Source organism: Amyelois transitella, chromosome 17 (genome assembly GCF_032362555.1).
Source record: "Amyelois transitella isolate CPQ chromosome 17, ilAmyTran1.1, whole genome shotgun sequence".
In the NCBI taxonomy this organism is placed as follows: domain Eukaryota; kingdom Metazoa; phylum Arthropoda; class Insecta; order Lepidoptera; family Pyralidae; genus Amyelois; species Amyelois transitella.
This window is the reverse complement of record NC_083520.1, coordinates 4179669-4231706: the sequence shown is the minus strand read 5'-3', so window position 1 is coordinate 4231706 and position 52038 is coordinate 4179669. Positions and strand designations below refer to the sequence as shown.

The following is a 52038-nucleotide window of genomic DNA, read 5'->3' as shown; positions in this document are numbered from 1 at the left end:
GTAATCAGAAATTAATTATGGCGAACAAAGAGCTAGCTATACAATACATCTACTAACACAAACTACTAGAGTACGCTCGTGACTCTGCCCGCTTAAGAAGAAAAATTCCGCCACTTTCCATTCCGGCGGTGGCAGAAAATCTTGTTTATTTTCCATTATTGTAGGAATTTCATTGATGGCATTTCAGCATATTCACTTTAAATAATTCTTAAGCCCGGTAGTTTTAGTACTGGCTGAACTTTTTCTATCAGTCAGTCACTTATTAAATAAGATTTTAATGTTATACTTTAGTGCCTATAATAACTTTTTGTAGCTTTCGTAACCACAGCTACGCGAGTATCGTAGCAGCTCTTACAATTGGCGTAGTATTCGTAGTCTGTAGCTACGACCGTCGTAGCAGCAAGGATATGTAGTGTACCTTTCTCTCTGGCTCAATTTTGCGTGTACCGCTTGTACCCGATTGTACCCTTCATTTTTCAGAGTTGACCTATGGATATAAATATTATTAACAGCTTCTTCTCCTTATATGCAGTTGCCTGAATATATAGATTTCCGCACCGACTAGTTACTCGTAAAATATGAAAACTAGCTATTTCCCGCAGCTTCGTTCGCCTTAAATCTTCATAAATTTTTACTTATTCAATTATTCCAATGTCAAAGCTATATTACTTTTCTTGCTTGCAATATATCTCTACAAACTTTCACATATTTATAAACATTAATGATAAAGTATTGTACTCGTAGGCATATAGCAATATATTGTGACTTTTTTTTCCTAAAATTCAACCCCTAATGGATCCCATATCGAATGGCAAACTCAGATTTACATACAAGCCTGCGTCGCCAAAGTTCAATAAAACCGTGAAAACGACGACTTCATTCGTCTTCGAGTGAATTTGTTCGGTGTTTATTTTGGCTATAGGTACTCTTGCGAAGAAAGTACGAACATTCTCGATAAATTTAAACCTATACTGTTCTTAATGATTATGTTCTAGAAAATTAATAAGTTAATGGAAACTATTATAATTATGACAATCTAGCACGACGATGTATGTAGATGTCGCGGTGACATTTTTTATCAAACGTTGATAGTACACAAAACAAATTGATTTGGTCGGAAATAACTAATTCATAAAATCTAAATGTTATATCTACTGATCGTATTGGCTTGAGATCAGCATTGACATCGTCGGTGATGATTTTGTATTGTTAGTACAATACACCATTGAATTTCCCCCTATATGAAATCCTAATCCATAAATACTAATGATATAAATGCGAAAGTAAGTTTATTTTTTTTTAACCAATCTCCTTGAAATTTAGCATTTTAATAGTATAATTTGGAGTCTGGAGAAGCAGATCATAGGGTACTTTTTGAAGGTGGCGCTTATTCGCGCGGGCAAAGCTGCGGGTAAAAAAAAGTTAGTTTGTACCTTTTCGTAGTACGTACGCTTTTGATCTTCATTCTATCGAATCGGGAAATTGCGCAAATAACTTCATCTTCTTGCTAGTATCAAAGACTACATTATTAAAGAAATTTATATTTATCACGCCATTGAAAGTCCAATAAAAGCCAATATTTGCAATCGAAGGTTGCATAACGAAGCGTCCGTGCTGTTTCCTGACCCAATTTTGCGGGACATTACTTGAAGCCCAACTCAATGATTGAACTAGAAAGGAGTATCTTATTTTGTCGAGAGGCAAATCTTTTTATCGATTTTGCTTTCATTTGAAGCTGAAAGAAACCATTTATTATTATTAAGACTTGCAACATCTGTAATGTACGTTTATATAATATAGTATCGTTTGTTTAACTGCCTTTTATTTGAAAGAATTGGTTTCTCAAAAGAAGTCCTCTCTCATCTTTTTCATTTGCATGTAACTTTTCCGCTTTGCTTCGGGATCCTTTATTCGTTCTCCGAAGACCATTCATGCATATATTTCCATCACAGATACAATACGGCAGGAAACAAACAACATTTCACGAAATCAATGTAGCGCCATTTCGCAGTCAGAGTTCAGGATCGGAGCTGATCGGCGGTGACAGCCCGCGAAAAAGTCAGCGGAAATCCATGTTTTTAAATAAGTTCCTTTTTTGTCTGAATTACGAATAATATACTCGTATAATACGACTTCGTGTTTCAGTACGAATAATTGGATAATTTTATCGAGTAATTTTCATTTTGCCGTGTGGTTACAAAAAACATCGACAGGAAAAAGGAGTTAAGACATTTCTTAAAAAGATACTAATGGAATGTTCATTTTCTTCATGTACACCTTGAGAATTGTAATTTTAGAAATTAAACAAAAATTAAAGAAGCGATAAAGTTGTTGTTAAGGTAATAATCAAATTGTTTTTGTACAAATAAGTTTTAGTTTTATTATGAAGAACAAAATTAATGACTAAAGTTTAATCGTGGTAGCTGCAATGTTTTGAAATTTAAGTATTTACTACCACAAGCGCCAGTGGCTGAAAGGTTTCCCGATTAAACATTGTGATGCATCAAGAGGCACAGGTTCAAATTCAACCCCATTCCCGTGCCAATGGCTCTTTTAGAGTTATGTACATCTTACTTACGGTGTGGTAAGAAAACCTGCACATTCAGCCAGTGTGTAACTACAGTCAGTATAGAGGTTACCAACGAGTAGGTTGCCCTGCAAAAGTTCGTGTAATAACCTGACTCGCTCAATCCAGGATCGTGAGCATGACTTATCCTGGGCCCGTCTCCAAAGAGGTTAGAATGATGTTGTACCGTGTAGTTCCCGGCATTAATAGAATAAAGAATTGGACCACTCCATCTCTTTCCTTTGGATGTCGTGAAAGGCACTAAGGGAAAGGTTTATAAACTTGGGATTCTTCTTTTAGGCGATGGGCTAGCAACCTGTCACTATTTCAATCTCAATTCTATCTTAAAGCCAAAAAGCTGAACGTGGCCTATCAGTCTTTTCCAGACTGTTGGCTCTATCTACCCCGCAAGGGACATATACGTGATTATATGTATGTACATATGTATGATGTTGATAACCACCTTATTTTACTGTAATGAATATAATGAAATATTACTTATCACTAGAAATGATGAGATAATATTTCTTTATTCATTCTACATTGTTTTGTATGTGGCATGACTGCTCGGTTTTTATAAATGTAATGTCATCATTTCTACGCGTAGTCAGAAGATAAAATACTGATTTATGATTAAATTAAATAACATGAGGTATACAATTATCGTTTGAAACATATAAATTCTTTGAACTCATCTATGCTGGTCTGGTAACAAAAAAAAAACATAGTGCGCACAAGCCGATTCTCTTTCTGCACAGTTTTTAAAAGTCAATCAAGGTAAAGTCTTTATCTCTGTGTCAAATTTAATTTAAAAAATGTGTAAAAAATACGAAAAAAATATCTATTTGAGTATCATATTTTTTTCTTCCAGATCCGTACGATGTACAAATTTATAAACACATGTAAATTTTTGCTATCATTAAATATGCTTATTTAATGACTATTTGAAATTTTTATTATAAATAATTTAAAATTTTACAAAATTACAGAAACTTATCTCGAATATGCTTGATATACATACGGGTAATAATACAATGTAAAGAATACAAAACTCATGATTACAAGCAAGAGTTACCTAACTATAGTATTTTATGCAGCGACATTATTTTACAAATCTCGGTGGTCGTTACATTTTATGTAGGATGAAGGAAACCCAATTGATTACTTGAATTCAAAAAACCATATCCCCCATATGCTTTTTTATTCGTTAATAGCATGAATTTTTATGCGTTAAGGAAATTTTCACAGCATGTTTGGACGATGAAACTGTCAGGATCCATGATCCTAGACCTTGATCTTTATGTTTAGGTTCCCCTGCAAAGGTGGTGGAGGTCTGACGGGAATCGCTTCGTGATAAAATCTGACTTTATCCATCCGGAATTATTTTGGTCACAAAAGACCCGGGCTCCTCTTTATAATATGACCGGGACTAAAGCCAGTCGAGGAATAAGGCATAATATGACATATAATCATATCTGTATCCCATGCGGGGTAGACAGAGCCAGCAGTCTTGAAAATACTGATAGGCCACGGTTAGCTGTTGGGCTCAATAATAGAATTGAGACTCAAATAGTGACAGGTTGCTAGCCCATTGCCTTAAAGAAGAATCTCAAGTTTATAAGCCCATCCCTTAATCGCTTGTTACGACGAACGAACGTTGTTGGGAACGAGATGGAGTGGTCCTATTCTTTTTTTATTGGTGCCGGAAACCACACGGCAACAAGAGTGAAATTAAATTGCTAGGGGGCAACAAAAAACAGTTGGACGAGGGATTTCTTTCAAATCCGTCTAGGTCTTGTCGCACAAACACTCGGCACTGTTTATTCAGTTTTTCTCAGGGCTTTAGCTGGTTTAATCTCGTTTTCTTCACAGTTACAAAAAGTACCTCCAATTACCTTGTTAACAGTGCGTAAAATGTTGAAATGGGAATCGGGATGATTAAATTACTGAACACTCGCATTTATAAATTTGTAAATCTTGAAAAAACTTTTGTGATCAAGGGACATAAGAATCCAAGACGTTAAGACATTAATACGTCTTGGATAGACCTGAATTTCGAAACATTAAATACCAAAAACATAGGTATTTTTATAATGTGAATAATGTGAGCTTGCGTGTAATAAGCAAAATGAGGTAACATATCTTTTTTATTTTCAATTAAATAACAAGAATTTGTAAAGTTCTAGTGCTTATTTTATTGTTTTGAGTTGATTAACTAGTTCATTAATTCTTAATTTAATTAAGTCTAAATTTAAGATTTCAAGACGTAAAAGTTGCACAAATACCTATCATTAAAGTTAATATACTTATGCAATATTCGTCAAAAAAGTCCAGAGCATGAACATAAATTTTAAAATACAAATTTATATACAAATCACACTTATTTGTAGGGAGAGGCTACATCATTTTTAGTACCACGATCCCTGTATAATTATTTCGCTTCATTCGCATTTCACAATAAATTAGTTAAATGATAATGGTCTTCTCCTTCTTCTTCTCCTTTTTGTCTCACTCATGATCCAGTTAGTATGGATAAAATAATATAAAATCCTTTCATGAATTCTGCGATTGTAAAATTGTTTTAGTTGATCATTTAAAGGGCTTTTGTCTGTAAAGTTTGTTCAAAGTTTACTAAACAAGAATCTGCTCGAAGTTGAAAGTTTTGTATTTCATTTTTACCTTTGTTTTACAGCCACGGTGAAGAAATAAAAATTGTTGAAGCTTCTTTAATAAAATATCCCTGATGGAGTAAAAGCCAATTTCTAGTTAATCATCTATTTAGAACATTATTTCTAGGCCGATGGCTAATAAAATAATAGAAATACATTATCAATAACATTTCGGGATATATAACACTAATTCAGCTAGCCTCAAATCAAGTGACATTTCCTTGTTTTTCCAGATTTTTACTTATTCTTTAATATATTTAGCTAAACTTACCTCACTTTTTCAAATCATGCTCAATCTGAAACAAAGTTAAAGCAAACCTTTAGTATACAAAGATAACCAATATTAAAAATACAAGGTAAGTACAAAAGTAAATAAAAACATTTTCTATTTATACTTACTATTACTTCTTCCTGGCTATATTTCCGGTTGCATCCTTACCACTCTGGAGAGGAGCCTTAGTCGCCTTAGACCCTGGATTGGGTGAGTCAGGTTTTTACACAAAGCGACTCCCGTCCGACCTTTGCAGGGGAACCTAACCCGTATTGGATCATATAGTTACACATCCTGTTGCCTGAATGTGCAGGTTTTCTCACAATGTATTCCCTCACCGTAAGATCATCGGTTAGTTATCAAACTAATGTACACAACTTCGAAAATAGTCATTGGTACATGGCCGCGGTGGATTCGAACTGGTGCCTATATGCGCAACCGCGTTTTAACAAGACACCTTATCGATTCGACCACCGACATCCTATTTATACTTACTACTCTTTAGGTTTAATACCAGCCAAGTTATCAATATTTTCGAGCCACTAGATCTAGACATTGGAGTAGGAAGGTCTGTGTCACACCGTCCTTCTTGCCTTTTATTTGGTTTGTGTCCTCGAGGTACACCACTCAGACACGGGAAAGTCAGATGATTACAGGGAGTGACTGTCATCTGATAGTGATCAAGACTGAATACTGAAGATCAAGATCAAGAATTATATCAAATCTAAATAAATTGTGTTACGTAGCCGTAATGTCATTTTATAAAATATTTAAGAAATAAAATGGAAATAAATTACGAGTACTTAACATTTATTAATATAAACTCTTTTCTTGTTTCGCTTAGTCACGTAACTTAAAAAAGAACAATTCACAGATTAATATAAAAGATAAATTAAGATTTTGTATCTATTTTAAGATAGCGAATTTCTGCTACAAATAATGGGCATTGTAATTCAGTTACATAATGCAACGAGGTGTAATTTGTTATTTTTTCTCGCTATAATCTTGACAATATGGATTTTTTGTAAATATAATAAAAATTGCTTTTTTTTAAACGTCTTACATATTTATGTTACATTGAATACATTATTTTTCTTGCACAATACATTTCTAATTGAATGGTTTCCGACAATGTATGATGAATAAGAAACTATATTTCTTATGGAAGTACATCCTTTAACTTTAAATTTAGGTTTCATTAGGTAAAAATTAGGTTACCCGCTCACGGGGAAAAATATTTTATATATAAGTTTAATTCAGGTCCATATATTTATATAAGTTTAATTCAGGTGTGCGGTGCTCTGTACATGTTAACCACACAGCAGTTGGTTAGCTGGGTATCCATATCAAAAGGCATGTGTAAAAGAAGCGGCGATGAACGTGGCTTATCAATCTTTCAAGACTTTTGTTGGCTTTGTCTACCCCGCAAGGGATATAGACGTGATTATATAAATGAATAGGGATAGGCTTATAAACTTAGGATTCCTCTTTTAGGCGATGGGCTAGCAACCTGTCACTATTTGAATCTCGGTTCTATCATTAAGCCAAATAGCTGAACGTGGCCATTCAGTCTTTTCAAGACTGTTGGCTCTGTCTACCCCGCAAGGGATATAGACGTGATCATATGTATGTATGTATTATATAAATGAATGAATGAATGTTGTTAACCAAACTACTCTTCAACTTACCAACGATTAGGATTTATTATTTCTTGAATTAATTAGATAATAGTTGTGACATAAGAAAATAGTGACAAAATCTACTCGAACTATTGGAGAAGCTTACTTATCTAATTGCCAGCGTTTTGTTTTATATTGCTTTTTATATTGGTGCCGGGAACCACACGGTAGTTAACAACGTTTAACGAAATAAAACGCAATGACCTGCTGACAATGTGACGTCACGCCACAATTTGAAATAGTCGATAAATTAATTTCTGTTTGACATAAATATGTCAACAGTCTAAACTAAACTAATTAGGTTAACATGTTTATTCAATTTCTATGTTTATAACTTAGTATCGGGAGAAACAATTGAAATAATTCGAAACATGCTTTCTGTAGGTTCCGCATTTCTTTTCTTTTTTGTTTAAAAATAATACGGAAGGTGAGAGAACTAATAAAAATACTTAATTTCGAGTAGCATGTATTTTATTGAAATAAAAAAAGGCTACTTAAACTCAAACGATGTCGACATGGACACTCCTTGTAATAACGATCCATTGTCAGTAACAAACGAGGATCCAGTTATACCTCTAGCCTTGTTACTTGCTAAAAACACAATTAATTCGGCCACTTCGCTAGCGTCACTCACCCTTCCAAGAGCTGTAACCTTTTCAATTTCTTTCCAAATAGCATCTTCTTCTTCTTTACTAACACCAGTATGTGCAATAACTTCGGTCCGAACTGGCCTTGGGTTGACGGTATTACACCGCACTCCTTCCGGAGCTAGTTCAAATGCAACACATTTCGAAAAGTGATCCAAAGCTGCTTTAGAAGTGCTGTACGAAAAGGTTCTAGCTGCCAGTGCTCCAAAATCAGGAATGCTTGATACGTTCACTATATTGCCCTTACTAGCGATAAGATGTGGAGTGGCAAGATGGGTGAGGGAAACGATTGATCGAAGATTAACACTCATTACTTCGTCAAATACTTTTAATGCATTATCGTCCACTATACCTGCAATTTTGCTAATGCCAGCGCTATTTACTAAAATGTCTATACGTCCGTACTGACTCACAGTTGTATTTATGACTCTTTTTGCTTCTGAATCCTTCGAAACATCAGCTACAATCACTAGAGGCTGATGTCCAAATTTTTCACAATTCGATCTTACATTTTTTAATCTGTCTTCATTTCTTGCGACCATAACAACCTTAGCACCTTTTTTTGTAAATAGTAAAGCTATAGCAGCTCCGATACCTGAACTTGCTCCAGTTATAATAACTACTTTATTCTTAAAATCCATTTTCACAACGATCTCATGGAATCTGGATACTGACTAACGACTCCAATATTAAGATGTTCTGTTTTTATATACTTACATACATAAATAAACACATTATCTTTTTAAATAGATAAACGGTCTTATTTCTACCAAAATGATGAGTACTTGGTTGTGAGAGTTCCGTTGTATATAAGGAAAAAACCTCTTAAAAATTATTTCTGCTATAGGCTGATAATATTGAAACATAGAGCTATGAATATCACGCCAGGGTACGTAATTATAATGCGGTATGATAATGAAATATTTCTCATTTTCATATATATTCATTAATGTCGAATCGATTTCTGAAAATTATCTGAGGTGATGGAAAAAATATTTCATTATTTTATCTTCTTATATTTATGTTAAAATAAAAATTAGAAGAACTTTTAATCTAGACTTAATTGCGTATTACTAGCAAGAAAAACAAATCATACGGAACTTATATCTGCATTTACATTAATGTAGATATGACCGATGATGACTTTTTTATGTTGAACTGCCTGCCTATCACTACTAATTACCCTTATTTATTCATCTTTGCACATGCATTGTATAATTGATAAATAGTTAAGCGTTGAGCTGTAGGTACATGAGTACCTACTTATATTTTCCGAAAGAGGATAATGACAACAAATAAGTGGAATTCAAATTCATACCTATAAGTACTCATACAAATGACATAAGGCCATTTACTCTTTGATCAGATTATTTTACATTCAATAACATATTAAAAAGTATGTAGTAAAAATAAAAGACTACGTGTTACTGCTGCAATGATATGTTAGCAGTTAGCTTTTTAAATCTTTAATTAGAGAAATGTTAATAAAAAAACTTATTAGTGCTCTTATTTTCCTAACGTAAAAGTGCTTACATGGTCTAGAAATGTAAAATTAAGGTTTTAAAATTTTCCATATTTTTTGCTGCGTTACTATCAGGCCAAACTGAAACCAATTATTGCCGAGTCATTTTGTGTCTTTGTATTTGATTTATGACTTTGCTCATACTAATCAGGGTTTTATCAATATGCATCATTTATATTGATGTTATTATAGAATATTTTTCAGATTGGCAAGTACCTACAAAATAAGAAAAAACCTTTTCTCCTCTTATAATAAATTCTTAATAATTATTTTTTAGGAACCTATGTTTGTAGCAATCTAAATATATCGAAGATGACACTGACTCACTCATTGCCTACCATATCAAAGCACAGCTCAAACACCTGGGTCCAAAAATTATAAATTTAACAGGGGCAGGTCGCTAGTATAAAAAAGCATATTATCGAGCTATTCACGAACTTTGTTCGATAAGGCGTTTTCAATCCCTTCGGTTCCAATATGAGGGGTATTGTGAATCTGTGTCAATAAATGTGTGAACGTGATTTTAGTGAAGTGGGTGTATCCTAGTAATACGCCCACGGCTTCACTAAAATCCCGGTAATTGCCATGGGCAACGTCATTGCCATTTAGAAAGTCATCAGTTCTACGAACAAACCTACGTATCAAATTTGAGCTTACGACGCCATTAAGTTTTACCTCTAAGGTTAACCAACAGCATATCAACTTACTCAAATTCACTGCAAATTCCTCTTTATTACCACAGCGTAGAGTTATGTGCCGGGTCTCATGACGTATGGTTGACTTAACTGTATGTTGTCATCAGTCAATTGGTACTTAATGCTTTTTTTATTAGGTAATTGAAATCCTTAGTATTATATAATGAAGTGTTATACAATTCCGTTCAAAAAGTATGTAAAACGTTGGAAGCAGAATGGTAAAACTTTCCAACTGGCAAGCGAAAAGTACTGAGTTTTCATCCCTCTGGCCATGGCGTGGCGCGTGGCCATGATCAATGACTCTTTCTTTTGTCGTCACTAGCTCTCTGTTACCCGCGGCTCCGCCTGAATTTTAGTCGATTTTTACGTAACCTCTCATTTTGGTATTTCAGGGGTTGATTTTTTTTTAAAAAGTATCTTATGTAAGAACGCGGATTTTTAGCTAAATGCATACCAAAATACATTTGAATCGGTCTAGCAGTTTAGCTGTGAAAACAGAACAGACTTTAGACGGGATTTCCATTGAAATTGGAACAATATAGTATCAATGTAAACGATAACGAAATTTATGACGAGAAAAATAACTAAGTAAGAAATTAAATTTTCTTTTTATAGTGAGGAATGAATCGGGATTCGTTGTTAGAAGTCGTAAATATGCCATTTTTATGTAGGCATGGAATAACATGAGATAATGTGATAATTCGTGTTTAGTTATTGCGTCTAGACTTTTTAAAATGCCTATTTATGATGAGATTTATTAAACAGAAGTCTATTTTCTCGCTTTTGCACTAATTGTGTTTTAACAAACTCAATAGAACCTTGCGCTAACCATTTCCTTAAAGAAAGGCCTAAAAAATAAACAACATACTCCGTATTCAAATTAGAAATGTGCATAAAAATAATTAAATTTTGTCAGAAAAAAGTATTTTATTCTACAAAAACGTAAGTTGTTTTTTATTGTTCAAAAATCGGCGACGAAATAACTCCTAGCAATGAGCTTCCATTATCAGTCACAAACGAAGATCCAGTAATACCTTTCGCTTTGTCACTCGCTAAAAAAACAACTAACTCAGCCACTTCGTTTGAATCACTAACCCTTCCAAGGAGAGTTGCCTTTTCCATGGATTTCCAAATCGCCGCTGCTATTTCTGCATTAAAACCGGAATTCTCAATAATGTCAGTCCGAACAGGACCTGGGTTGACAATGTTACATCGCACGCCTTTGGGAGCTAGTTCTAATGCTACGCATCTTGAAAAGTGATCCAGACCCGCTTTAGATGTGCAGTAAGCAAAACTCTTTGGGGCTATTACTCCGGTACTAGCAATACTTGATACATTTATTATATTACCTTTACTTGCAACGAGATAAGGAGTTGCAAGATGGGTAAGGTAAACCACTGATCTAAGATTGACAGCCATGATTTCATCAAAAAGGTTTAAAGCATTTTCATCGCCTATACCAGCGGACCTGCTAATACCAGCATTGTTGACCAACACATCTATTTGTCCATATTGATTCACTGTAGTATCAATAATTCTCTTTGCTTCAGGATCTTTGGACACATCGGCAACAATTACAAGAGGTTTATTTCCCAATTTCTCACATTCTCCTGCTACATTTTTCAGTTTTTTTTCGTTTCTTCCCACAATTACAACTCTTGAACCTTCTTTAGTGAAAAGTAGTGCAGTGGCAGCTCCAATACCCGAACTTCCACCAGTCACAATAACTACTTTATTATTTAAATCCATCTTTACGGCGATATCTTAAAATATGTTTATCTGACCAAGCGCGTACAATTAATATATACTCACTTTTGATGATTAGCTATCGTTGAAAGAGATAAAGACGTTCTGTATTAAACTAATACTTATCAATTGCATTTATTCGGTAAATAAAAAAACTCTGTAAAAGCGAAGCTCACAACAACATTTTTTTTTATTTTATATGGATGGAATAAGATATTGACTGATTGATTAACCTTACTTTTTAAAGCATAGCCCAAAATTCGGGGCCTAGAAATTCTAAATTTGGCATTGAAGTTTCTTGTGTAGTTCAAGATAATTTTCAGAAATTAAAAAAAAAATGAGTAATTCATTTTTCACGCATGTGGACACGCGTGCAAGAATTAAGTAACTACTTTACAATATTTTGAAAGGGTGTGTAGTTTTATTTTTGTTCATGCACAAAATTAATTAAGCGGAAGATCCATCAATGTTTATTTTTCTTATAACTATAGGTTCCTCACATTGTGGTTAGTATCAATTCACTTTAAATTTTTTTTCAACATTACATAGTCTGACTCGTAATTCTAGTATCTAGTGTAGCAAGCACTTTCCCTTAACTGACGTCTGTTCTAATGACAATTATATTTTAATCAATTAAATAAACATTTAAATGTCATTGTGTACTATGTACATATCTAATAAATAATAATCTATAATGACAGCGATATCGATATGATTTATATCATCATAATTTATATTTATGTCATCAGCCTCCTGATATTGTCGAGTTTGAGCCTTCTCCCTACGAAGGGTAGATTCCGGGAGGTGCTACACAGAGCTTAGTTCAAAATACGTCCTTTATTTTTGAGGTCGATTAATGATTAAACATCCGACATTTCCTCATCATATTAACCATTACTATAAGAAAATCGAAGAGCATTCAATAAAGTGGATGTTAGTAAAAACGAATCATCAATAAAGATACATAATCGCATTTGGGTTTAAAATAGTTTAAGTTTTTTAGAGTCACTCATTGGAATCACTTGACCTATCTCACTACATAGTATAATACAAAGTACCTTCACGCTTCTGTCCCTATAAGACTACCCAACATATTTTGATTTGGGTTTTTGTATTAAAGTACCTAATCGAAGCTGAAAATTTTACAAAAACATCGCACATATGAGGAGAGAGTAATAGTTTTGGTAATATTTTTTGTTTAATAAAAGCACCTCTATTATCTGCACCGCAACCTTGCATATTTTATTACAAATAACGGATATGTACAAGTTTACAAGTTAGAAACTTGTAACCGTTTTTAATCGTTATTATTCAAGCTATGAAATAATATTAATAAACCGTCTGATATAAGATAACAATTTTGACTTCCGCAAGTTGTTATCGATCATAATGGAATGGAAACCAATTTATTTGTTTAGAAATTAACAACAAACTGAAATCAAGCTGGAAGCGTAATTACAATTTCATTAAATTACTTTGCAGAAATTTATAAACATCTTGAAAATTTTTGATGTATATACATACATATATTAAAACAATAAAAATAGATGTCTAAATAATGTTTTGTATGCTTAACCTAAGTATGTATAATATGTATATAAATATATATATAAAGTAATAACTTTTATTAAATTAATTAGCAAAATGGGGAATAATCAATCACGTACAGAAACTCGGTTATCAGAAGATAATGAACTAAAGAATCAGTGTTATTGTATTTCAGTACCATAAATAGTTATTTGGATAAATAATACAAAATACTTATACTAGTAGACATACATATGAGAATTTGGCTACAAATCCTAGGAAAACGTTGTTAAAATCGTTCGTCAAGTAGAAATGTTTTAAACTTTCGACCCTTACTATAATCCGTGAGGATAAACGGCACAAAATACTGTAATCTGTATTTCTGGATAAATTTAATTTATCCGTTTCAGATTTTAATTAAACTAAATATCTACATATTAATTATTAAACATGAAATATAAGAAAACTAATACCTAAATTAAGCTAATGCATGCAATATACAAAAAATAAAATAATTATTGCGATATTGCTTCTGCCAGTGCTGATGTAGTTGCTTTGAACAAACGGGGATCCAGTAGGACCCTTAGCTTTGTCGCTAGCCAAAAACACAACCATTCAGCCACTTCATCTGATTCACTAGCCCTAGCCCTATCAAGTACTGTAGCCTTTTTAAATATATTCCAAATAGTAGGTTATATACACAGCGGCTCGTAGATTGACCCCTATAACTTCTTCAAATACTTTGATTGCATTTTCATCCTCTGTTCCCGCTATCCTACTAATTCCACCATTATTGACCTATACCTACATCTTTTTCTTCTCATTCCCATGAAAACATTGTTCAATTTATTCTCATTTCTTTCTACAATTACAACCTGGCTCCTTCTTTGGCAAACAGTTAAGTTGTGGCAGCTCCAAAGCTAAAGTTTTGTATTCGTTATCAATTATATTTTCATAAATATGTCGTAGGTTAATCTATAGAGTCGGTTGAATGACAATACATTGTAGGTATAACTCTTAACTCATGTTATGGAAATATTTGTAGCGTCATACGCAGATTGACTGGCACAAAAACAAAGATATAATTAAGATTATAATACCCGATGATGTTTAGTCAACCTGATTCCTGTAAACGCAGGCGTATCTTTACTGTTATTATCTTGCAACCGGGAAAACGTTCATTACACTGAACACTAGTTTTAATGTTTATAAATAGAGTTTAGAAACAGCAGTTCTTTTCTATTCCTTGTTTGTCCGCAAAGTTGACCGCGCAGGGTCTGAACTTTTCTCATAACTCCTCGCCCATTTGTGGTCAGAGAATACTGCTTTGGTCAAGTTGGGTACGCTATTTTAATCTAAATACTTTAAGTAATACGACCAACTAGATTAGGCCCGCACCTTTGCCTTGTGAAACGAAATTTAAACAAAATCTAGTTTTTGTCTTGTTTCTATTAAAATTGAAGAGGTACCTATACTTGTTAAGGTAGATATTAAGTAATGGGTATGAAATTTTTAAAACCATCATCTTTCATGAAAATGATAGCGATATGAACATTTTTAAGCTTGATATCTATTCAAGCATTTATTTATAAGCCACACATGGTATTTTCTTTACTTATTCTGTAAGGTTAAACAGGTTTACTTTAAAAGAAGGTATTTTTTTATTATTGTAACCCATTTCCAGGTACTGTATTCCAGTACTGTATAATCTAGTTCTTTTACAATGATAATCTTTTTCAGCAAACATCTACGACATGCATTTTAAGTATTATACGAATAGTTTCATTTGTACTGTTTACATGAGACTTACAATAGAAGCTACTTTCTCTATACAAATATATGCGAAGCGTAGGCGTTTACTCCACTTACAATATGGGTGGTGCTACTTGATTTTGAACTTTATAACAATGATCATTAGATGTGTCATCTAGATTCATTTTACATGTATAAATTATAGAAGGTTCATGAATGATAAACCCAAATATAGCTTGAATACTATGAGGTTTCCGTCGCTTCTGACAGGGCCGCTTCCCAATTCTTTGTCCCACTTATCAAACGCATGTATATCAAAGGAAAGACCCTCATTTCAACGTTCAAATCAGATGTAAAGACGATATATTGAGTTATGAGGGCCGATAAATAAAATTTGCGTAAGTGAGTGTTCAGAAATCTTTTTCACTCAGATATTGCAAGAAAGATGAACATATATATCAAATACGAGTACCTATAATGTACTTATTTTACGTTGGCAAAGTAAAGAAAATTTGTCATATGTTTCATGTTAAATGAACTTTTCCAGATTTCTAATTTTCTAGTCTATTCTAATAAAACATTCCTACATATATTTAGATTTATATAATGTTATTTTAATGAAAATTTGTATGAATACCTATTGGTTACCTACTTCCCGTTCTAGAAATTCCTACAGAAATGGCATGAAAAATTATAGTAATTATAGTCAGTTGTATTCATCATCATTGACTTCTACTAATGTAATGCTATTAGTATATTTGTCCCCTTATACCCTCTAAAGATATATCAGTATTTCCAATACCTCAAAAATGTGTGATGAGAGGAGCGACCGAGATAGTTTCGTCTGCTGGCAGTGCCCTGAACTTTCCGTTTCATCGGTTTCTAATAATATCCTGGCTGCTCAGTTAACGTCGAGACAACTGTTATTTAAATAATTTCAAAAGGAGAATATTTTCATGAAATGCCAATTTGAGTAGTTAGAGAATCCATAAAGAATTAATTTCTAATTATAGTTTCAAGTACTCCATCTTGGGAAGTCTATTTAAGAACTAGCTTGTTGACATGAGCATGAGTGAGATAATAGAGCAATTTTCCGCATTAATTTCTCACAGACTCAATAATCTTAAAATGTCCGCTAACTATTCCCTCCTGTCCAATATTTGGTGAATAAATTATTCGCGTGTCGCCGTGTTGGCAGGTAAGTGGTAAACGCTGAATGGGCAATCCTTAAATATTTGATCTCGGACCGTTAGTACTTTCCCCCTGGGACAACCGACCTTAAACGCAACTAGTTATATAACAGTATCCCAACTAATTTTTAAAATAAGTTTATATTGTTTGTTTGTTGTCTCTTTGTTGTTGTGCGTTATATATTTTGCGTATTAACAATTAAGAGTAGTATTAGAAGGATATAGGGTATTTTTCATTCCAGTAAAAACTATAGCTATTATATTATGTAGGTGGCGCAAAATTCGCGCGAGCGATGCTGCATACTTAAGATCCTGCCCCTTTTTCCGTAGGTAGAGACCACATCGTTTATTCCGATTTCTATGCTTATCACCTTGGCAACATTTGCCTGTAAACTCAACATAATAATTGACCGCCGGACAGTTACTTGCATAAGATAACTAAAATAATTCATTGTTATGTGTTTTCTCTTATAACTTTATTATGTCGTGTTTTTATTATTTTCTGCCGGGAACCAAATTTAGTGCGACCCATGTAGGTAACTTAAAAATTATATTAGAATATTCATCCCATACCAAAATATATTTGTGACATGTTGTTTTTGGCATAACTACGTACCTATAGACATATTTTCCTTTGAGCTTAGATGTTCACTCAAGCGTCAGACATTTAATTAGTAGGTCCAATAGCTTTGTTAGGTACAAATACGGAATATTGTTCAAAAGAGCGTACAAAAGCCAAACGCTGTTTTTTTTTTAATTTATTTCATACAAAAAAAAATGGTTTTATTACTAGAGATGGAACAGGGAGAGATTGTTTATTGCAATAAGGCCGCCTTTTGTAGATACATTATAATTTTTATACAATAAAGGGTAAGTATTCTATTCCACTCCATCTTTTTTCGGATTCATCCACTCCATCTCGGATGTTGCAAAAGATGACGAAGGGAAGCACACGCATCTAGTGCATTCTACTCGTAATATATATTAAAAGTCAACCTAAAGAGTGTTCAAATAGAATAAAATTTTCATATCAATATTAATGATATTGGAGCAGATACCTACTAAAGTTACGTCGCGAACGAGTTGTTGATAGACGCCTTTCAAATTATTGCTACTGAGAACGCGAAAACGTAAAAGTGCATTAATTATTTACAATTCAGTTATTAATTGGTTGTATGATGCATTAGTTTAAGATTTTCGATTATTTGTGGATTTTAGTTTAACGCGAGTGAAAAGATGGCATATATTGGTATATTATCTATATATTAAAACCAAGAGGGCTCTAATTGACTCGGTACACGTGACTCATTCAATCTAGCCAATTGATTTGAACCCATCCATTGTAGACATAACTGGCTTCGACGCTGCACATGCACTTCAAATGACCATCACACTAGATTGATCGCGGCGTAATAAAATCTAGGACACTGCTGACGATGTTATTGTATGGTGGTTATCGAGTTTTAAAACTTGTTAAAATTACAATTTAATTGTGATTAAATGAATTGTATTTTTGGCAGATAACAGGTGTCTTATTAAAAGAAGTTATAAAACCTTATTGCATTATGCAACCTCTCAATAAAATACTCTTGCATCAAGGTAACTTTTAGAATATTGCGTGAGATAAATATATTATTTAAGTAAATTTAAGCTGCGATATTTCTGCTAGTTGAGAATAATTCGTGGATGCTTGTCGAATGACTCGTCTATGAACACGCACATGCATAGAGGCGCGTTTTTATCTAGCAAGTTAAGGAATTATAAATTTGTCAGTGGCACTAAGTTTTTCCATTCCTGCAGGATTTCAGAAAATCCTTTTGCCAAATAATTCATCATCGGTTAATCAGGTTAATTTTTCAGATAGAACATATAGATTAGTCGAAGGCCAAAGTGTAGAGTCCAATGTAATGAGAAAGACTTTGCGTTAGATCATATCGTGTTTATCATATTGATTACCTTAGTTGTTTACGTAAAGATGTATCAACATTCTTACTGATCAAAGACCAATCACAATTATCAATCTTATTTACAATACTATTTTAAATATTAGACAGCCTCGTTTTACTGATTTTTGGCTTAGTAGAAAAGCTGTGTTTAATAAAAATTAAACAATTTTAAAGATACTCACAAAAACTATTTTGTTTACAAGATCGTGTAGATAGTGGTGAAAGGTAGGTGAGATCGTAATATACCTGCTTGCTTTAAATCATGTAATGTGTTAACAAACATCTTTTTTATCAGTTATTTTTAATTATTTCGTTACAAAATTATACTAGTACAACATATAGGCACTTCCACTGGCTTGGAGCTTCGTCGGTGGTCGGGTAAATAAGGTATCATCAGACTTACCTACTGAAGATCCGAAAAAATACTAAGCTAAGTAAATTTTCATAAAATATTCATATAAGTGACCACCTATATTTGTGAGGAAGTCAGTAAAGACTTCAAGGTTATTAAAACTCTATGAATAAAGAATCACCAGCGATGATTCCTTCTTACACCCTTGTTTTAGGGAATTAATAAACCTTCTTTGATCCAAATTCAACAACAAACAACATAATGGAAGTCCGGAATTACATTATTACTTGGTCACGAACAAGGGCTCAGTTGAAGGTCCGCTAATGGAATCAAACGCGCTGTCGATTGCCATAAATCTGATACCCCTATTAAGTTTGTTTTGGACATCTTACGATGTTAATGTACATATCGGATACGCCGTTTCCTGTAAAGTTTCTCTATGACATTTGCACTAACGTATCTTGATCAAATCGGGGACGTTCTCGTTAAGATCAGGTCAAGTGTACCCGAAACCGACCAGCTTGCATAAAAATATAAATATACTAGAGGCCGCCCGCGACTTCGTCCGCATGGAAACCCTATCAATCCCGCGGGAACTCTGGGATAAAAAGTAACCTATGTGTTATTCTGGGTCTTCAGCTACCTACATACCAAATTTCATGGTAATCGGTTCAGTAGTTTTTGCGTGAAAGAGTAACAAACATCCATACATCCATACAAACTTTCGCCTTTATAATAGTAGTAGGATGTATGTAGATGAAGCGAAAGAAGTATGAAATGCATGGATCGTGGCAAGTAAAAAGATGAAATAGGTGTGATTGTGTGTATGTTATGGCATTTTGTGCACTAAAATTACATTGTTTACATCTACTTGTGAAATATAAGAGTTTCATATTCAATAAATTCCTTGCTGTGAAATGGTAGGTAGTCGCCCTGTATTTGGAAAAAGAACTATCGGGTAAGAACAAGGGTTTAGTCGAAGGTCTAATAATGTTATTAGACGCAGTATGGGTTAACATAAATCGGATAATTTTATGCATCAATTCATTCATCTCGTACATAATAACGTTGTATCACATCGAACTTAAGAATTAAGTAAAAAGTGCGTCGGACATCAATCTGTCGGAAATTAAATGCACCTATACCTGTACTTACTTGTAGGTACCTTGTACCTGAAGGACATTTAAGAAGAAAAGCATGTGGCTTAATGATAAAATATAAACCTTTGTTAGAAGATTCTTAAATTAATCTGTGTGCCAAGGCTCAGATAAATCCTTTTGATGATTTCGGTCATGCGTTGATAAAATTAAAATTCATCTTTTCCATATCTTTAACTAGGTATTAATAACCTTAACATGTAGGTATGGCATTTGTTTTGCATAATTTTGGAGGTAAATAATTGTAATACTGTGCGATTTGGTGTTTGTTGAGGCATTATTACTTACTAACTTGTGCGCGAAACTCCATTTGCGTGTTAATGGAAATACGAAGGCTAAGGCTATTAAATTTAGGTACTCAAATTTCCGTACATATTACAGATTAGCTGACCCCTGCGGCTTCCACATCACATGATCCAGATCTTTCATTTTTTTTTCCCGTAACAGAAAATGCTTATCAGGTTGAACAACTTTTATTAAGACGTCTTTTCCATATTTCGGATAGTTAAGCAGGGCTGTTCGACATCAGCTGTTCCAGATTCCAAAATAGTAAAAAAGCTTGTAAAGCTTTACAAGCTTTTTTACTACAAACAATTATTCCTTCAAATCCGTTCAGTAGTTCCGGAGATACGCGCGTACAGACAATTTTTTTCAAATTAATGCTCGTTTTCTATTTGTTCATCTTAATAATTTTTTTTTGAAAATACATTTTATGTACCTACATACAACAATTTTTTACTGTTCTATTATAGATATGTATTGATTTAAAATCAAATATTTATAGATTCTGTTGTGGCATTATTTACGTTTCTAATCCAATTAATTTCAAAATTCAGCGTTCGGTTAAAGGATTTAAAGATATATAAAATTATTCAAAACAGGAAAATTATATCTACTTATACCGAACATACAAATTTACCTTAAAAAATCGATGTTGTATATCGAGTTACCTTCTTGAATCTGCTGTGTAAATTAAAATATCGGTAATTTGATAATATTAATCACAAAATCATGCTCTCCTTGTTTGATTGAAATTAAGAAATAAACAGTACTTACGACGCTAAAAAATCACACTGCCCCTTCTGAATGGAGAGCCGCAAAGACAATGAATTAACTTCACTCTCAGAACCACTAATCGTCAGTTAGAAACCTATCAACACAAAAAGTAATCAATAGAAATAAGTTATTAGCACTGACAACACACGAAATAAAAGCGGGTTCGCTACGGCGCTAAATCGGTGCCAACCAATGGTTACTTAATCATTCCACATGAAATTGCGTAGCCAGGGACAAGGCAGAAAACGTGTGAATTTCCTTCCACGGCCGCCAGTGGACTGAGGGTTGAAAACCTACGGGAAAATATCAAGCCTCAACCGGGATTCCGATGAAAATACACGCTCGGCAGCTGCGGCGGGCGCATACCGACTCGCTCACTCATACTATTCATCTATGAGTCAGAAGAAGACCGGTGAATCACCCAAATACCTTGCTTCAAATGACAACTAAGCGAATATCTCCGAAGGCGATCAGCGAGAGACTGGCGAGAGCTCAATGAGTAACGATAATTCATTATTATGAAAAGGACATTTCCCAGATACCTCCTTCGTCTACCGCTTAGGTGAATTTATGAAGGGGAAGGGTAATTGTTTCCATTAATTTAATTTGCTCGGAATGTTAATTACTGTTCGGTTTACAGTTTTCAACGTTTGCTCAAGATGTCGTTAAGAGGGAATGCCAGGGATCTTCAAACCAATGGTTTAAATTAAAATATATTATGTTACTTATTGAATTCCTAATTCTTTTTACTTTGTAGCGAAGGAAACATCTCAACAAGTATTTTTTTAATTTTATTTATATAGATAGAAATAAATTTTTGTATCCATCACATGAAACTTTTCGCAACAAAGACATAAAGACACAAGAGCACAACAACCTTATTGACCCGTGGCACATCAAAATGGTTCACTTTATTCGAGTTTAGTATTATTATTATAAAATTATAAAAAAAAAAACAATATTATTTCCTACGTGTTACATGGTTACTTTGTGTACCCCTAGTAAAGTTACGCGGAAGGAACATATTTTGTAGCTACGACGACGACGCGCGTAAACGCTACGACTTGCTACGAGTCTACTCAGGATTTCAGCGTAGCATTACAACTTGAAAAAAAATCTGAAAAATTAAAAACGCAAGTTAAATATCCTAGTCCTTTAAAAATTACCGCGTCATAGCGTTCCAGGACTAATCCAGCGTTTACTAGATATGCGATAGATTATAGGTATCTATCTGTTGCCAACAGATTCTACGAAAGGGGCTTCCCATTCACATTTCTGGAATCAACTACGTTATATCCCAAGGTTTCTGTTTATCGCTTTGCCAAATTTCATCAAAATGGTTAACCCAATTTTTAATTGCTTGTTCTTTTGTCTATAAAATAAAAGATTAAAAATTAAAAAAAGACAAATTCTCTCCCATTTCGGAAATAAATTAGGTAGATACCTTTTCAATCTCTAGAAATTATTTGACTGCTGAATTCCATCATATCTAAAATCATTTATTCGTAAACAATCTGAAAATCAGTTTGAAATGTAGACCAGTTAGTACCAAATCAACGATGAACTTATCAACAGCGAGGAGCGACGGATATTGGACACTTCAATAAACAAGATGGCGTGCACAACACAACGCAGTATATAATAGTACAAACTGTATTCAGTATATAGCCTAGCCTATAGTCATAGTCTGTGAGCTGATTATACTTAATGCTTTTGAAGAAGCTCTGTTGTAGGCATATAATTCAGAATAAGACAATAGGAATGCCATATTGTACTGGAAAATCAGGAATATGTTGTCGTCTTGCATTATTCGCGTTGTTGCAAAGTTTTTTTTTCTTTGCTGCCAGACCAATATGAAAATGCACTAGGTAAAAGTGCTTAATTTGCCGGGAATGACACGATTCGGTTAAAAGTGCTTGGTCGATTAAAAGGTTTAGTTGACAGCTTGTTCCATTAATTTTTCTTTTAAAATTAAAAAAATATTAACATCAAAATCATGTCTTTGTGATATATATAAAGATACTTCAATATATAAGGACAGACAGCAAATAAATATATACGTTGTATTGGAAGTAGGTATGCGGAGCTTCTGATCGAAGGGTCGGGTGGTAAATATTTGTATAGCCTTCCAGTATTTATTGAACTTGGGCGGGGTAGTGTATCTATACACACATACAACTGATAGTAGATAATTTATATCGAGACAAGTTGTCACCAACAAGTTAATTTAATTATTAAAAAAATATCGGAAAATTCACCGAGATTATCCATCATTTGTTTCTGCGCAAATAATAGAATTAATAGACCAAATGGTTCATGTATTAGAACGTGACTTAACTACAAGAACAATGTCAATTAACCCATTTGTTTGGTTAAAAATCGCGATGTATCTTTTTGTTGAAAAATACATTTCGCAAAAATTATGCACTAGTCATATTTACTTACGATCTCTCTGACAAAGTTCCGTATACCACACGGCTCAAAAAATAAAACACAGTAAGTATAAGCTTAAAATACAGTTGTATTATCAAAAAGTAATACTTATAATAAACTTATTTGTTTTGGACGGACTTAATTTTTAATTCTAAATATGGTCGGCTTGAATCTTAATTAGGTTATAGGCACAACTTATGAAACCAACATAAATAAATATGAACTTATTAAGAGCACATTTTTTAATATTGTTAAAATATATATTGATTGGTATTATTTATTTATGTATATCACGCATTGATATTTTTTTTTAAATAAGCACAAAAATAATATTATAAAAAATTTAAGAGATACATTTTCGCCATTACTTCCATATAGTCGTAAAATGATACTGTACAAAATATTTAATTACTTAAACAACTGAGATTCTAATTGATATCAAAATAGCTTAAAATATCATTTAACAAATGTTCATCAGTGAAATAGGCTTAGTCAAATTAAGTAACCTCTACTTTTTTACAAATATATCTCTACTGATCATCTAAGTATTAAAAAGTGTGTCACTATTAAAAATTATGGCGTCTATTCTTGAAAAAGAATATTATGTAAAGGCCACATTCAACTGTAAACCTTATGATCGAATTGACATTTAAATAAATTTAAATGACAGGTTGGTAGCTCATCCCTTACAAGAACTTAAGTCTTTAAAAAGATGACACAATGAATAGATTGTGCATAACTTTAACAAATTAGTTTATGTGTTACAGATTGTTATTTTGCAGTCTTTCTTTGGAATGAATATTAACATGATAGTGTTAATTGGCATGAATAAAGTAAACACCTCAAAGTATAACTTCCTACAAAAGATGACTGTAATATGTTTTTTTACATGTTCCCTGCCACTTCACCCATCTACTAGTTACATAGTTTTACCTGTATATAAATCAAGCCCATTTTCAGGATAATCTCCATCTTATATCATCATTACCTCTATATTATCTAAATAGATTATTAATTTTATATCAATCGGCCAAGTAGTACGGGATACTTAATGTGAGAATGTGATGCCAACACACATAAGCTATGGATACTGTTAAAGGTCAACAAACTACAAGTTACTTAGTCTACCTGGTACTTCAGTCATTTTAAAGGCACAGTGTAAAAATTTTCTTAACACTACACTACAAACTACAAAATACTTTTGTGCAATAAGGCAAAAATTGTTGCACTTAAAACTATAGTCAAAGATGATGTGACGAATGTTGAACTGTTACATTCATCTGAAGAACAGTAACATTCCTCCCAATACACTCCGTTTGGGTAAACACCCCAATTACAGACACCCGTCACTCCAATGTCAGCTATGGATGCACACCGTCTGATGACTTGACGCCAACGACCATCCCCTGGAAAATTTATTGAAGCAATTTAAACCACTTGTTAGTGATAAATTAATGGTTTTTCAAAGTAATTGAACACTGCTGGGATTGTTATGTTTAAAAGAAATTTAATATCAATAGTGAAATAAAAAGCTGTCAATTCAGTGTTTGGTCAAACTGAGTAAAATCATTAGGAGTGATATGTAATGTTCCATTGTGCTTGGAATCATGAAGTAAAGTTGGTACAAATTGTCTTCTTTGCTATCACTCCATTTTAATTCAAATATAGTTAATCGTAAGGATGGGCAAGTCATGCTTTGCATTTGCATACATCCCGTAAGCAACATTATACTCACATATAAATCCTCTTGGACTCTGTTGAGTCAGTTTCATGCAAAATGATCCAGGCGTGTGAGACTCGTCACTGCTACATTCGACAGCTATATGATTTTCTCTGTTGAATTTCTTGTACGCTCCACAAGTATCGTCTCCTTTGCTATCCTGTGACGATGCACACTGGTAGCAACGAACACAAAATACTGGAAAATTCAGTCAAAACGTTAGCAACCGCCGTTGGTAGTAAAATATTATTAGGTAAGTAGTAAAATATATGTTTTTACCTGATGGAAGTGCGCATACAAAAAGAATAAAATAAACTTTTGAATACATCATCATATCTCTGATTTTACTGTTGAATAACTTATGTATTAGGTATCTGTAGTTACTTTGAAATTTAAAGCGAACACACCCAACTAAATGCAGCGTTGAACATGAAAACAACAATTTATAAAGCTGTCAAAAGTGTCAAATATGAAGTTTAACAATGTAGGTAAGTGAAGCCCTGCATCAATTTTTTATAAAACAATAGACTAGTTGACTCTTTTTTTAAGTAAATCATTGTAGTTCATATATTTTGTAATTTTGACCAAGATGAAAATAATTATAATGTGCACAAAATGTTTGTCGGATGACTCCAACATTCACGTTTAAAGGGTTAAGATATAAATGATATCAATAACTAAAAGATAAATAATAGCAATTGTTTGAACAACAGACACAAGTGTCTTTAGAATCTTGGAGATTTCGTTTTGACTAAATTGTATAAACTTTATGATAATCTATTGCCAAAAGATTATTGAAAAGTCGATTGCTCTTTCGTGGCCCTTGAAGAGGTCTGTAGCGGGAGCGATGATTCGGGCTCGACCGCCATCAAAGGGAAGATCTGCCGCCAGGCAAGATGTCATGCCTGGAGAACCGGGGCACACATGGATGTTTTGTTCCTGGCCGGATATTTTCTATGCTAATCATTTATAGCCATTCCCTTCGCCAAGATTCGTTCCTTGGTAAACTAAAACGAGAAAAAATACTTTAACATAATTTAGTCCCTAATTTATCAATAAGATGCTATGCTCGATGATGTTCGACATTGTTTATATTTATGTAACCCGTGTTTATGTTTTCGATGAGAATGAAATATTGAGAATATTTCAAGTTTCTAAATCTCACAACTAAGAAGATTAAAAGTAATAAGTTTAAAAAACACATTTTTATAAATACACTTTATGATAGACAATAATTTAACGAAATATTAACCACTAACCGGTGAAAGGTTAGATTCAGCCTATTTTTGCTTTGGCATAGGCCACAATATGCTATAGAACACTTCATTTTAGTTTAATTTCGATTTATATTAGCACATTTCGTACAAAGTCCAAAAACACGGGAAAACGTAAAAACATCACGTTGTCAACATCCCACATGTAAACAAAGTGATTAAGTTCAATGGCGTCAGCGGCAGCAAAAGTACATTAAAGCCAATGAAGAGGGTGCTGGTAAAAGAGTGTAAATGTTTTTCTCCCGTAAAACCCACTGTTGTGAGAAAGAGACAGATATATTATTGTTATTTCTGAGTCAACTTGAACAACTACGGCATTTCTATATGATCGTTCTTCATTGACTCTTAGACGTTATTTTTATTAATATCTGTGCTGTCAAAAAAAAAACTTACTTTCTAACAACAAAATTGCCGAAGCCGAATCGTTTTTAGGTTTTGTTAGGGTTTATTATTTATTGAATTATAATTTTAGTGGATCCCCAGTTTTGAAAATCGCAAATATGGCTCAATGGTTTAAATATTCTTTATGTGTCATAACATTAATCAGTATTTTCGGCTACGGTAAGTTAAAAGACAAAGTTTAGGACTTGGCGGTCACGCCCAAACTTTTATGATTCTAAGCTAAGGTTGGAAGTTTTTACTAGTTATGTACTTACTAATATTATGCTAATAATTTACAGCTTTTGGAATCAAATGTTGGGACTGCCGCTCAAGCAACGATCCTAAATGCGCCGACCCTTTCGATAACAGTTCCATGCCTATTACTGATTGTAAACAAGAAAAGGGATTGGCGCACTTGCCAGGTATTAAAGCGCAGATGTGTCGGAAAATAAGACAAAAAGGTGAGTGAATACAGTTGCTAAATGTTACAAAGTAACCATGTTAAATGTAAGTATATTGGGACTTTCTAGAAAATTTTGTTAAAATTCTTAATATACCATTATTAGTTTTCAATGGAAATATACCTACTTCGGCAAGAAATCTTATTACATGCAAACCATAGAATGATAATAATAATATTAACTATCTATTAAGCAGGGTTTATTTAAAGAAAAAAGTAGCCTAGATTTTTCCTAAAGATCTATTAATATTCACATTTAGTTTTGAAATTTATTTGCTACAAACATACAAAAATTCAAATCTTTTCTCTATATTATTGATGTGGATTTAGATTAAGATACTACATATAAAATTGTAATGTCCTTATCATTCATAACAAATGTTGTAAATCTTCCAGTGAATGGTGTATGGCGTTACTTCCGAGGTTGTGCATATCTCGGGGAAGTTGGCATTCAAGGAGACGAGCGGTTCTGCCTCATGAGAACTGGCACTTACAACATTTTCATTGAATACTGCACATGCAACAGCAAAGATGGGTGTAATTCTTCATTCTCTTTTACCCCCATGCCAGTATTATTAATGTTTATGGTATGTACCAATTTCATGAAGGTTTTATTATAAGTGGAAAGTAGAATCATCAAAAATTTGAAGAAAATGTAACCCACAATTATACTTTTTTTTAATATTATACACTTGCGTCATCACTCTCTTGAATATAAGTTGTAAAATTTTAAAGTGGTCTCTTGTGCATGTTGAAATCAAAATTGAAAACCTCATAATTTTTTTGAAGTTGGTTAAAAATCAAATCAAAGCACACAGTGCACAAAGTAAGTTTTAATCAAATTGACTTTTTACTGATTTAATTTGATTAAGAAGGTGAGAATCTTTATTTATACATAAATAAGAGTTAGAATAATGTAGAGTTTCTGTGAAACTTTATAGTGTAATGTTGATTTACAATAATGTACAAAAAAGGTTTCATGTGTGTTATTATATTTGTTTTCTGATAAACTAAGATTGGAAAAGAGCTGATTATTTTTTGCTTTATTTGCAATAAAGTTTTTACTATTCCTTAAGCATAAAATTTTAGATAACTATTATTGTAGAAAACAAGAAATAATACTAAAAATATGTATTCATATGTCATAGAAGTTGCATTATGGTCAGATTGGGCCAGTTGAAAATGTAAGTATGTATCTATGACTACCAGAAAGTACACCACACAACTTATTTTAAAAACTTGATCTGAAACTATAGGATGTATTTTAGGACATTGATAAAAAAAATGTATGTGTTTTTGCAATCATTATATCAATTTGTTGTAGGAGTTTGTATGGATTATTTTTTTATTAGATATATATATATATATATGAAAAACGTGTATCTATCCTTAGGTCAATGTTTTCTTACATTTACTAGATGTTCGACTATCTTGAAGTCATGATTTGCGTGTTAAATGCCTATTACATAAATGCCTTATTGACATATGTATAAGACTGAACATCCGTCCATGAATATTTTGTATGTTTTCCATGTTAAAAATAAGTGAAATAAATTTATAAATTTGTATCTTTTTCCTTATTTTTTTATCTTGTTTTTATTTAATATTTGACATTGTATGCAACTTCTAAGGAGCATACCTAGTAACAAAGGATTCACTCTACTCATAATGTACTCTAATACTCATGACCGTGAGCTTTGATCGGGAAACACTCTCAAACTGTTTACCCCTTTACTTCATTCTAGGTTCATGACCAACTCTTTTACCCTAACAATTATAAGAATCTGGAATGCCTTACCCAAAGACTTCAGATGGATATTCAACAGGCATAATTTTAAGGGAAAGGTACATTCTTACTCAGAATGCAAACGGATTATTTATCTGTTTGCTATTTTCTAAAGGATGACTGGTAGAGAATGCTATTAGCATTAAGTCCACCTATTCTACCTTTGGGTTCTATAAAGTTTTAAATAAATATATGTATAAGAATAAATGTACCCAATTTGAAGTAGGTATATAGGTTCTCAACGTACCTATATTCGCCTTTGGAAGTTAATTCCTTTAGAAATAAGACACGTTTTGTGAACAAAATTTTATTTATAAATGAAAATTAGTGCCTTAACTTAATCATTGTTCATGAGATGCATAAGATATAAATGCTTTAATAAATATATTTTTTAAGAATTAACAATAAAAGGCACATTAGGTATAGACTTTTGTAAAGATAGACAACAATATCTGTAGTTTTTTTTGTTGGAAACTGATACTTGGAATAATCTTACTGTAAACAAAACACGTTATTCTATGTAATAAACTTAAACATATTTACATTAAATTAACTTTTCTATTTAAAAATAATTATGCATTTACTTAAAACGGTTATTTTCTTAAGAAGAAAATATTTTTGAACTTGTGAAAGAGTGGAGATAGAAAAGAACTTAAAAAAAGTTTTAAAAGATAAAGTAATTATAGTTCGAATACCAATATTCATTTTCGAAATCATATTGTAATATTCAATGTATTGTAATGGTAACAATCAATGTTTCACATAATTATAAAAGAAAACTTTTTAATGGATTCTTCGGTAACACAACCGGTGGGTATTACGTAATGTTTGTGTTCTGCGGGATATCTCCAACACACAAAGCAAGCAAATTAACTTTTCTATTTAAAAATAATTATGCATTTACTTAAAACGGTTATTTTCTTAAGAAGAAAATATTTTTGAACTTGTGAAAGAGTGGAGATAGAAAAGAACTTAAAAAAAGTTTTAAAAGATAAAGTAATTATAGTTCGAATACCAATATTCATTTTCGAAATCATATTGTAATATTCAATGTATTGTAATGGTAACAATCAATGTTTCACAAAATTATAAAAGAAAACTTTTTAATGGATTCTTCGGTAACACAACCGGTGGGTATTACGTAATGTTTGTGTTCTGCGGGATATCTCATGGTCCCATATGTAAAAGTATTTTGTACTACATAATTCAGAATGGTTGGAATTAAGTGGTGGCGTAACTTTATTTTCATTATACTGAAGATATTTTTCCATCGTACAAATGATATAATTTAGAATTATCGTTTTAAGCACCTTATTAATTGTTTCAACAAGAGGATTTCTCAAACAAACATACGCTCAGCGCATTTCTCAACATCAGTACTTGCAGTTTTAGAGACGATTTTCTGATAATATCTCTTATTGCTTCTATAGCTACGCCACGAACTAGTTAAAATTACTTGAACAGCAACAAAGCGAGGGGAGCCATCAATAAAGCTATGGTTTTGCCGACTGCCGCGGCGCCGTTGCAGCCGTCGTAGTCGCATGTCTCGCAGTACGAGGTGATTTCATTGGGCCCGTTTGAAGAGCTGGGGCACTGGGAACTGTAGTCGTCTTGACGCTTCCATGTACACCCGCGGGAGATCACCATTTGTCCGTTAACTGAAAGTGTAAAATAAATTCTATATAAATATTAAGTTAAAAATAAGTAAATACAGCTGAACGTGGCATTTTATTCTGTTAAAGGACGACTGGCTCTGTTTACCCTGTATGGGTATCTATATATTTATGTTAAAATAAGTGGGACCCTCGTATTCTTATGATATACTTAGGCAACAAACAAAGCATCAGACAACATGCCATGAAGGTATATATACCTTATATTTTTTTTTATAAATTTATTGTCTTCCTCGCTAATGAGTTCTTGAGTATTTGCTAAACGCGAAGAACTGAAAATTGTAGGTCTTAATTAGATGGGTAGGTACATATGTTATAAGTATGAGCACTTTAAAAAAATAACGCCATTCGATTATCATATTAACGAATATCTTGTTATCGAATACACAACCTTGCCAATTATATTTGACCAGTAGTACTTTGCTACACGATTTCAATTAACGCTGATTAGTGAGAACAATAGAAGTAACCACAATTTCCATACAAGTGAGCAATTAGAGTAGGTAGGTTCATGCAGAGTAGAGCGACATTGAAAACGTCATTGAAACAGCAGAACGACAGTATTATTCTTTTTGTACGCTTTATTTTGAGGAAGAATCACTCATGCATTGTCAAGGTTAAAAAAAATTAAATCTAAGGCCGATTCGGCGAATTCAAAGCCACTTGTTTTAATTAGTTTGCACTTCATCTTATTTCATCAAGGTGCTCGTAGTGTGAAACCTGCGTATAGGTAATTTGTGATGGTTAGTACCTGAGACACCATTAGGTATATCACCACGAAATGCACAATAAAAATTTATAATACGATGATATTGACAGAATACATCTTTATCCCTTACAGGGTAGACAGAGCCAACAGACTCGGAAAATCTTATTGGCCACGTTCAGCTATATGGCTTGAAGATGGAATAGAGATTCAAATAGTGATAGGTTGCTGGCCCATCGCCTTATAGAAGAATCCCATGTTTATTCGCCTACCGTTTAGTCACCTTTTACGATATCCATAGGAAAGAGATAGAGTGGTCCTATTCTAATTGTCTATTGTAAATCTATTGCCGAGAACCACACGGCATCCAAAGAAATACACCTAGCTCAACAATAAACTAATTTAAAATCGGCAACAAATAGTTAGATACAAGTTACATTACATGTACGAATGTTTACTTTTAGTTAGGGCGTAAAAATATTTTTAGCGCCTTGTCAATCATTTTGGCAGTGGTTGACATCACGTTACCTATTTTATGGGCGAGATATTTTTACCTATGATGAAAAGCAGATCTTTATTACATCACCGTACCATCCTGAATCCTCGTGGGCAGAAATATTAACCGGAGGTTAAATGTGTAATTGGATAGCTAATGCAGGGAACTTGGTACGATCTATGCATCATGTAGGGTCGTTATAAAGAGTACAATAAGTTAATTCGATTCAATTGTTGTCAAATTAAGCATTATTTTGTGTGGCAGATTTTAACTGAGAGACTTATCTGTTTAAGTTACTACTTGCTTTTTGAGGTATTATTTATATATCGCCCTAATTCAAAAAGAAATTTTTCAGCGATGAACAGTAAATACTTTGAAGAATTATTCTGGTATGCTACACTTTAAAATTAAAATATATGGGTTCCTCAGAAGATTAATAAGTACTTTAAAGATTTCATATGAACCGGGTATTGTTTTGGAGATACCTAGGCTTACAAAGTACAACCTCGACGTCGACTGGCAGAGAATGCCTTATGGCATTAAGTCCACCTGTTGCACATTTTACTTGCATTAAGTTTAAATAAATAAAATAAAACCTCATAGACCTTGGGATCTTCTGATAAGCAACATTAGCACTTTGATTTACTGCCTCAAAATTTACATACAAGGCTCAAACTTACTTTCAGGCTAGCTCTATCTGTGTAATCCTCTAAAAGCCCCCAAAGAAAAAGAAGGGAAATTCTTACCATACTTCCTCTGCTTCTTGCAAGCAGATCTCGACGTGGTGAGATAGGGGAAGGTAGCCCCGGTGTTGGCGTCGCAGTTCTCCAGTCTGAACTGATAGTTGCTGTCTGAATAGCCCACCACGAACGGGTCGTTGCAGTACGGGTTCAAGTCTGAGGAACAGGTCCAACACCGCACTGAATCGCCTGGAATAAAAAATACAAGGTTTATATTAATAAAAAGGATAACAAAAAAAAAATTAAATAATTAGGATATGGTATTATTACTGCCAAAACCGCCGAATAATCAAATGTCAGCACATCTTATTAGATCCAAATCCAACAAATTTATCACTTATTTTCTTTGCCCTACGATGACTCATCGTGATCCTAAGATGGAAATGTATATACGCTGGCCATAAATTGCAGCAAATGACCGTCTTTTCGGTTTTATTACATAATTTAATGTTGAATTCATAAAATAAAAAACAAAAACATATGCAGAAACTATGGATTTCTTTTTGCTAAATTTTATACTTAACATAGGCTAAGGTTGTCTGAACTAACGTTTATATTTGTATAGAAAAACATATTATGACCTAGGCACAAGCGGCTAACAGAGTCAGAAAATAAAGTTCCACCGTCTGATTCTTTGTTTCGTATGTTTTATGAGATAAAAAAAAACGTCTTGGAAAATAACTTCGGCCTTTTCGTTGGTAAACAAAACGTAACACATATATAATGTTCTCGTGTAACACTTTATATGTAGGTAAATAGGTGAGTCATATACATGATTATTGAAACGTTACGTTATGTTATCAAAATACTCAATTGAAACAATGGTTCCTACAAGAAAGGGTTGTTTTTGTAAATATTTATAACTCTAGGTATCGGTCGCCATTCCACTCTGATCAGCGGAATGTATCAAAAAGTTAGTTCGAGTATTTATTTTACTTAATGTAAATAAAATATATGTACATAGTTACGTATAAAACCTACTTTGCATTTTAATTTTTATTTTTTTTAATCAAATACCTAGCCCTGTCTTTGTAAATACATATAATATTCTTTTCGTTAACTGTACATATAATTTACTGTAAAATCATGTTATTATTGAGTGTACCTACCTACTTGTATAAGGCATAAAAGTAGGTTCAACCAAAGCGAAAAATGGAACTACGTAAAGAGCTTCATTAGGCCTCATCAATAGCATTATCGAAAGGTATCAACGTTTTTTTACAGATTTTCTTTCAACTAAAGGTGTGAATATATATGTATACAGTATGTGTCTTTCAGATGACTCAGGAATGAGTTACCTACTGAGTGTGAAGGTGAACGCGTTTACCGCATGTAAAGTGTACTGTAACTACGTAGGTACTTATACAATAGTGTAGTTAACTGGTTTAGTACTTTGGTAGTTAATAACTTCATGACGTTGCGTTATGTTGTTATCTTTACAGATTCTAAAATGTCCCCATTTGTTAAGTATCCGTCAATGTACGTACAATTAGGTATTTTTGTTTAGGTAAGCAACTACATCAAATTAAAAAAAAATATGTAAGCAATATGTGCCGTGTGGTTCCCGGTACCAATATAAAAAAGAATATGACCACTCCATTTCCTTCCCTTGGATGTCGTTTAAGGCAACTACGGGACAGGCTTATAAACTTGGGATTCTTCTTTGAGACGATGGGCTAGCAACCTGTCACTGATGAATGTAGACTTTCATTCTATTGATGACTGTTGGCTCTGTCAACCCCACAAGCTATGTGAAAGATTTTTCATTAATAACATTACAATAAGCCAAATGCAAGCAGAACCTAAAGCATTGATAATTAGTAAGGCTATTATGTTATTAGTAAAGTATTTGTCATGTTACCAATCTGATTAACCTAAAAGATTCAAATGTAGCTTCAGTCCAAAGGAGGTCGATTCGCCAATGCATCCAGGTTAATTTAACAATGAAAAGAACAAAAGCCAAGACAATCATTGACATTGATTAAAAAATGATTATCAGGGTTACGAAGACTTGAGGACCTATTGAAAAGCCATTGGGTCAAGGCTTTCCTCAACAAATATCCCTGTCAGGTGATAATAAATAGAAGTTATTTATGATCGTAATGAACCAACAAAATCGTGAAAATTCCAAAAATTTGTTATACTTGATAAGAATATAGGAGCTTATTTAGAGAATTTTTTTACACTCCAAAATATTTTTTATAGGTAACAGATGTTCCAGTTTGTTTTTCCTACGGAATATTTCGGGATTTTGGTTTGCCTTCTGAGATTTTCTATTCGTCATATATTGAAGGCAAAGTAATTTACTTGTTCAAACAAAGTACTTACCTACTGCAAATTAGACGGACAAGAATAGTCACGACCACATATCTGTTGTGAAGGATACCCTTGTAGTATACCTAATACGTACGTACTTTAACTTTTTCATATTTTTTTAGTAAATCGAGCCACGATTTATCGTTTTTTCTCTATGTCAAACCCTTTTTTATCAGGTAAGTACTTGACTTAGGTAGCAAGTAGCCTTCACCAGTAGCTGGCATAAAAACTTAATTGTCGTCTTGGTAAACCCTTGAATTGCTTGACACGCTATATTGCATCTTCAATGAAAAGCTGGTTATAACTGTTTAAGATGCGTTAAAGCGGAACAAGATTAATTTGAATATTAAGTGACGCTTTACACTAGCTACATGACAAGTAGAAGGCATTCTATTATTTATAATCTACTCATACAGTATACATAAATAAACAATATACTTTGTATGTCGTCTTCATCTATTGTCTATGATGTGTTTCTTGTTTATTTATTGTCACATGGTTTTATTGTTATTTTTTATTGTTGATGAAATGTTATTGCAATAAATTGAGGAAGTGTTCATAAGTACCTACGGGGTATGAAAATAATTTTAAAAAACGAAAAACGAGCGCGAATCTCCAAATTATGAAAAAAAAAGCCTATAAGTGACCCGTTTCAGTATATTAGTGTCTACAACGATTTTGTATCAAACTTCAACTTAAAAGTTTGTAAATACGAATTTAACTAACGGGATCGCAGATAAAACGGTTACAATGCATTCTCTTACATTGTATGAGATTCACCTCAATGAAAAATCATTCAGCGGAAAATTTTGTTCCTCGTTTCGTCGCACGCGCACTTGTCGAAGGTAAAACATAGCTACCTTTGTCGTAATAACATAGCATGTATAGTAGGGACGTGATTGTAGTAAATGACTCAGTGCCATCAAAGAGTAACAGATGGTACCATTGCATCTACATACAATTGTTTACGTACGTGGGAAAATTCGAGAACTAGATAACTGTGTCTTTGTTTCTTAAACGACATTTTTTATTAATTTGTTCTTATAGTCACGCCTCATATTAATAATGATGTGTAATGTGTTGTTTTATTGTGTACTGTTAGTTTTTTTTTTAAATTTAGGTTTATTCCACACAACGGTTATATTGTGTACAGGGAAACCCCTCGATATATTTTTTATTATTCTAACCACAAAAAACCATTGAGTCAATGGATTTTATTTTCAAAATGACGATAAAGTATTTCCATCAATAGAACTAAAGCTAAAGCCGCTCTTATCGAAAATATGGTTTGAAATGGAATGTTCACCGAGGTGTTAGGTACACAGCAGGTTGCATTGACCGACTTAGCGTTTATTTACCCATAGACTATCGCACATAGTTAACCAAAACTAATGGCTTAGTTTGATAATGTATTGCTATATTTCTATAAGTACTTATAGTAGACGTTAAAGGTAAAGTCGCTTGTAAAATAGAATAGAACCCCTACCCATCGTGGATGTGCTAAATGAAAAAAGCAGTAGTACATTAACTAAAAACACCACAAGCCTAGTTGGTATCAGATAGGTAGCCGAGGCTTAAACATTTTCGCAGAGCCCTCTTTTGGGAGATTATTTTGTTAATGGAAGAGCACAGAGAGTATTGAAGGAGGCCTAATGTTATCGGTAAAAAGAATTTCCTAACTCCAAAACATTTTCATAAACACGTAAGTTGCTAATTCGAAAAGCAAATAACAAAGTGAAAAACCTGTTTTTTATTTGCGTATTATGTTTGTGTACTTATTGATATTGGTACAAAAGTACCTCCGCACAAGCGAGGCGCTCCTACGTTGCCAGAAGCATTATACTTATGGTGATGGTGGTATATTGTGTGAATCCAGGGCACCAGGGCACGACATTGGCACGAAGATACCCAATTTGTAAATAAAAAGGGCCATTTGCACGCAATATTGACAATGTTAATGGAGGAACATACTGCGACGTACAGTAGGTAAGGCATACTCGTGCCTACCACAATCGCGTGTTTTTCATATATATGTAGACAAATTGAATGAACTCAGGAGTTAATCTGTTTGTAGACGTCGTAAAAGGCGTCTACGCAACAATATAAATTAAACAAAAACAATAAAAGTGTAAGGTTAGGTTCTGGCTTGTATTTAGGTTGCAGAGATCAAATGACGTCGCTATGTGAAAAATTTATATGCATAGTATATTTTTACTTTATTACTTTACTTATTACATTTTCATCTTACGACTAAAATGATGGAAATTTTAGTCGTAAGATGAAAATATAATAGGTACCCAGGTATTGCTTAAATGTTTACAACAGCTTTAGGTACTGCTAAAACTTAGTTATCATTACGAGTATCTATCTTTTTAGTATTTATCCTGTTAAGGTTTAAAATTGAAATTGAGTGAATCATCAAACTGATGTTAATTTAAAAGGTTTCGCTACACTTTTTGTGTAGAAACAAATGTACGTAATTAGTTTTGGAACTCAAACATCAAATTACTTTTGTCAATATCCATATCTCATACTAATGTTATAAAGAGAAAATCATTATTTTATTGCTGTAACCAACTAAGTTTAAAACTACTAGACCGAGTTTGTGTAAATTTTGCACAAAGATAGAGTCGAACGAGGAGTCATATGTAAGTTACTTGATCGCGACTGCTCTGTCAAAAAGCATACAGCAAAGAAGATAAATCAAATGGGTTATATGGGTTACACTACTTAAATATAATTAATTCAAATCAATTCGTACCTGGATTCGAATTCATTCGGTCGTGATTTTTTTTAAAACCAACCCAGAACCCATATGGCGCGCGTAAAAGTTGAAATCAACGTGTCAAGAATGACGAACCCAAAATTATGCCGAGAGGTTGCCAAACTATTTGTTTGAGGCCCTCTCAGTAGTTATAGGTACCTTATGAATGATGATGTAATCACATTAAATATTCATTAGCCGACAAAAGAGGATCATGACAAGAATAGGCCAGAAAGTATTGGTAATTCGTAATGCTTTCTCTGTGACTAAAGCTTTAAATTCTTACAAACGTTCAACATTGCCTTATTTTTCGTTGATTTGTTCCGAGGGTATGTACGAAATTAATTTTAATTTCTTAAAAATACATATATGTAAAGAACATCTAGAACATGTTTTTGTACCAAATACCTTTACGAGGCAAACAGAGCCAACAGTGTTATCGATCTTAAAATTATTTTAGGTTATCAGGGGAGATTTATTGTTTAATTTTACGTATTGTTAAATCTACCTGTATAACCGCTGGACTCAGATTTAAATGTAATTTCATTTTGCTTAATGAAGTGCTTAATTAGTTATCTATCAGTATTAAACTCTTCCGTTACTAAGTGACTGACAGTGCTCAGCAGTATTAGAGATTACTGAGAAAGAATTTCCCGAAATTCCCGTGGGAACTAAAGTAATTGGGATTTTTCGTTTTACGCAGGCGTCCTGTAAGTTTGGAAAAGAACTAAATAACAAGCAAGGTAAGTACATACATCATGCATGAACTGTAAAAAATGTTTGCTGCCAAAACGTATTTTTATATTGTACCATTTGTTTTCATATGTACATGTGACAGAGTATGTAACGTAAACAAATGTAATGAATATTTTCCCTGTCCATCAAGATAATAGCGCTGGTTTCCGCCATGGCCTTCAGTCTTCCATGTACCTTACGGCCTCGCGTCACAAATATGTGCCTATTGCTTAACACGTAGATCGGACAGCGAAGTCGGTCGAGCTAAGCCCGGCACACACAAATTGCGTTAATATAATATTGAGTTACTTTAAAAACACTTAGAATTTTTTTGAGATATTTCTTCAATGAGTAAGGAAAGTAGACAGAAACCGAAATTTTGGAAATTGCCGTTTTTTTTAAATACAGAAAAGTGCGACTGGCGCACGCACGCATCTATCCATTTTTCATGCTTATAAGTTTTCCATAGGTACATCTTAAATAAGATATAATTATTTAAATTTTTGTTTAAAATGAATTAACTCTTAAAGTACTGGCAAGAAGCAAGAATTCTGTACTCTTCTTCTTGGCAAGAATTTAAATTTTTAAAAGAATATATCTTCAAGAGAAATACAATAAAACAAAAATATATATCACGGCCAACCAAATGAAGAAAAAAATGTATATAGGTATAGCAAGGCATTTAGTTAATGTATAAATAAGTTATAAATAAATATATACGGGATAAGACAAATTACATAGATAAAGTCTCGACGTAAGGTCGAGACTTGTGTTACGAGATACTAACTCGACGATATATTATTGCATAGTGTGTGACGGGCCTAAAACGTAAACGTAGATAGGACAGTGATGTCAGTCGCTTCATTGCGATCTGCTATTTCCGTACCAAAAGCCATACGCCAATAATTAGCTATGAAATAATTTTGACGGTTACATCACAACCGTTCACGAAACTTGAGTTAGAGTGTGGTAGATTTTATTTGAGGCTCTTCCAGTGCCTTGTATGTAGGTTTTCGTCATTGACAACCTACTAGAATTACACGATTGGATTGAATGTGAATTGCTAAAGTAGCTACAACTCTGGAAAAAGACTGAAAATAATTTCGATCTAAAATTAATTTAAGAATTTAGTATCATTTTCTAATCAGTTAACCGATAAATATAGTCAAAATCAATGCAGGTTTATGATAGAATCGAGGGAATGAATATAGCTTTACATTATGTTTTTAAATTGATACTTCTCTCAATATCAAGGGAACGTTTAATAAACTTATGATTCTTCTTGTAGGCGATGGGCTAGCAAAGCAACCTGTCACTAAGTATTTGAATCTCGATTACCTACATTATAAAGCCGTACAGCTGAAGTTGGCCTTTTAATCGAGACTGTTGGCTCTGTCTGCACCGTAGGATAAATAAGTGATATTATATCAACGTATGTTTTACATAATCGTGGTTTTGTACTAGAATAAAAGGTAAATTTATAGTTTAGCTGAATCAGCGATGACTCTGTACATTTTCTGCCAAGTGGTCTCATTGTTTGCCGGTGTAGTAATGTGTGTGTGTGTGGGTGGCAGAAAATGAATACGCTTGTACACGTTGGAACGTTAGATTGTATTGAGAACCGACTACGGTTGATTGATGATAATTTTGATAGGTAAATGGCAAAACAAACTATCGTGTATTGATAGTAACGATTTTTATGAAGAATAAATCAAAATTTGCCATTAAAAACATCTTTGGTAATGTAAAAAGGCACGTTTCAAGATTTGTAACCTTTTCACTCAGACGTTCTTATCCAATCGAGTTACTTTCGAAGTAAGGAAGTCTTAATATTTATTTTATCACTTTTAAAATTTTCATAGGATTTGTGATTAATAGAAATATTTTGGAACATAGGTACATAGAATGATCCAAATAGAATTATTTTGATATTATCAAAAACATGAAACATAGTACTGTATGTACTCGTACACAACATAAACACATGTTTATATTTTACTTAAAGGCATAAAACAGTAACTATTTAACATTTCCTATCTGTTCATTAGGTTACATAATAACTTAAGTTGATGGTTCATAAATATAAGGCAGTGAGAGTCCGATAGCTAAATGATGATGATTTGATTAAATGAATGGGCGATGAAAGAAGCAATTTTGTCTCCATCCGGTGGTTAAGACCCTCCTTGTTTAAATCATATTGCAGTCTTTTAATATATTATTGTACTAAAACGAACTTTAAGAGATTCAACACCTTACTATGTTACTTACATTCATGATCTTTATTAGTAAACTAGCTGTGCCCGCGACTTCGTCCGCGTGGAATTGTTATTTTGAGCATCATTGAAGCCCTCAAGGATGAATAATTTTCCCCGTTTTTTTCACATAGTCCATTTTTTGTTTTCTCGTTAAAGTTGCAGCCTGATGTTATATAGCCTAAAGCCTTCCTCGATAAATGGTCTATTCAACGCAAAAATAATTTTTCATTTCGAATCAGTAGTTCCTAAGATTAGCGCGTTCAAACAAACAAACTCTTCATCTTTATAATATTAGTATAGATTATGCAAAAAAATTGATGTACCTACGTGAGTGCTTGTTTGAGGATGCTATTCAATCACGCAAATTCTATTGGATGGATTTTGATGAAACTTACGTACACGGGAAGAATAATGCCTGGAATAGAACGTAGTTTATTTTTCTTACAAAAGCAAAGCTCGGAAGCGCAGCTGTTAAAAAACGAATAAATTCTAAAGACAAAAAAAGGAAATTATAATAATGGAAAGTTAAAGTTCCTATCTCTTTGTTTACAACATTTGCTGTCTTGCCCATTGGAGACATCACAAATTAACTGTCACAGCTGGTGACCCGCGAGCAAGCGACGTAGAGCTGTCCGTGTGAGAAGCAAATCGTCCTGAGGTCGACTCCGGCTGCTCCAAGTGGTTGACCTTGTGATTTTTTTATTCTCATCGCGAAACATATAGCCATTGGAAACTGTACACGCTTAAATTGAAATGGAAAGTTGTTGGGAATGAGGGGATTGCGCGGTATAAAAACAATAAGCTGCACAACCAGTAAGAATTTTAGCTTCTATTATAATGTTATGAAGCGACACCACTTTAAAGCAGTCTCATTACAAAATGGAATGTCTACTTTTAGTGCAATTGTATGCGCGGGCAGTCCAGATGCCGAAAGTGAATTAAGGTACTCTACCGAATAAGTACCGATGCTTGCAGCATCGGTACTATCTAATTTTGCCAGCGGCTACAATCGCGTTATTTCTTAAATTCTCGTGGCGCCATCTCGTATCGGATGGTCAAAAAATAAATATCTAAACCACGGGAACTAAATTAATGGTGAAATGGTAAGTACTGGCGTTACTACATGTGTGTTATTCCTGCTAATCTTGAGGAGCATGGCAACCGTCGCCGATGCGGGGCGCGTCAAACAACCTACATAAAAAAAAATTCTTCTCAAAGATGTGGTGAAACGGTAAGTGCTAGCGAAACTAAATCAATGAATAAAAGAAGTTTTAATTATATAATTAATTAAAAATTTTGCCAGCGGCTACAATTGTGTTATTTCTTAAATTCTCATGAGGCGCCATCTCGTATCGGGTGGGCAAAAAATAAATATCTAAACCACGGGAACTAAATAAATAAACAAAGCATAATGAATTTAATCAATAAAATGCTATTTTTTTAATCATAATAAATATGATAATTAATTATTTATAGCTTTTTATATCGATTCAAAAATGACGAAGTTCAATACAAACTTGCACCCCCTATTTCATCCCCTTGGGATAGAATTTCAGGATAAAAAGTAGCCTATATTCTAATCCAGGTTACTAACTATATCTGTGCCGAATTTCGTTCAGATCCGTTCGGTAGATTTTGCGTGATGCGCGTACAAACATACAGACAGACAGACGGACAGACGGACAGACAGACAGACAGACAAAAATTCTAAAAAAAATTGTTTTGGCTTCTATTGACCCTAAAAAGACCCCTTATAATATTTTTTCTTAAATATCTTCAATGTACAGACAATGTTCAGTTACAGTTTTATTATATGTATGGATATGGACTAATAATAGAAATATGTCACAAAGTTTGAAATCCTTACTCGTCAAGAAAAGTAAAATTATTTCTTTAATCTCACGAAACGGAGGCACATTGCAATAGACGATTATATGTGCATAAAATTTTGCCTAAAACGATATTTGTATAGCAAGAGAAAATCACGCCTCTTTCCCGTAGGGGTAGGCAGAGACTACATCTTTCTACTTGCCACGATCTCTGCATACTTCCTTCGCTTCATCCACATTTCGGGTTTCGGGTACTCTTGACCTGACTCTTTGTCAGTACATCCTTAATTTGATCAAGATACGTTCGTCTAGTTCGCCTATAGGAAACATATCTTTTCATTCATTCCACATTCATCAGTGTTTGACATAACCTTTCACCTGATCGTCCCCGTTTCGAAGAAGGCACGTTTATCTAGGCATTCTCATTACATTTTTTCAATTATCGTCAGCACTCGCCTTGTATATTTGCTTAATTAATATCATCATCATCTCGGCGTGACTTTCCCATTTCAATTCCTGTCACGCTTTTAAAATTCTATACGTAAGAAAAAATATCGACAATTAGTTATATTTACTTATTATGTTTCCGTCAGTCTGTACTAGTAATTACTTAATAGAGTGAATTAACACCGTTTACGATGAGTGGTTCCTGATGCCGTTTTAGTTAGGGTTATCAAATTTTGAAATCATATCAATTAATTTATTTCTCGCAATTAGACCAGGGAAGAATTCGGAGTCGTTACTAGCTAGACTATTATTAGATAGCCGCTCAATTCAATGGTACCAATTTTGAGTTTCATTAGTTCAAACACAGATAAAAATAAAATGAGTACACATTTCTTGTTTTGGTAGGTTCTACAATATCCTATGCATTTTATTCATGAATGTCTAATTTATTTTATACACACTGACAAGCGGATATATTCAACAAACAACGGTCGGACATCTATGTAAGCATAGTTTGAAGAAATATTACTTACCACCTAAAAACTTCGGCGTAATTTGCATTATGTTTGTTAAAAACTTTATGCACAATCTGAATTTTTGTAACTAAATGCACAAATGTAATGGTGATTTCCTGAGCCAGATATTTTTTTTCTAAAATTAGATAAAGATCTGGCAACCCTGAGCGCCATTAAAATAGTGTATGAGAGCTGGACCACAGGCCATGACCCTACGCCACTTGTAATGCGGGGTCAGGATCTGTTAGATGACTAACAGCAAAACTGGGATAGAATTAGTTCACTGGTCGAGTGAACTTTACTAATTAGAGTAATTTTGACGTCATTTTAGATTACTAAGATACTATGAGGCATTTTTAGAATTTGTGCGTTTCATGATCTTGTTATGGAGTATTTAGGTATTATTGTATACCTACGATGTTTTGAGTACTTATTGTGTAATTTGTGTATACTTATTCTGATACGTGATATAAAACAAATTTATCTTTTAAAAAAATTCGGAGACCTCAAAATATAGCTCGTGAGTGTATCTTACTGCAAACCTTTTTAAATGTTAATTGATATTGGCTTGTTCCCAGTTGCACCCTCTGCCACAATGCTTCGACGCCTGGGCAATTTTTTGCAATCACTTTAATTCCTAAGTCGTCTCTTTCGCCTTCCTCAGAAAATGACAGAATGTTATTCCGTTGAAAATACACAGCCAAAATATCAAGTGATAACAATTTAGATAAATGAGAGTACAAAATAACTGAGAGTAAAAAACCCAAAACCCCATGGCATAGTTAATTTTGCCAGAAAACTTATTGTCAAAATTTATCAAAATTAACGACGTCATAGCTTTCTAATCTCTTCCTATCACCACCGCGATCACTTAACAAATCAATGGTGTGATTTGCCACCATTAATACTACAAAAGAGTCTTCTAACGATTTCTAGGGGTCATGACTTTTTTATTGGATCCCATTACGAATTATGCGGGCATAAAGTTCGGGCGAAAATAACCAAAGTGCAGAAAAGACGCATCACCCGCTCAGTTGAATGATAGAAAAAGTCGCCGTTTACTTATGGAGGATTCAATGAATAAATACTTTGTTTTATAAGGTTTGTAGTTAAAAATAGTATATTAGACAAATACCTTTACGGAAACATCACACAGTATATTTGGAATATATTTTCTCAACGCAAGGTTTCTATAATATAAAGCTAGTAGGTAATTTAAAAGCATTAACATTAACAAATTTAGGATGATATGTTAGTACATATCTTTTCGTTCTGCCTTAAACTTAAATTGCACTGAGCACGCTTGAAACTTTGTTTCTTTCATTGAGTAAGCAGTCCAAAGTTTAATGTGATGAAAACCAGAAAATATACACATTCATTTCTGCAAAATTATGGATGCCATTATGTACTATTTCTTTCACAAGCATATTATATTTAGAGAATGCCTTGTGGCATTAAGTCCACTTGTTGTACATTTTATGTACGTAAAGTTTAAATAAATAAATAAATTATACCCCTTTAGTAATTTTGATACTAGTTAGGAATTTGGATTTGCGTTGCATGCGATACATTTGCACACTCCTTATTTTACAAGGGATATCATTTCGGAACTAACTGTTAATCTATCTTGTAAATTATTTATCGATGTTGGATATCTTTAGCTATTTTTTACGGTCAGAGTAATGATGTAATTGTTTGCTGGATGAATGTCCGGCGCCCATTGGAAAGTTATTGTGTATTTTATGACAGTATACCATAAAACCAGATTTAGGTTTTGGTTTTTCTACAATATTTATTGTGTCGAACATATTTTTTTAATAAACACCTACAAAATTTAAAATAATAAATAAATTACCGATATAGTAATAGTAGTTACATTATAGTTAGTTCCATCCTGTCTCACCCTGCTATTTATAATTATAATTCTTTTCCTTTAATCAAAGTTTAAATAAAAGTAGATAATCATACAAACTAAATACCTAACAATAACAGTAAAATATGAAAATGGTACTGTTTCAAATCTATTTACCAAAGAATTTAAACACATTATAAAATTTTTTTGAAATTATCATTATACCAATATTGACAATTAAAAATATACCATTAATTTCCAGTACCAACACAACCGTGCTTGCAATACTATCGTCGCATCGCAAACAGAATTTCGTCACGCTAGAAAGCCGTCCCTTTACTACAGTTCATACAAGTACATAACTACCTATAATAGAAAAGGGCCTAAAAAGTGTGTCAATGGACCAGTGAAAGCGTTTGGATTGTTGCATGCGTTTTAAAACGCACGATCGAAAGTTTTTGGAACGGGCGATGGTGTTAACTTTTTATTTTTAATGCCATAGCTTGTATTTGGATCGTATGAATGAAGAGAAAAGTTATGAGAGTTCATACATACAAACTAAAATACTTTTAACTTCGTGAATTATAAAAAAAAAATGTTGGAAAATAGGAACATGTGATTTCGCACAAATTAAAGGTAAATCAAGCACTGTAAAAAAGGAAGTACCTATTAAATTTAAAAAATCTATATTTCTTCAAGTGATCCTACTCGTAATCACTAAGTACCTATACTTAGAGAATAAAAAATTACATTATCTTATTTCTAGTAGAAAAACTGACCAAACGTGTGTCAGGATACACTAATGTAGGTTTCCTCCCTTATTGAAAAAGACGCAATATCTAAAGAGGCCTATATAATTTTGCTATTTATTCAAACATGCGAACCATTGGGTCCCTATTAAGTCCCTAGCGCGAAACCGGATTAACTTTCTATTTGAAAGTTCGCTACCTATGAACTTTGATACTTTCATTTATTCATTTATCATCAAATAAACAAGCTTACAAATATGCAGAAGTGTTCTTGAAATTTATGTTTACAACGGAAGTCCTATAGTTTATAAAAAAAGTACTTAGTATTGACTCCGAACCAAGCTCTTTATTGATAACTTAAAACAAAGACACAAACTATTTACAAGTCTAAAAATTTAAGCATTTCATGCATTCATTTACATATTGTTTACGATGCATTTACCGCATAAGTACATCTATTTTCCTGCTTCGTTAAATTATCTTGAGTGATGAAGATGTTATTGCTCTTATCTTGTGAATTCTAGGTATAACTAGAATGTGTCATTAGGTTAACAATTCCAATGTCACCGTAATATATTTAATTTCTGTAAAGGGAATTGTTTCTTATGGCTAAATCTTATGTTTATATATATATATTTAAGTCACGTCTAAATCTCTTGACCCGACAGTTTAAAAAAAATAATATTCAGTTTATTTGTTTAATCTTACTTGAAGTAATAAACATAGTTCACCCTGACTGCATCTAACTGACTGTAGGATTGGATTTAGGTTTCTTCTAGAAAAAGGAGTACCTAAGGAATATTAATATACCCATTGTCAGTTCTAGCTTTTAAAACCTCTATTTACAAACAAAACACTCGTCTATTTTTAGCTTAAGTACCTAATTCTTTATTGAAATTAAGTTCTCATGGGAAGTGGGAAATTCGATGCAGCTCGTAATTTCCGGTATCGGCGGCGAAGAAAGTCATGGGAAACATGATACCTACCTAAAAGTTATTGTAACATAATACATGTACAGACATAGGTATAATTATGATTCCAAATTAACCGTAACTATTTTGTGTGTCTGTTTATGAAGGAAAGATAGATATACTTTTTATGTTTTTGTAGCTATTAGACATCTTTTTTTACATCTTCTAATGTGACCTTAAACGTATTTACAATTTAATTCATTCAGATTATAGACAAGTATATAAACAAGTATTTACGCAATACCCCGTACAGGAAGATAAAATCCGCTTTCGTTTAGAATAACTGCCTTAACTTTCATCTAAGTTAGTATAATGGTACTTGGCGGTATCCTAAACTGGTTTCACTGGTTTGTTTCATTCACCCAAGCGCAGAACTGCGTACTACGCCTTTTGGCGTACGTACCTATGTTGTTTTTGCAATCCGAAAAACCAGAACAGACTTTCAAAAAGGACAGAAACTGCAACTGACCTGAGCTAACTTTAGCAGACTAATAAATTTTAAAGATGTTTATAAAATTAGTTAAAAAAAGGTTCAACATTAGGTGAAATATGTACTTCTTTTTTGTTTGAACACAGGCTACATTATACGTTAAATAAATAAGTACAAGTTAAGTTTTAAGTAGGTACTCGAATAGTTAATTTAATAAATTTAACTGAAATGCATTATTATCTTACTCATTGGGAATCAATTGGTTATTTTGCAATCGTAAATATATACGGACAAACCTTAATCATATATTGCATAAATTCTAACGAAAACAAATTGCGTAAACAAATAATTTCAACACGCTCTCGACATAAGTGTAATTAAATAAATGTCAGTTAACAAATCCACTTACCATTGTCCACGAAAAGGCCAAGAAGCAGGATGGGAACTAATAAAGCGAGGTGTGCCATTATTATGTTTTTGTTTTCGAATACGAGACACGATTTCACTGTGTTGCGATCAACCGCTCGCACGCTTAGTCGATAGGCGAATGGCGAGTGAACGGCTCCAAGGGCTCTGGGTGATGCGAAGCTGGGCGTTGTAGACGAGCGGTTCAGACGCAGCGTGTGTCGGTGAAGTGACGCATAGGTGAAATAACCCGTCAGTCAAATGCTTCGTTGACAATATGGGGGGTTGGAAATGGGTTTTGTTAAATAGACTTTCTATAAACAATCCGACTCCCTTTTTTATTCTAGGATGCCTTCAATGGTAGCGTAGATTACAAAGACTCAAATGCGACTAATAATATTTTTAATTGCAATCAAATTAATTCATACATAATCTTAGTATCAATAAATATAAGTAACAATATTACACAAACCAAGAGTTGTTTATTTGTTATTATGAAACACAATGTAGTAAATTAAACTTAAATCAAATATTTAAGCTTACTTTTACTCTTCACGGTGAAACCACATTTTATAATGTTATCTACTGATAAAATTTAGGTGTAATTCCTATCTTTGAAGATTTCATAAACTGGAGTTAAATATTGACCAGATGCACCTAAGATACATACAAATTAGTAGACGTTCTTTTGTTCATAAATATTTTTGTTACCGATTTTTCCATGAATGAGTTTTACACTATTTTAAGTAAGTATGACTTTTTTATCTTCATTATAAATTAGGTATTTTGTTACTTTTTTACACTCACTGATTGAGTAATGACAGAGAAAGTAAAGCAAAATAAAAAACAGCTAGTTTGTTCAGTTTATTGTGAGCCTATTTGGCGCGATCACAATTTTCATGCATCGTGGTTTCGTAGCTGCATTACTACGACGCGGCGTATCAATGATTATAATTATATAGAATGGTAATTTATGATTACTATATTATTATAATATTAGACGAAAGTAATAAAGTTATTTTCAAGTTTTGACACATCCTCAAAGATGGCTGCAACTTTCCTTAGCAAAAATATTTATTTTAAGCTTAGTTGCTGCATGTTCTAAGTATTATTAGGAAGACAGAGCCAACAGTCTGAAAATCCACGTTCAACTGTATGGCTTAATGGTAGAATTGAGATTTAAATAATTACAGGTTGCTAGCCTATCAAGAAGAATCCCAAATTTGTTAGCCTATCCCTTAGTTGCCTTTGACGACATCCATGAGAAAGAGATAGAGTGATCCTATTCTTATGTGGCGAAAACCACACAGCACTAATAGTAATAAACTTTTCAATAACAATATTACTTACGCTCATTTTCACTCATTCATGCATTAGTTTATATTGATTTATTTTTAAATTGCACAAGTAAATTAACAAAGAAGTTAGACATACAGCAAATACACCAATCTCCTCTACTCAAACTATACAAGTAGTCTCTCTTCTACAGTTTCTTTTTTCTATTCTATGATTGACCCGAAAATGAGGTTACGAAAGACGTCGCCCTGGGAAGCGCACAGAACATTATTATAAGAATATATTTTCTTAGCTTTTGAATTGTATTTTTATGTATCTGTACTAGTATAAACATTGTTTATTTCAGTTGAATCAGAAATTATGAAGAATTGCGAATTTCTTATTTTAGTTTTGGCTTTATACCTACCAGTAATTCGTATGCTCAAATTCAATGAGTTCTTTTTTAAATAACTTATTGCTTACCTTATTGCTACGTGCATTATCTAACAGTTTCTCAACCTTTAGGATGGAAATTAAGTTCTGTTCTGAAAAGCGTGGTCGGGTCGTGTTACAGCGTGATTCCCTGAATTCTGGTCTTCTCTCCTCGCCGACCTTGAAAAACTATTGGCAATGGTAGGATTGCCCATTGTTGTATTCCATTACAGTAGGTAAATAACACAAGTGCCGTGTGGTTCCCGACACCAATACAAAAAAGAATAGGACTACTCCATCTCTTTCCCATGGATGTCGTAAAAGGCGACTAAAGGATAGGCTTACAAACTTGGGATTCTTTTTTAAGCGTTGGGTTAGCAACCTACCTATTTGAATCTCAATTATATAATTAAGCCAAATAGCTGAACGTGGCCATTCAGTCTTTTCAAGACTGTTGGCTCTATCTACCCCGCAAGGGATATAGTCGTGACTATATGTATGTATGTAATCAAAATACGAGTAATCTTTCTTCCAATAATGTTATTTCCATAAACTAGCCTCCGATTTCTTTTAATCAGTTTCGAGTTATTGCGCTTTTGCCGACAATTTTTTTCAAAAGAGGCTCATGTTAGGCTGTCTCTTATTAATAAAAATAAATTTATGTTCTGTCGTCTGTGACCGAAACATTTTATATTATGTACCTACATGATGTAAGACGCCTGAACAAAAGTTGTTCAGCTTAAATAGAATTTTGCTATGAGATATGAAAATCAGAGATCTGGAACACCTGATGCAGCATCGTGATAGTCCGGCTACACTAAAGGAAATAAAGAAATTACGCCTTAACAAATATCGTTCAACTATGTGATCGAAATCGTGGGCACCAAATAGTTCTTATAACGTATTGGAGACTTCCTACTACGACACGATATCTCCAATCCGAATATTTTCTCTCGTGGTTAGAAATAGACCACAGTTGCTCATGACAAAAATACACGATTCGGGCGACACCATTTTAGTTTTAGACAAATGATTCTTATAATAAGGAATTTGTATCATCCAATTTATTATCTGGGAATGACGAAATTTAAAAATCAGATAAGTACTTACGAAAAAGTTATAGTCTGCGTTCTTACCGTTGATCTGATTTTGATGAAATTTCTATAATGTTTCCTGGAAAGGAAAAGCGCACGTGGGAAATGCTGAGATGAGTAGATATAAGTACCTACCTACTATGATTAATTGCCTATACATCAATTTATATGACTAAACGTGAGGAAACCTTCAGGCAACTGGATTTGTAACCATGATCTAATGTGGGTTACGTTCTCTGCAAAGGTTACGTAGATCAGATGGGAGCCGCTTCGTGTAATATATTCGATTCTAATTTTATAAAATGTAAAACAGTGTTTGTCTTCATGAACTTTTTAAACATGTAGTGTGGAGTACGAAAGAAATAGGGTACCTTAGGCGCGGGTGAAGACGAACCAAAAGTTAGTACAAAATATGCTAGTTACTAAGTAATGTATAATAGGACAACACCACAATATTTTTCTCTGTATGTTGTGGGAAGCGATTAAAGGACACTAGCAATTTGTATTTCAAAACTTTCTAAAGTGCATCAGTTAGTTAGGCTGTTGTTCTTAAGTTGGTATATATATTTCGTATGGTATACCAAATTTAATCTTCATATTAGAGTAAAAAATTAGGAGTCATTACTTTTGTTGTTTCAAGAATAGCGCCTGAATATTATTATAGCAATTCCGAGGTACCGCATTTCACTTCGTGGCTTGTATTTACGACAATGAGTTTTAAACGTTTGAACATTGACGTTTGGAATGTACCTACTTACTTAATTATCATTCCTCTCAAGCAATTATGATTTTTCTTCAATCGTTAAAGGATTCACATCACCGTATGTAAAGGTCTAATACCTTTATTGACTCCCTACAAAATATCTTTACTTTTGCTTTACATACATACATATTGTCACGTCTATATCCCTTGCGGGGTAGACAGAGCCAACAGTCTTGAAACGACTGAATGGCCAAGTTCAGCTATTTGGCTTAATGATAGAATTGAGATTCAAATAGTGACAGGTTGCTAGCCCATCGCCTAAAAAAAGCATCCCAAGTTTGTAAGCCTATCCCTTAGTCGCCTTTTACGACATTCATGGGAAAGAGATGGAGTGGTCCTATTCTTTTTTTTGTATTGGTGCCGGGAGCTACACGGATGACTTTGCTTTACTCACCGTCGATTCTAAGAGCGGGCTGACACTGGCTGGCTGCACGTTACACCCCTAGTTAGCCTGTTAGCCATGCCATCGGTGAAAATAAATGATTGCCCGAAACTGTTAAAAAACGCGAAAGCAGCGAACTCTTCCCATGATTCGGCTTGTACGAGTATAATCCTTCGCGGACAATAGCTGTTCTGGTGAACTCGTAAAGAGAAATGTTAAAGGCGTTAAGTGGTCGGACCAATTGGTGATCTCCCGGATGATTTAGTGCCTTCATACATATAAACATACAATCACGTCTACGAGCTGACATTCTTGAAAAGACTGTAAGGCCACGTTCAGCCTATGGCTTCATATTGTAATTGAGATTCAAATAGTGACAG

The 52038-nt window shown here is 33.3% G+C and overlaps 5 protein-coding genes across 5 annotated transcripts; 1 reads left to right on the top strand and 4 right to left on the bottom strand.

Moving 5' to 3' along the window:
• Nucleotides 1-7525: 7525 nt before the first annotated feature.
• Nucleotides 7526-10815, bottom strand: LOC106143347 (uncharacterized oxidoreductase MexAM1_META1p0182-like). Its single transcript, XM_060948721.1, has one exon. It carries the CDS (start codon nt 8471-8473, stop codon nt 7676-7678), a length of 798 nt encoding a protein of 265 aa, XP_060804704.1. The 5' UTR covers nt 8474-10815; the 3' UTR covers nt 7526-7675.
• Nucleotides 10816-10956: 141 nt separating this feature from the next.
• Nucleotides 10957-11895, bottom strand: LOC106143371 (3-oxoacyl-[acyl-carrier-protein] reductase FabG). Its single transcript, XM_013345433.2, has one exon. The coding sequence runs from the start codon at nt 11796-11798 to the stop codon at nt 11004-11006; it is 795 nt and encodes a 264-aa protein (XP_013200887.2). The 5' UTR covers nt 11799-11895; the 3' UTR covers nt 10957-11003.
• An 11449-nt stretch (nt 11896-23344) lies between these two features.
• On the bottom strand, nt 23345-25380 carry LOC106143390 (uncharacterized). Its single transcript, XM_013345451.2, has 3 exons — nt 25208-25380; nt 24944-25126; nt 23345-24614 (listed from the first exon to the last, which is right to left on the bottom strand). The coding sequence occupies exons 1-3, from the start codon at nt 25260-25262 to the stop codon at nt 24397-24399; spliced, it is 456 nt and encodes a 151-aa protein (XP_013200905.2). The 5' UTR covers nt 25263-25380; the 3' UTR covers nt 23345-24396.
• A 1204-nt stretch (nt 25381-26584) lies between these two features.
• Nucleotides 26585-28616, top strand: LOC106143392 (uncharacterized). The gene is made up of 3 exons (XM_013345454.2): nt 26585-26763; nt 26883-27044; nt 27440-28616. The coding sequence occupies exons 1-3, from the start codon at nt 26703-26705 to the stop codon at nt 27661-27663; spliced, it is 447 nt and encodes a 148-aa protein (XP_013200908.2). The 5' UTR covers nt 26585-26702; the 3' UTR covers nt 27664-28616.
• A 547-nt stretch (nt 28617-29163) lies between these two features.
• On the bottom strand, nt 29164-47867 carry LOC106143391 (uncharacterized). Its single transcript, XM_013345453.2, has 3 exons — nt 47717-47867; nt 32451-32633; nt 29164-30487 (listed from the first exon to the last, which is right to left on the bottom strand). The coding sequence occupies exons 1-3, from the start codon at nt 47772-47774 to the stop codon at nt 30282-30284; spliced, it is 447 nt and encodes a 148-aa protein (XP_013200907.2). The 5' UTR covers nt 47775-47867; the 3' UTR covers nt 29164-30281.
• Between the last annotated feature and the right edge of the window lie 4171 nt (nt 47868-52038).

What these genes read in the sequence shown, in the direction of transcription:
- LOC106143347 (XM_060948721.1), bottom strand. Translation starts at nt 8,473, where the DNA reads ATGGATTTTAAGAATAAAGTAGTTATTATAACTGGAGCAAGTTCAGGT.
- LOC106143371 (XM_013345433.2), bottom strand. Translation starts at nt 11,798, where the DNA reads ATGGATTTAAATAATAAAGTAGTTATTGTGACTGGTGGAAGTTCGGGT.
- LOC106143390 (XM_013345451.2), bottom strand. Translation starts at nt 25,262, where the DNA reads ATGATGATGTATTCAAAAGTTTATTTTATTCTTTTTGTATGCGCACTT. An exon ending in TGTATGCGCACTTCCATCAG is followed by an intron (nt 25,127 to 25,207) that starts GTAAAAACATAT and finishes TGAATTTTCCAG; the next exon opens with TATTTTGTGTTCGTTGCTAC. An exon ending in GAGTCCAAGAGGATTTATAT is followed by an intron (nt 24,615 to 24,943) that starts GTGAGTATAATG and finishes TAAATTTTCCAG; the next exon opens with GGGATGGTCGTTGGCGTCAA.
- LOC106143392 (XM_013345454.2), top strand. Translation starts at nt 26,703, where the DNA reads ATGGCTCAATGGTTTAAATATTCTTTATGTGTCATAACATTAATCAGT. An exon ending in AATCAGTATTTTCGGCTACG is followed by an intron (nt 26,764 to 26,882) that starts GTAAGTTAAAAG and finishes AATAATTTACAG; the next exon opens with CTTTTGGAATCAAATGTTGG. An exon ending in TCGGAAAATAAGACAAAAAG is followed by an intron (nt 27,045 to 27,439) that starts GTGAGTGAATAC and finishes TAAATCTTCCAG; the next exon opens with TGAATGGTGTATGGCGTTAC.
- LOC106143391 (XM_013345453.2), bottom strand. Translation starts at nt 47,774, where the DNA reads ATGGCACACCTCGCTTTATTAGTTCCCATCCTGCTTCTTGGCCTTTTC. An exon ending in TGGCCTTTTCGTGGACAATG is followed by an intron (nt 32,634 to 47,716) that starts GTAAGTGGATTT and finishes TTTTTATTCCAG; the next exon opens with GCGATTCAGTGCGGTGTTGG. An exon ending in CAAGAAGCAGAGGAAGTATG is followed by an intron (nt 30,488 to 32,450) that starts GTAAGAATTTCC and finishes TTACACTTTCAG; the next exon opens with TTAACGGACAAATGGTGATC.